This window comes from Prionailurus viverrinus, chromosome B4 (genome assembly GCF_022837055.1).
Source record: "Prionailurus viverrinus isolate Anna chromosome B4, UM_Priviv_1.0, whole genome shotgun sequence".
NCBI classification, from domain to species: domain Eukaryota; kingdom Metazoa; phylum Chordata; class Mammalia; order Carnivora; family Felidae; genus Prionailurus; species Prionailurus viverrinus.
This window is the reverse complement of record NC_062567.1, coordinates 128,500,470-128,568,355: the sequence shown is the minus strand read 5'-3', so window position 1 is coordinate 128,568,355 and position 67,886 is coordinate 128,500,470. Positions and strand designations below refer to the sequence as shown.

At 58.6% G+C, this 67,886-nt stretch overlaps 3 protein-coding genes across 9 annotated transcripts; all 3 read left to right on the top strand.

Moving 5' to 3' along the window:
* Positions 1–11,152: 11,152 nt before the first annotated feature.
* Positions 11,153–26,901, top strand: RAC2 (Rac family small GTPase 2). 3 transcript variants are annotated; one of them, XM_047867391.1, is made up of 7 exons: positions 11,153–11,316; positions 13,245–13,316; positions 18,969–19,086; positions 19,693–19,755; positions 20,096–20,255; positions 23,542–23,673; positions 26,030–26,901. In XM_047867391.1, exons 1-6 carry the CDS (start codon positions 11,303–11,305, stop codon positions 23,670–23,672), a joined length of 558 nt encoding a protein of 185 aa, XP_047723347.1. In that variant the 5' UTR covers positions 11,153–11,302; the 3' UTR covers position 23,673; positions 26,030–26,901. The 3 variants fall into 3 exon arrangements, with proteins under 3 accessions (XP_047723347.1, XP_047723346.1, XP_047723344.1); XM_047867390.1 differs by lacking the exon at positions 26,030–26,901 and adding an exon at positions 24,329–25,098 and having other exon boundaries at positions 11,154–11,337; XM_047867388.1 differs by having other exon boundaries at positions 11,157–11,337.
* Positions 26,902–39,970: 13,069 nt separating this feature from the next.
* On the top strand, positions 39,971–41,484 carry SSTR3 (somatostatin receptor 3). The gene has a single exon (XM_047867724.1). The coding sequence runs from the start codon at positions 40,128–40,130 to the stop codon at positions 41,385–41,387; it is 1,260 nt and encodes a 419-aa protein (XP_047723680.1). The 5' UTR covers positions 39,971–40,127; the 3' UTR covers positions 41,388–41,484.
* Positions 41,485–48,517: 7,033 nt separating this feature from the next.
* On the top strand, positions 48,518–58,804 carry C1QTNF6 (C1q and TNF related 6). 5 transcript variants are annotated; one of them, XM_047868066.1, is made up of 4 exons: positions 51,259–51,838; positions 52,283–53,840; positions 54,512–54,770; positions 57,080–58,804. In XM_047868066.1, the coding sequence occupies exons 2-4, from the start codon at positions 53,754–53,756 to the stop codon at positions 57,625–57,627; spliced, it is 894 nt and encodes a 297-aa protein (XP_047724022.1). In that variant the 5' UTR covers positions 51,259–51,838; positions 52,283–53,753; the 3' UTR covers positions 57,628–58,804. The 5 variants fall into 5 exon arrangements, with proteins under 5 accessions (XP_047724025.1, XP_047724022.1, XP_047724021.1 ...); XM_047868069.1 differs by lacking the exons at positions 51,259–51,838; positions 52,283–53,840 and adding an exon at positions 48,518–48,711; XM_047868065.1 differs by having other exon boundaries at positions 51,259–53,840.
* Positions 58,805–67,886: the final 9,082 nt, after the last annotated feature.

Here is a 67,886-nt window from a genome sequence, read left to right as displayed (position 1 = left end):
CCCGGTTCGTGAGTTCAAGCCCCGCGTCGGGCTCTGTGCTGACAGCTCAGAGCCTGGAGCCTGCTTCAGATTCTGGGTCTCCCACTCCTTCTGCCCCTCCCCCCACTCTCTCTCTCTCTCTCTCTCTCTCTCAAAAAAAAAAAAAAATTAATTAAAATAAGAGAGTTGGAGGGTTAACCGACGGAGCCACCCAGGCGCTCCTCACCTATCTGCGTTCTTGACTAAAGCTGCCAGGCGGAAAGTGAGAGACAGAGCCCAAGTGGAAAAAGAATCCGAGGCAGGAAGCCCAGTGCCCTGAAGGGGCCCGTGCTGGGACCCAGCGGAGGGAAGGCACCGGGAACGTGGAAAAAAAAAAAATAAAGTAGCATCTGCCATGTGAGATGCAGCCAAAAACCACATGTAAGAAGCTAAACCATAACACTGCAAGCAGAAGCCATAGAAGAATGTTCGAAAAATGGGGTTTCGGAGGTGCCTGGGTGGGTCCGGCTCATCGGGCCCCGCATCGGGCTCTGCGCCGACAGCTGGGGAGCCTGCTTCAGAGTCTCTCTCTCCCTCTCTCTGCCCCTCCCCTGCTCGTGCTCTCTCTCTCTCTCTCAAAATAAATAACCATTAAAGCAACTTAAAAAAAAAAAAATTAAACAATGAAAAAAAATGTGATTTCAGAGTGGCGGGGGCCTTTCTAAGACTCACAAAGAACGGGGGAGCCGTAAGAGGAAAGGCTGATGGGCCGAACGGGATAAATCTGAAAAAAAACAAAAACAAAAACAAAAAAACAAAAACACTTCGGGGATCAAGCCACCGTTGGGAAAGCCGGCGACAAACTGGGAAAACGTGGTCCCTTGTGTGACCAACAGCTCATTTCCCTACTATGGAAATCGATGAAAGACACCAGCACCGGCTAAGAACCTGGGCAAAGGGTTCTGGAAACACAGTTCGCAGAAAAGGGAAGTAGGAAGGCTTTTAACCCTCCGAGGCTCATGGCTCATTCACGCGGAGAGAAATGCAAATGGAAAAGAAATGCAAATGAACGTTCCCCAGCAGTATCATTTTTTGCCTCCTGGAGGGTCAGAGATAAGAGAGTCTGCAAGTCTGCTGGGGGGGAGACTGTGGGGGATGAGCACCCCCCCCCCCCCCCCCCCGCGCACTGCTGTTGGGAGGGTGACTGGGCACAGCCCCCGGGGACGGGATTTGACACAAACAACCCGCTGATCCTACAGCGACCCCCCCCCCCAGAGAGGGTCCTTCGGATACTGGCCCCTGGCGTAGCTGCGCATGCGCACTGTTGTACATGGCTGGGGCGGGGGGGGGGGGGGGGGGGTGAGGACCGAACGGTCCTTTAATGAGAACTGATCAGATGAGTTCTGGGACACCTGCACAACGGAATTCTGTTCATCTGCAAAAATGAAGGAGGCAGCTCTTTCTCCACGAATACAGAACAAGCTTCAAGGGAAATATGAATGCAAACCAGCAAGGGGCAACCCGCCAGCAATCGTGGGGTCCTTTTGGTGGGGGAAAGATGCTTGTTTCCCCTGGAAGATCCCCGGAAGGACACACAAGAAACTGGCAACGGAGGTGGCTCCCTAGGAGGGACGGGGTGGCCGGGTGGTGGGCCAGAAGGCTGACTTCTCATAGTCCGATCTTTCATATCTTTTGAATTTGGGGCCGTGTGAATGTATTACTCATTCAAAGGTAATGTGAAAACACTAAAACGTGACAACAACCACAACCACAACAACAAAAAAACCAACTTAAACAAATGTTTGTGTCCAGGTCCCAGGTTAGGAGAGTGGGATGGTTGTGTTGTCCTGGGAGGGGGACTGGGGGGAGACGTGGAGTTGGAGGGGTCAGTGGGCTTCCGAGGTCGGGTGAGGGCGTCTCCAGCAGGTCTCCGGGATGGCGATGGGAGCCATGGAGGGTCTGGGATGCCCCCGAAGGTGTGAAGAGAAAGGCCAAGACAGCGTCCTAGGTGCAGGTGTACAAAGTAGACCAGAAGGGACCTGCAAGGCACCAGAAGGAGCTGCACTGTCTACCTAGAAGTTGCAGGAGGGTGGCCTAGGGGTGCTCCCTGAGGTCTGGGGCAGGGGGCCGTGGGAGCCTGGCTGTCTCTGGGTGTGTCCGGGGCACAGAACCTGAGCTGGGGGCAGAAGGAAAGCCCCTGATGAAGAGAGGGGTCTGCACCCTGCATCTAGGGCTTGGTGAGGATCTCCGAGGAGAAAATGCCCTTCTCAGACCCCAAATTTGTCCCACGGAGCCCTTGGGCCCAAATATGGCTCCTCTACCAGGGAGGAGAGAGATGACCGGAAATGGGGAGTGGCCCGAGGTGGTCAGTCCGGGAAGCTGGGTTGGGGGTGGGCATGGAGGGAAAGAGGGGGTGGGAAACGATCATCTGCTTCTGTCTGAATCCACCTTCTAGTAATTTGATCCCAGAGCCCAGGGACTCTGGGAGGACCCTGCCAGGCTGGGGACCAGACTCCAGCCACTGGGGGCTGTTAGAACTGGCCCCCCCTCTTCTGCCACCTCTTTTGGTTGTGACACTGAACATGCAGCTGATCCAAGGCAGAGCAGACCTCCATCCAAATGGGCTCCCAGCACCCCTCCAGGGGGCGTGCCAGGGACACTCAGGGCACCCCCACCCCTCAGGAATTTCCTCGTTTTTTTAAAGCTTTTATTTATTTATTTATTTATTTATTTATTTATTTATGTGTTGTTTGAATGTGTTACTTATTTTTGAGAGAGAGAGACAGAGAGAACGAGCAGGGGAGGGGCAGAGAGAGAGAGAGGGAGACACAGAATCTGAAGCGGGCAACAGGCTCCGAGCTGTCAGCACAGAGCCCGACGCGGGGCTTGAACCCACAGACCGCGAGACCGTGACCTGAGCCGTAGCTGGATGCCCAACAGACTGAGCCACCCAGGTGCCCCAAATGAGGCTTTTATTTCTTTTAAAAAAATTTTTTTTTTCAACGTTTATTTATTTTTGGGACAGAGAGAGACAGAGCATGAGCGGGGGAGGGGCAGAGAGAGAGGGAGACACAGAATCGGAAACAGGCTCCAGGCTCCGAGCCATCAGCCCAGAGCCCGACGCGGGGCTCGAACTCCCGGACCGCGAGATCGTGACCTGGCTGAAGTCGGACGCTTAACCGACTGCGCCACCCAGGCGCCCCGAGGCTTTTATTTCTATAATCATTTGTAAGTACTGGCTTAAAATATAGCATAATAAATATAATGAAGACTTTTAAAATGCCGGCTGCTATCTTAATAAAAGGTTAACAAAATTTTCGTAAGATAAAATAATTCGAAAGTTGTATGCATTTGATGACACAGCCTAAACATTTATAAAGCAAAAGTAAAAGGATTACAAGGAGAATTGACAAATTGACCGTCATGGTGGAAGAGTTGACATACCTTTCTAGTAGCTGATAGATCAAGCAAAACAAATGAAAACAACTTGTAATAATATAAATAATTATGTAATGTAACAATAATTAAATAATGTAATAATATAAATAATATAAATAATATAAATATGTGTTGGGGCGCCTGGGTGGCTCCGTCGGTTAAGCATCCGACTTCGCCTCAGGTCACGATCTCACAGTCCGTGAGTTCGAGCCCCGCGTCGGGCTCTGGGCTGATGGCTCAGAGCCTGGAGCCTGCTTCCCATTCTGTGTCTCCCTCTCTCTCTGACCCTCCCTGTTCATGCTCTGTCTCCCTCTGTCTCAAAAATAAATAAACGTTAAAAAAAAATAAAAAATAAATAATATAAATATGTGTTTTATTAGACACATATAGAACGCTGACTATCTGCACATTTCTGGAAAAATGAGCCTCATTATTAGCTCATACATAAAGCAAGCCTCAACTAATTTAAAAGAACCAGTGTGATGCAGTCCATGTTCTTTGACCACAAGACCACTAAGAACACAGTAGCCAAAAGAACGATCCTTTCCCCTAGCATCTGAAAATTAACAGTGTCAGATAACTCATTGATCAAAAAAGAAAATCATAATGAAAATCTTCAGATATGTAGAACTAAAACATAAGAAAGTTTATTATATACCAAAGTCATAGGTTGTGACAAGTTTTATGTGTATTTTACCGCGATTAAGAAAGAATTGTAGGTTGCAGCTAATGTAGTATTTGAGGAAAATTTATAGCCCTTAAAGCTTCTATTCTGAACAAAACAAGGCTGAAAATTCATGAACGAAGCATTCAAAACTGGGAAGTAAAAAAAGAATAATGCAATAAACCCAAAGAAAAAATAAAGGAAAAAATAAAGGAAAGACCAGATATTAGTTAGGTGGAAAAAAAAATGGCATAATAGAAAGGATTAAAAAGGCCAAAAGTTGGTTCTTTGGAAAGCATAATAAAACTAATTTGGGGAGCAATTCAGAACGGATGGAAGCGAAATAATATAGAATGAGAAGAAGGGATGTAGCAGATTGAAAAGGAGACGTTGAACGTTTATAAGATGATGCTATGAATAGCTTTCTTTCAATAACTTTGAGAACCCAAACAAAATAGAAAACTATCTAAACTGTTTCTAGAAACATATAGAAAAGGTGGTTCCAGGAGTAGTAGAAATTCCAAGGAGTCCCATATCCATCCACTAAATAAACTGAATTAGTCATTGAACAGCTACCACTTTTTTCTCTCACATGAATTCCAAAACCAGGCCCAGATGGCTTTGTAAATGTTACAGAGTATTCAAGGTAGAGAGAATTTCGTATAATCCAAACGTCTCTAAAAATAGAAAAAGAGATAATGTCACTCACTCAGCTAGTGAAATTAGCATAACCTTGGTTACCCCCCCTGCCCCCCCCAAAGGCAACATGAGAAAGGAACACGACTGGCCAATTGCTCTGGTGAAGGAGGGACCTCCGCCCTGATATTGACGATTTGAACCCCGCTATATACGCTATATACGCAAGACAATCATTGCCACCACATTCCATAGGGTATAGTTTAAGTTGTGACAACAGAAACCCCGCAAAGCACAGTGCCTTATTTCTCTCTCACGTCCCTCCGGGGTGACTCATCCTGATTTACCAACCCCTGCATGTCCAGGATTGTGCCAGCATTTCTATTTTCTAGGCGGTGGGGAGAGGAGCAAAAAATGATGGACAGGACAAATGGTTTAAGCCTTCAAGGAGATGATGACTCATAAGTTGCACACATGAATTCCACGCACACCCTTCCTCCCCAACCCCCAACCTATCCCTCCACTTAATCACAAGGCCACACCTCGCTGCAGGGGACACTGAGAAGTTTGATCTTGAGCGGGGGTGAGCATGTGGCTGGCTGTAAGTCCTGGAGGCTTGTTACCAAAAAGAAGAAGGGGACAGTGGCCACTGAGGGACCGTCAGCTGCGTTCCCCAGAGTGACTAGGTTAGGTTTATGCAGGAATGCATGGGTGACTGAGCACTAGGAACTGTATTAGTGTTATTCACGTCTCCACCGCCACAGGGGGAAAAAAAGCATTCAATTAAATTAAACACGATAAAAACAGAACAAGACGGGCCGTTACTAACAATAACAGGGAAACTTCTTTAACTGATAAGAGGATCTGCCAAGAGCCTACATCATCTTTAATGGTGAAACCCTAGAAGAACCCTTTTAAAATTCAGAAGTAAGGGGCACCCGGATGGCTCAGTCCGTTAAGCGTCTGACTTGGGCTCAGGTCGTGATCTCGCTGTTTGTGAGTTCGAGCCCCGCGTCGGGCTCCGTGCTGACAGCTCGGGGCCCGGAGCCTGCTTCGGATTCCGTGTCTGCCTCTCTCTCTGCTTGTGCTCTGTCTTTCTCCCTCTCAAAAATAAATAGACATTCAAAAAAATAAAATCGGAGATAAAACAAAGGTGCCCACCATCACCGATTCTGTTCGATACGGCAGGAAGCGCTCCAGACTATCCAAGAAATTAATATTATAAAAATTGGGAAAGGGGAAGTAAAATTGTCATTTGCCACCAATGAAGGCTGTCTACAAAGACAGTCTTAGGCTTGTTAGTAGCAAAATCTCTCGATAAATTATAATAAGAATTTCCATCCATATGGCCATATATATAAGCATAATATATATATATATGTGTCCAATATGCAAAATCTGACATTTTCCCTGCATATAGGCGACAAACAGAAAATGCAATTTTAAATTTTTTTTTTTTTTTTTCAACGTTTATTTATTTTTGGGACAGAGAGAGACAGAGCATGAACAGGGGAGGGGCAGAGAGAGAAGGAGACACAGAATCGGAAACAGGCTCCAGGCTCTGAGCCATCAGCCCAGAGCCCGACGCGGGGCTCGAACTCACGGACCGCAAGATCGTGACCTGGCTGAAGTCGGACGCTTAACCGACTGCGCCACCCAGGCGCCCCTAGAAAATGCAATTTTAAAAGGTGTTAGTTCCGAGGGCACTAAAAGTAATAACGTATCAAGGAACAAATCTGATGGAAAAACATGCATGACCTTTCTGGGGGGAAATTATAAAACTTTATTGAAAGCTATAAAGGAGAAATATAACAGGTTAATGGGTAGGAAGACTGAATATTACCAAGATGTCCATTCTCCCCCAAATTCTTCCATAAATCGAACCGAACTCTAATTAGAATCCTGACATAGTTTTTCTCGGAACTTGACAAGCTTAGTCTCAAATTGATACGAGGTCAGTGCTAACCATTTTGAAAAAATTCAAGAGGGGGGAATTCGTCCTGCCGGCTATAAAAAGCTGGCATGGGGTTTTGGCAATTAAGGCAGCGCTGTGCTGGTTTCGGGGGGGGGGCGGTGACAGACAGACCAACAGCCAGAGGGGCTGGGAAGACTCGCGCAGTACAGACACCTGCCGGGAGACGCTGGGCTGCAGCTCACTGGGGTAAAGGCAGGCAGGGCGCCTCAGCAAATTGTGCCGGAGAAGTTGGTCATGGAAACGATGAAATTAAACCCATATGTCATCATACCCTAAAACCCGTCCCAGCTGTATAAAGGCCTGAATATAAAAGCAACACCTTAAAAGCTTTAGAAGAAAACGTAGGAGAACATCGTTTATGAAATGGGGCATAGGAAAGGATTTCTTTTTTCCTTTTCTTCTTTTTTTTAAAAAAATTACTTTAGAGAAAAAGAGAGGGAGTGGGGGGAAGGGGCAGAAGGAGAGAGAATCCCAAGCAGGCTCTACGTTCAGCGTGGATCCCATGACTGTGGGATCATAACCGGAGTCAAAATCAAGGGTGGGACATTCAACCGACTGAGCCACCTGGGTGCCCCTGAGTGTCTTCCTTCCCTTCCCTTCCCTTCCCTCCTTCTCTTTCTTTTCTTTCTTTCTCTTCCTTCCTTCCTTCCTTCCTTCTTTTTTTCTTTCTTTCTTTCTTTCTCCCTTTCTTTCTCTTTCTTTCTTTCTTTCTTTCTTTCTTGCTTTCTTGCTTTCTTGCTTTTCTTTCTTTCCTTCTTTCTTCCTTTGGGAAGGATTTCTTAAAACTCACTCCAAAAGCAACGCCATCAGGGAAGAAGTTTGCAGGAGACTACATTCAGATAAAACCTGGTCATTCAAAGTCACAACCGATTAAAAGACAACCCAAACCCAAAGGTCTGAAAAAAGATAGGCAATTTAAGTTTGGAAATCAGATTATACAAAGAACTTCTCCAAATAAATACAGAAGAATAGAGGAATGGACAAAAAAAAAAATATGAAGAGGCAATTTAGGGAACACGAAACACGAATGCCCGATCAATGCTTGCAAAGATGCTCAACGGCACCAGAAGTAAGTTAATATAAATTAAAACCGCAATGAGATGTCAGTTCACATCCACAAGGTTGACCAAAGTATAAAGGCCACAAGGGCAAGTGTAGGCGAGGGTGTGGACCATGGGTGCCCCTGAAGCATGACTTCTCTCTCGATTGAGGGAAAATATGGGCATGGCCTCCAGTTCTGCGGCCCCACTTCTAGAGAAATCTCACACGCCAGCTCCAGGAGTCCGCACATGATCATAGCAGAGCTGTTTGTAAAGCAGGCTTTGCAAACTCATATATATCCACTAACAGGAGATTGGAGAAATACATTTTGAGACATTCATATCATGGAAGATTGCATACCAGCAAAAATAACTGAACTAGAGGAAGAAGTCAACCATTTACCAGTACATTGCTGGGTGGAGGCTGCGATTCCCAAATCCTCAGGCTTGTGGTGAGAAGGAGGTTGGGAACTGATCTGAGTGGCCTCAGAATAAGAGTTAGGACCTCTGTGGGGACAATCTAGGGAGGTGGATTGGGCTGAAATGAGGAAGGCTTTTGTAACAGGCCCAGTTGCCCGAGGGTGGAAGAGACGGTCTCCTAATGAAATGAGTTCCCCGTCATTGGAGGTATGTGAGCAGGGGCTGAGTTCCCCGTCATTGGAGGTATGTGAGCAGGGGCTGAGTTCCCCGTCATCGGAGGTATGTGAGCAGGGGCGATCCCTCTACGCATGCCCAGAGGCCCCGCGTATCTGTGATTCAGTGAGTCTGTGAAGTGTGGTTAAAAGAGTACAGGACTGAATGAGTAACCAGACGGTGACACATCCCCGTGAGGGACCTGCTCGCTAATGAGGGGGGACGGACCACAGCACACGCAGCGACCCGGATGTCTCTCCGAAACACGCCGAGTGAGAGAAGCCTTTTGCAAAAGGTCACGTACTGTGTGATTCCATTTATGTGGAATTCTAGGAAAGGCAAAGTAATCTAGGAAGACGGAAAGCAGATCGGAGCTTCTGCGTGTGGTGGGGGGAGGGCAGGACCGTCCCGCAGTGATGGGAGCGTTCTGGAATGTTCCATATCTTGATCTGGAGGAAGGTCTCATGACTTTTGCTTGTATATATCTGTCAAAATGAACGGAACGGCGCACTTTAAGTGGATCCTCTTAGGGGCGCCCGGGTGGCTCAGTCCGTCGAGCGTCCGACTTCAGCTCAGGTCATGATCTCGCGGTCTGTGAGTTCGAGCCCCGCGTCGGGCTCTGTGCTGACAGCTGGGAGCCTGGAGCCGGCTTCGGACTCTGTGTCTTCACAGAGGGAAGGAGGGAGAACCTATAAGGAGAACCTAAATTCGCTTCCAGTGTAGCGGCTACAAGTGTATTATCTCTGGCAAGCCAGCGAGCCTCTCTGTGCCTTGGTTTTCTCATCTGTAAAGTGGGGGAGCAGGAGAGCGGGAGGGGCAGAGATAGAGGGAGAGAGAGAGAATCCCAAAGCAGGCTCTGCACGGTCAGCGTGGGAGCCAGACGCGGGGCTCGAACTCACCAACTGTGAGATCGTGACCTGAGCCAAAGTCAAGAGTCGGACGCTTAACTGACTGAGCCACCCAGGTGCCCCTTGCGGCCAATGTTCTAATCTGTGTTTTGTATTCCTTGCAGAGCTGAGCCCAGTGCTGGGTATTCAGGGGGTGTGTAATCGAATGCATGCAGCACGAAGGAGGGAGTTGGGTGGCCCTAAATCAGGGTGACTTTTGCTTGGATTGTCTTGGAGAAGTGGCTTTCTCAGGATGGAGGGCAGGGGCCATCTGAGGGCCGTGCGGGCCATGTATGGTTGGGCAGGCTGTTCACTGTGTAAGGAAGCTCCTCCCTAGAGGGGCAAATGGGAGATAAAATCCAGTACATATAACCCTTTCCAAGTCATGTGGCCTCACTCATTAGCTGTGTCTTCCCAACGAAGTACATTCTTCCTTTTTCTTTTCTTTTTTTTTTTTTAAAATAAACATTTTTATTCTGGAACGAGTTTAGCTTTACAGAAAAGTTCCAAACATAGTCAGAGAATTCACCTATACCCGTCACCCGGTTTCGCCCTACGTGAACATCAAAACCAGGGCACGCTTGTCGAGACGAAGAAATTAACGTCGGCACTATACCGTCCGCTCAGTTTCGGACTTGATTTGGATTTTCCTGCATTTCCTGCTAACGTTATTTTTTCGGTTCTAGGATCCAATCCAGGACCCCGCAGTGCATTTAGGTTTTTGCCTGTCGTTTAGATTCACAGAGGTTGCCCTAGGGGCTAGCGGTGGATGGGAAAAGAACCTGGGTCCAGGGGGAGCATGTAGAATGAAGGCCTTAGGTGGTTTGTGAGGCAGGAAGCCCAGGGTGGGTCACGGGGGGGCCTTCCTGACTCCGTCTGAGCCCCGCGAAGTATTTTCCACCATCTCAGCTCAGCTAATGCCAAGGACAGAGGAAAGGATCAAGGTTTGTTGGCTGGTTTGAATCCCCGACGGGCCAAGTTTTGGAGCAGGCCACTGTCCCGGGGTCTCCTCGTTCGTCCTAAGTGACAGTCCAGGGTGGGTGACTGCCGGCTCTGCCTCTTTCTTCCCCCGGGTGTGTGTGTGGGGGGGGGGGCAGTGGCCATGAACAGTTAGAGCCAGGTGAACTTGGAGTTGCCTGGCGCTGGGTATGATTTCAGGCCGGGCGGTCCTAGCGAGTCCGCTGCCTTCTCAGACCCTCCCTTTCCCCCTCGTTACAACGGGTCACGGATCCTTGTTCCAGGGTGCCTGGTCCCCCAGGGTGGCCTCGAGCACAGGACTGGCTCGTGTGGAGCACTGCCCGTAACTTCCTTTTTATTTCTCCTTCTCCATCAGCGGCCCCCCACCTCCCTTCCTGCCCACCCCCCGCGCCCCTCCCCTCCTTCCGCACTCTGGTCTGGGATCCCCGTGCTTGGGGGAGCCTTGTGTATCGCCCATGCAATCCCCCGGCCTGGAGTGTCCTCCCTCCGGCACCGCCTTTCAAGTGCTGGCTCACATGTCACCTCCCCGGCCCCGGTTCTCCCTTCGTGTAGCCCCGAGGTCCCCTCCCTGGAGATCCCTCTTGGCCCCATCACTTCCTGCCTTGTTTTATAGACACACGTGCGAGGTCTTATCTTCCCCAGGGACGGGCTATACCTTTTGCACCCTGGACTCACCGGCACCTGAATACCGTGCAGGGCACACACTTTCAGCTCACTGAGTGTTTACCACTTAGACCCGAGGTGGACTGAGCTCCTCAGGAAGCCCTAAGCCTTTGGAGAACTGCTCCAGCCCGGCGCCGTGCGCAACAAGTCAGGCCCCAGCCCAGAGGGTACCCGGGTCTCTTGTCGGTGCTCCGGCCGGCACCTGAGGGGCCCCGGGCCGATCTGCCAGACCGCACGCTCCGCCCTCTGCAATCGGCTGTTGGGGCAGCAGCTTGGGTAAGTTCCCCTTCCGCTTCCTCCTGCCTCCCGTCCTACTGAGCCTGCCCTTCCGTCAGGGGGGACCTCGCCAGCCTCTCCAAACCCTTGGAGCCCGCAGAAACGCTCCGTGCCCCGAGCTGTCACCAGCGCCGCCTCCCAGGCCCCGGACGCGATGCAGGCCATCAAGTGCGTGGTGGTGGGAGATGGGTAGGTACCTGGCTGAACGTCTCACCTGGCCGGAGCCGCCCGACTGGGTTACCCCGGAGACCCTCCCGCCCTGCCGACGTAGGAGTCCCCGGGAAGCAGCTGGGAGGGGCTGCTCCCTTCTTGTCCCCGGGGCCCAGAGAAAGCACCCCCCCCCCCTTCCCAGGTGGGCAGAGGACAGCTCCACTCTCTTTGCCCACTTCCCTCCGGAAGCTGCCTGGGGGGAGGTGGTGGAGGGTGCGGGGCTGGGGGTGGATGTGCCCGGGGCCCCTCACCTACACCCTGAGAGCTGGGACAGGTCTCTTATGGGACCTGTCTTCCACTCTGTGGAGGCAGATGGGGTGGGGGTGGAGAACCAAGAACCTGGCCTTTCGTCCGCAGGCTGACCTGGGCTCTGGTCACTGGCTTGCTCTGCTGTGTGTCCTCAGGCAAGCTGGAGAGCCTCTCTGAACCTCAGCTTGCCCATCAGGGAGAGGCCACGCCCCTGGGGTTGATGTGGGGGGGGTCACCTGACATATTTCGAGGGGCTGTCCTGTGCTCAGGGTGCTCAATAAATATTACCCTCCTTCCCCTCCTCCCTCCCCGACTCTCCCCTCCCCCTCAGCGTGCCTGGTTGGGGAGGATGCGCGTGGGGGATGTGGGCAAAGAGCAGAAGGGGGAGGGGAACATGAAGGGAAGGGAGAGGGCAGGAGGGGTGGGAGGGTGATTGGGAGGGCCCGTGCCAGGTAGGCTGGGCCGAGGGGCCTTCTCAGCCGTGGGCCTCAGTCTCCTCATCTGTACAACGACTGGTCCGAGATGCCAATCTCTGATGCCAGCCGTAACAGCGTCTCAGGGTCCAGCCCACAGGGGCATCCTGGGTGCAGTCCAGCCTACCCCAGCGTTTCCGGCTGGGCAGCCCTCTGTTCCCACCCTCCCATTCTGCGGAGTGGCAGCCTGAGGCTTTGGGAGGCTCAGCTCTTTCCTGCCCTGGGTCGCAGTGGCCCTGACACGACGGACCGACTTTGGCTCCGATGGGTCTCCTGGGAGCGGGTCGGTTTCTCAGACGGCGCTCGGCTGATTCGGATGCGCTGGCCGGCCTTATCTGCCCGCCTCTCTGCCCAGCCCTGCTCACTTCTGCTTTGTACCTAATCTGAGGCGGGGAGGGCAGAAGCCAAGGGCAACGTTCCAGTCGTTCAAAGTTACCTTGGTGGCAGGCCCTGGGGAGGGCGGCCGTGGGGGAAGAGAAGGCGGCCAGCCTTCTCAGAACAGGAAGTGACGAAACGAGGGGCCAGGGGCCGCCCCCTTGGCCCCGGGCTTTCCATGGCGCTACCTGTACCCCCTCCCGGCCCAGCCGACTCGCAGACCCAGGGAAGAGGGCCCGAATCGTGGCCATCACTCTTCAGCGCTCACTGTGGGTCAGGCGCCGGGTTCTCCCCTCTCTCCAATCTTCCCACCCACCTCACATTAGGCCCATTTTACAGGTGGGGAAGCTGAAGCTCAGAGAAGTTAAGCAATTTGGCCCAGACCTCGTGGGGTTTGAGGCCAGGCCTCTCTGACCCCCAAAGTCTGCGTTCTTAACTGTTACTCTCTCCGGTGAGGTTGGGAGGGACAGGCTTTCCCTAACACGGACAAGCTGCTACGCTGTGTCACACATGGTGCTGGCCTCTTTTACAAGCTTCATCCTAATTTACTACTCCTGGGAGGACGGACGCATCGCCGTTTTCTAGACGGGGAGACTGAGGCCCAGAGACGTGGGCCCGGGTCTCCCCCCGCCCCCCACCCCCACCCCGAGGGCTGTGCCAGGGGACAGCGCAGGTGCTCAGAAACCTCCGTGTCGAGGGCTGGGCCAGGGGACAGCGCAGGTGCTCAGAAACCTCCGTGTCTCGGGCAGGGCCCGTGACCGCTGTCCTCTCGAACTTTCTGCCTTTCAGAGCCGTGGGCAAGACCTGCCTTCTTATCAGCTATACCACCAACGCCTTCCCTGGAGAGTACATCCCCACCGTGTGAGTCCCCGGGGCGGGGAGGGCCGGGGCGCTGGGAGGCTGGGGAGAGAGGCATCCGGGAGCCCACCCCCTTTACAGGCATTTCCTGTGTGGCGGCCCGTGTGGGCACCTGGGGGTCCTCTGCCTGGCAGAGGTGCCTCATGATCCAGCCAGGAAGCAGCGATCGGCGTCGAGATGGGCATTGAGGGCGGGGGCCGGGGCCCCCAGAGTGGGAGAGACTGGGGAGCAGGCCGCTGTCCAGCCGGGCCTCGGCAGGAGGTGGGATGTGGGGCTGGGTCCCAGAAGAGGGGCTGGGATGGGGTGGTTGGAGGAGGGGGCAGTCGGGGGCCTTGACACGGGGGAGCAGACAGCAGACGCACGCACGCACGCACGCTGTGAGGGGGGAGGGCAGTGCCCTCTGGAGGCCAGTGGGGAGCCCTGCCCTGTTGTGGGGTGTGGAGGCGGGTATGTAGGAGTTCGTGGGTGGCAGCCTCGGGAGGGGAGGGTAAGTGGGAAAGCGCCTGCCCCGCCCCCACCAACCCTCAGTGGGTCCCTCCCTCGCAGGACAACTCCCCAACCCTTAGCACTGCATTCAAGGCTCTGCGGGGCCTTCTCCCCACCTCGCCTTCCGGCATCGTGGCCCATCACTTTGCTTCGTGTTCTGCCTGCTTGTGCCCACCAAACGCTCCCTGGGCATTCTGGCCTCAGGGCCTTTGCTCAGGCCGTTCCTTCTGCCCGGAGTGCCTTTCCTTCCCAGGCGTCTAAGACCCTCAGGCCAGCTCCCGTGCCCCCCACCCCCCACTTCCAGGAATCTTTCTCATCCAGCCTGAGGGGACCTCTCACTCCCTCGAGTGACTGTATCTGATCCTTCCTGTGACTGTGTCTCTGGAGGGCAGGGAGCCTTGTACTCTACGGTCACCCCGTTATCTCATGCACATCGTCTTATACCTGATAGACGTGTTCCGTGTTGGCCTGAATTGAACTCCATGGAGAGGCCCTCGGAGGATCCGTCAGAACACGGGCCTACCGCGTCCTGCATGAAATGTCACACATGTGTGCCCTCCCTCGGTCCTCAGGAGAGGTGGCCGTTATACCCAGGCCACCCATGGGGGAAGCTGCGAGCCTCACGGCGCCCAAGGGGCCTGCCCCCCAGGACGCCGAGCAACCGGCCGGGCCAGGGCAGAGGAGCCTGGGTAGGGACCCTGGAAAACGGGCTTCAGCACCAGCTTGGCTTCCGAGTCCCCAGATGGCCTGGTGCCAGTGTCCAACCCTCTCTGCTCCTGCCGTATCCGTCCGTTTGCCATGGATCATCAAGGGTTTATCAGGCATCTCCTAATGCGGAGGCAGGACTGGCTCTAAGCCTGAGAGGGCGCAGCTCCCGCGAAAGGCCGTTGTCACCGGCGGTGCCCTGGCCCGGCCTGCCTTCCTGCCTCTCTGCCTGTCCCAGCTGGGGAGGGCCCGTTCGCTGAAGGACCTTAGACCAATCATTTCTCCTCTCTGAGCCTCCGTTTCCCTTTTTTATAAGGTCAGAGCTGGGCTGGGAAATCCCAGGCTCACTGCCGGGGCACCTCTCCTGGGCAGGGAGACGAAAGGCGTGCTCTCTGCTGCAAGACGGTGGGACCGGCAGAGGCCAGGCTAGGGCCAGTGGTTGCCAACGACTTGGAGAACCCGGGCTCCTGGTGGCCCTTGGTGGGCTCGGGACACCGGACGCCCCTTGCAGACCGACAGATAAGAACGAACCAGGCAAGGTCTACCTTCCCAGGACTCTGGGGAGTTTGGGTCAGACCCTAGGGCCATCTTGAAATTCTTAACTTGTGAACAAGGGGTCTTGCGTTTTCATTTTGCATCGGACGCTGCAAAGTATGTGGCCAGTCCTGCATGCCACGCTCCTTTGTCGTCCGGGACAAGAGTCGCTCAGCTCTGGACAAGCCCTCCAAGAGGCTCCTACTACACGCCTGTTCCTCTGTGATGGGGAGGGGGAGATGAGTCACGCCGAGCCCTTGACGTTGGAGGGCGGGGGCAGCCAGGGGGAGTGGGGCTAGGGAAAACAGGAGATCCCTGTTTTCCTAGGGGGGGATCCCCCTCCTCTGGGGACAGTCGGGTTTGCTGAGGCTGGGACACGCGTGTGGCCAGCACATGGTCAGATGAGCAGGTGAGCTGAGCACAGTCATTGCCAGGCGTGGGGGGTTGACAGCTCAGGGTCCAACAGATGGGGAGACTGAAACCCATGAGCACGTCGCTGGCGCTCTGTAGTGACTGGGCGCTCTGGCTGCTTCGAGAAGGTGCCAGAACTCTGCCACCGCCGGGCGGCTCAGCTGGTGGGAGAAAAGAACACCCGGTTAATTTCGGTCAGCTTGGCCAGGGCTCGGTTTTTGTTTTCATTTCACCTCCTGGCAAGCCAAGTGTGGAATTCTGTGCACAGCATGGCGTCCAGCCCCTTCTGGGCTCTCGCTGTCCCCCGCCCACCCTCCTGCCGCCAAGGGTGTGGTTCCCTCGCTGGCCCCAGCTACCCTTCTCCAGACTTCTCCACCCCGTGGCTCCTCTTAGCCAGGATGATCACGTCCACCCCCCCACCCCCCCACCTGGTGAAGCCCCTCAGCGGTGCCCCATTGTCCTCAGGACCAAGACCTGAGTCCTAACGGCGGTCCACACCCTGCCTGACCTGGTCGATCCTCCCTGGTCCCCACATCACCAGCCACGCATGCCCCCTGGTCTCTGCGTTCCTTTCTGAAGGTGGGCTTGGGTGGGGGTCAGGTGATGCTGGGGGCTGAGCCCCCTTCCTCCTGCCCCCAATCCCCTCCTCCACTCCGTTGCAGGTGTGGGGCTGGGACCAAAGCCCCATGTAACCTGGGGCAGGTCCCTCCGAGCCTCCCTGAGTGTGTGTCCCTCGTGTGTGAAATGGGGACAATGGTAGCAGCTGCTTCCTGGGCCCACTGAAGTGGCCCAAGTACGAAGGGCCTGGAACAGTCGTTGGCGGCTCTGGGTGCTCAGCAGACGTGAGTTCCCTGCCTTCCCCCCAGCTCAGGGATGCCCCAGGCCCGGGCTCAAACCTCCGAGCCTCAAGCTCTGAAGTGGCCTCAATGTTTCCCAGGTGGGGATTTTCTGAATCTAGTCCTGGCTCTGCCGCCGACTGACTGTGAGATCTTGGGCAAGTGCCTTCCTGTCTGTGGGCCTCAGTTTCCTCATCTGGGTAAGGGGGTGAGGGCTGGCCAGAGCGGTTCCTCTGGTGCTGGCTGCCTGTGGATCTCAAGGAAGGGGCCCCCCCGGGAGGTTAGACTGCTGGTGCATCCTTGCAATAATCCCTCCGGCTCTGGCGGCTGGGCCTCTGGGGAGGGACAAGTGTGTGTGTGTGTGTGTGTGTGTGTGTGTGTGTGTGTGTGGATGGTGCAAGGAATCTTGGGAGGCTTTCTGGCACCAGAATTTCAGGCTGGACATTAGAGAGGAGAGTGTCCCTCCTTCCTCAGCGTGTCCCAAAGGAATGTTTCCGACCGAAGCAGAAGACACCAGAGGTGCGTCTTTTCCCGTGATGCCCCGCGGTGTCTCCCTGGACGGCGCCTTCTTCCTGAAATCCCCCAGGGCATGGCTGATAGCTAGAGTTGGTACACAGAGCCCCTACTATGTGACAAATGCCTCAGGGGCCTCAGGGTTCAGTGAGGAACAAGCCAGGCGTGGTGTCTGTTGTTTGGGCAAAGATTGCTGGGTTGGGGCCTGGATGGGCGGGCTGGGGGGCAGGAAAGGCTTCCTGCGGGAGATGACCTTGACATGGGGCTAGAGGGGAGATGACCTTGACACGGGGCTAGAGGCGCCTGAGTAAGAGTCAGCTGGGCACTGGGGAGGCGGAGCGAGGGAGGAAGCAGAGTGGAGAGTCAGAGAAGTGTTTGTGGCAGCTTCTAGGCAGTAGGGAGTGGGGCTCTCTGAGGAACCGAGAAGTGACCGGAACACTCCATGGATGAATAAGTATGGGGTGCTAAAAATAGCAGGCTGCCCACTTTTGGGGGTGCGTGCGTGGGTCTTTCTCAGAACGGTTGTTTCGGGAGGCACCCTGAAGCACTGGGGCTTCTGCAGCCGGTCACCAAGCAGCATTCTGGGGCGGCTTCCTGGAGGAGGTGGCGTTCCAAGGGCTTCAGTTCAGTCGGCTTTAGTTCCCATCTACCTGCATGTATTGGGTGCCAGGCCTGGGAAGCAGCCAGGGCCCTGTGGAGCCCTGACCCCCAGCAAGATAGAAACACACGGATTGCCTCTTCAAGGTCAAGATAAAGCGGTTGCCTAGGGGAGGGCACAGTGAGCTCTTTCCAGGTGGAGGCTGGGGGAAGGGGGTGGCCCCCTCCCCCTCCCCACCGCAGTGGAGGAACTGCCTGGGCGGGAATTTGACTCTTGAACGGGAGGTGGCGTCTGGGTGGGACGCACGGCCATGATCAAGCTCAGGGAGGTGGGCAGCGTGAGCCTTGCCCGGGAAAGAGCTTGGCTGGTGTATGAGGAGAGGAGGAGGATCCTGAGGTCTCAGTGGGCCAGGCCAGGGGACAAGGAGCGGGTGGCTTTCGTGGGGAGGGACAAGATGATGATCCCTAGCCCTCGTGGGCGGGAGGTGAGGGCATCTGTGGTAACCCAGCTGGGGCACAGGGCAGTGAGCGTCAGACGTGAGCGCTGGGACCCCACGCAACTGGCTTCTAACTTAGTTCGGTCCCTCGCTGGCTGTGGGGCCTTGGGCAGATGGCTATACCTCTCTGATCCCAGTTTTCTTTTCTATAGGCTGAAAAACCAGCACTTTCCTTTCAGGGGTATGTGTAGTGAGAAATAGTGTTGGGTTGGATTAAAACAAAAAAAAAAAAAAAAAAGAAGAAAGAAAAGTCTGGAAGCTTGTGTGATGGCCCTGGAAGCCTCCCTGGTGCTGGTGGGAGATTTTAGCTGTCGCTATTGGCATCCCCCTAGCAACAACCCCCCCCCCCACCACGCCCAACCCTTTGACACATGTCTTTCCTGTATGTGCTGGTGGCATTTCTCAAAAGTGTCACCCCCCCACACACACACTCCAAGCCCCCTGCCACCAGCCTGGAAGACCAGGAATTTAGCGCCCCCGGAGGTCCTTCTGCCAATGCAAGATAGGGATGCTGGACAAATACCTCGTTTCCTGCCCCTCAGGGGTCGGGGGGCGCCCTGTCTCCCAGCTGCCTCTGCTGGGACCCCTCAATAGCGCCCCCCGGAACAGCTGGTGTCCCTTCTTTGCCTCTTCCTCGCTCCCCTCCCGAGGCTGCCACCTCCTCCGCTCAGGGTTTGTTTCAGGGGAGGACCCCACCCGCGACAGGGTGACCCACATCAGTGCAGCACAGGACGCGGGTAAATTTGATGCGGGTCGAGCCTTAGGGGGGATGCTCTGCGACGCCCCCCGCCCCCAAAGTCACTTCTTCAAAAGATAGGCCAAGGGCAGAAAAGGGACGGAGAGACCATGTCTTTCTCTGGAGGTTTACCTGCAGTTAACACTTTTTTTAAGGTAATGAATCAGTAATGGGGAAAAAACCAGCAAAACCCAGAGGGAAAGCCGACTGCACAGGGCCGTGCGAGTCTGACGGTGGCCGCCCCTCCCTGGGCCTCCGCACCAAGCAACGGGAGGCCGGAAGGAGGGCCCGGGGTCCGGGGCGTGGAGACTGACCCTCCTGTCTTGCCTGCTCCCCGCAGGTTCGACAACTATTCAGCCAATGTGATGGTGGACAGCAAGCCCGTGAACCTGGGGCTGTGGGACACCGCGGGGCAGGAGGACTATGACCGCCTCCGGCCGCTCTCCTATCCACAGACGGTGTGCTTCCCTGTCCTCCTGTCCCCAGCCTGAGCTCGTCCCGCTCCCTCTGGGGGCGATGCCCTGGGGCCAGGGCCGGGCAACCCTGCCCCTGTCAGTAATGACCCTTCTGGCCAGAGCGGGGCCTCCTCCCCTCCCCGCCTGGCTTCAGCTACCCTGCTCTCACTGTGCCCATCTCCCCGGCCTCCCCTGCCTCATGGGCTCTGGCACCCCCCGGGGCTGCCCAAGGGTGGGGCAGGAAGACCCCGGACGGGGCCCAAATAGGGAGCCGAGGACTCTGAGTCCCAGGGGTGCTGGGGAGGGGAGGAGAGATGGGGGCGAGCCTACAGGCTCTCCCTCCAGGCTGGCCGGGAAAGGGCTGGTGACCAGAGGGTAGGTAGTGAGTGCCCGGTGAGGAGTACAGGTTCTGGAATCCCGGGTGACAAGCCCCGGGCTTCTGTGAGCCTCACTCTCCCCACCTGTAGCATGGGGCAGCCTGTCGTGTGAGGATTAGTCCCTTAGAAAAGCCTCGATCCACAAACAGCTCGGTGGCTGCCCAGGTGTGGGAAGGGCCCAGGTGATGCCTCCAGGCCTCTCACGGGTGACCGTTGCCTGCTCTGTCCCCAGGACGTCTTTCTCATCTGCTTCTCCCTTGTGAGCCCTGCCTCCTACGAGAATGTCCGTGCCAAGGTGAGCAGGACAGAGTGGGGCCTTGGGGGCTTGGGGTGGGTGACCCGGGGAGGGGTTGCTGATGACTTTAGGGCAGGGGCAGGGGCAGCAGAGGGTCCCCAGTGCCAACCAGGGCTGTGAGTCTCTGGGGGTGAGACTCAGAGGGGGCTCCGAGGGGGCTGGGGTGGTTAGCTTTACTCCCCACCCTCTGTAACCTCGTCCCCTCTCCTCCCCACACCCCCTCCTCCCCGCCTCGCCGCCCCTCTTCTCTCCTCACATTCGGTGCCCCTCCTCTCCCCGTTCCCGTGCCCCCTCCTGCCCGCACCGCCTCTCACCCCCCCCCCCCCGCCCGCCCGCCCAGTGGTTCCCTGAGGTGCGGCACCACTGCCCCAGCACGCCCATCATCCTGGTGGGCACCAAGCTGGATCTGCGGGACGACAAGGACACCATCGAGAGGCTGAAGGAGAAGAAGCTGGCGCCTATTACCTACCCGCAGGGCCTGGCACTGGCCAAGGAGATCGGTACGGGGCTCGGGGCTCGGGCTCAGAGAGGGGAGCCCTCTGCAGGGGGGAGCCCGCCTCAGCCTCACTTGGGATTAAAGGGGCTCCAGGGCCAGGCTGTGCCGGGGGGGCTGGCTGTCTGGGGACGAGCAGCCAAGTCGAGGTTGAGTTTTCCAGGAAGGCTTCCCGGAGGAGGTGCTTTGCCTCAGGTCTGAAGGGGTGATTCCCCTTCTGCCTCCTTCTCACTTCCCTTTCCCCAGGCCCCCTCCTCAGGCCAACTCCTCTTTGCCTCCCGATTACTGGCCCAGAGAAGTAAAGTCACCTCTCAAGGTCACAGGGCCAGCAGGTGACGGAACTGGGAGTGGAATGCAAGAGAGCACGTTGCTGGCTCGGCGGCCTCCTCGTGGCGGCTCAGGGCTTCCTGCACCGGGGAGGCCAGAACCGATGGGTCCAGCCTCTCCCCTGGCACCTGGGCCTGCTGTCCCTGGTCAAGGCCTGACCTGCCTGCGGCCTGGGGGTGGGGCTCTTGCCCAAGAGCCAAGCGTCCCTAGCCGAGTTTGGCCACTACGAGCAGTGACCCAGCTGCCCGGGGCGCTCTGCCTCGACACAGGGTCCTGAAGGCCCAGGGTTTGGTCCCTGAGGAGGCTGGGGCCCCCCTCCCCGCCACCCCCCGCCCCGGCCCTGCCTCAGCCCCACACTCTTCCTTCCGCCGGAACTGGGAGGGCTCCGGGGACTCACATCTCTACAGGAAGAGAAACCGCAGCTGCCCCCCCCACCCCCACCCCCTTCCTGTGACTAGTCCACTGACATGGCCATCTTTCTCGGGGGGCCTGTGGCTGCCACTTAAGCCTGGGTCCCGGGCCCCATCCTGGGGTCTTTGGCTCCTAGGCCTGCTGGCGTTCCTCGCAAATACCGGGCCTGCCCCCTTGCCCTCTCTTGTTTTCTGACCAGCCTGTCCCCCACCTCCTCCTGCCCGGGGCTGACTCCCCAGCCTGCCTGTGAGCCCTTCCCTTCTAAAGCCTGTGCTTTGGGACACGGAGAAGGGGGCTAGAAGCCTGGATTGCGGTCCTGGTTCCAGCGCTGACTGTGTGCGTGACCTTGGGAGAGCGGCCCCCCCCTCTCTGGGCCTCAGTCTCTCCGTCCACATGGGCCGGCCTGCACACGCCCCAAAGGTCCTTCCTCCTCTATAAGGAGATGGCTCCAGATCGTGCCTTGGTCTCTAGCCTCTCCCTCCCGGAGCTGATCCCCAGTGGGGGGTGGGGCAGGGGCAGGGGCAGTGACTTTGAACTTGACTCGGACCAGCCTAGGCCAGAGGGGAGGCCGGAGAGGGGGACCTGCTGGTGTGATGAGAAGGGCGGCGGCCGCCTCGGCCCCCAGCCTGTGGTGGCGAGTTGGGGAGGCAGCTGAGGTCCCGGCTGGTGTAATCGCGGCTGGCTGATGGAGACTGAGCACCTCCTGGGCGCTGGGCCATGTACCTCCCCTCCTTGTTCCCCCGGCGACCATGAAGGAGGGTCTCTGGTTGACCCCACTTTACAGAAGAGGAGAGTGAAGCTCGGGGAGAAGTCGCCCGCTCAAGGCCACCCAGCCAGGCTAGGGCAGAGCTCAGATCCAAAGCTGGCAACCTGGCTCCATTGGTCATGGAGATCAAGGGCATCTGCGGCCCCCCTGACCTGCCCCCACGCCTTCGGCGCTCCTCTACCCCACCTGCCTCCGCTCGATACGCGTCGCGAGTCACCATGTCCTAGACAGATGGGAAACTGAGGCACAGAGAGGGGGACTGGCCAGAGTCCTAGGGTGATCAGAGGCAGAGCTGAAGGGAGCCCAGCACCCTCCCCCCACCCCCCTCTACCTCCACTCAGGGCCGCTGCTCTGGATGCCACTGAGCCGAGAGGAAGCAAGGGGGTGGCAGGTGCCAGGGAGGAGGCAGTTGGTGGGTGCGGAAGAAGTCGACGCTGGCTGTGGTCCCTCGCGGGGAGACAGTGGCCAATGCCCGGCGACACCCTTCTAGGCACAAAAGGGTTATAAGATGATGACGCTCCGGAACCTGAACCTGAACCTGAACCAAAGGAGTCTGGCCTCTGCCAGCCAGGCCCTGGGACCACTCTGTGCGCTCCCTGCTGGGAATATGCTCCCGAGTGCAGGGGACACAGCCAGCATGTGACTTTGTGCAAGTGACATACTCTCTGAACCTCGGTTTCCTTGTCACTGCCCTTTCTTTCTTCCCAACCCCAGGGCATCTGTGGGCTTCCTCCTTCCAGGGGCAGTCCCTCTTGAGGTCCTGGCTCTCCTCTCCCCAGCTGTGTGTCTCTGGGCCCCAGGCTTCCCCTCTCTGGGCCTGTTTCCTCATCTGGGAAGTGGGGAATCACAGTATTTCTTCACAGGGTTTTTGGAAGCCCCCAGCTCAGTGCTTGGCAGGGGCACCTATCAGCCTTGGTCTGCTTCCTTCCTTCTAGAAGGGCAGACTCTAGGGGGACAAAGTTCCCCTTCCTGCCCCTGCCTTTCCTCTGGTTCCTGAGGTCAGCCCCAGCCCTCTCAAAGAAGGGGTTTTGTGGTTCCTTACTTCAGGGAAACGATTTGTGTTGTAGCAGACGCGGGAACTCAGGCAGGTTCCTTCCAGAAGGGCATGAACGCGGCCCCTGGGAGTAAGGGCTCCGCCTGACCGTCTGTGCCCCGGGCTCCTGCCCTGAGCGGTCAGGTGGGAGAAGGCTGGTCCCCTCAACAGGGAGGGAAAACTCTACTCCCGTTCCCCTCACTGACAGTCCCCAGCCGCCCCGAGGTGGACGAGAAACACCCAGCATGTGACTTTGGACAAATGATTTCGCACCTACGAGCCTCAGTTTCCGAATCTGTCAAATGGGACGATGTTAAGGAATGGTCAGATGGCACTTGGAAGGTCCTGGTGACCGGGCTGTGAGCGCCTCAGGCCTCCCGGGGGGGGGGGGGGGGAAGCGTGGAGGCAGGTGTGCGGCTAGTTTTTCGGAGAAACTGAGACGTGGAGAGGTTCAGTCACTGTTGCTGGAGCCCTTGTTTCCTTTAGGAATGTGTCAACATTCCTGCCTGCCTTCCCTAAGGGCTTACGTGTCTCAGGAAGATACAGACCCGCTCTTGTGGGTCTTAGCCTCTCTTTTGGAAACCAAGCTCCCCATTTCAGACATGGGGAAACCGAGACACAGAGTTGTGGATACTCTCCTCTGAGTGGCACAGCCCAGGTGGCCCCCACAGCCTGGCACAGTTGTGTGGCTTGGGAGAGGTTTCTGCCCAGGGCCGGCCCCTGACCTTGGCCTGCCCTCTTGCCACCCCACCCTAGACTCGGTCAAATACCTGGAGTGCTCAGCCCTCACCCAGCGAGGCCTGAAAACCGTCTTCGATGAGGCGATCCGGGCCGTCCTGTGCCCCCAGCCCACGCGGCCACAGAAGCGCCCCTGCAGCATCCTTTAGGGTAAGAGCGCCTCCTTCCCCGCTTCGTGACCCGTCCTCCACCTGCACACAGCAGGCTCCGGCTGGGGGGCGGCGGGGTGGGGGGGGGTGTTTAGCCACTGCTCAGTGGCCTTGCGTTTCACCGGGAGTGGCGTTTAGGCCAAGACAGAAGGGCAAGCATCGCAGTGGCCTCAGTTTCCCTATTTGCCTGAGCCGGTCCAGCTCAGTGGAGCCCAGTTCCCAGCAGGAAGGTGCCAGAGCCAAGGCATGGGTGTCGCTAGGCTCCCACCCTGCCGACCCTGCCGGAGGCCAGGGATGGGGACCGGGATGGGAAGATGCGTTGGCCCCACCCCCCAGGAGAGCGGGGAGGAGCCGGCACCGCACATAAGGGTGGAGGCAGGGCAGACTGAGCTGAGACTCCAGGGGGTTAGAAGGGGGACCAGTGTGGGTTGGAGGCGGCCTGGAGACGTGGGACTAGAAGGCTGGAGAGGCCTTGGTGTGGTGGGCAAGCGGGGGGGGGGGGGGGGGGGTTGGGGGGGGTGGCGGGGGACTGGTGGGAGGGCCAACCTGGAGCCAAAGCCAGGAGGCGGCCGTGAGCCTTGAGCTGGGAAAGCGGCGAGGGAGCAGGCGGTTCTGCTCGCCATCAGATTCTCACCCCCTGCGTGTCTGCCTTCTAGGTTGCACCCAGCCCTCCCAGCCAGATGGTTCTGACCTCCAGGGCCCTCCCATAAAGCCCAATGGCACCCCGGCTGGCCACACTGTCCCCTCCCCGCCCGTGGTGTTTCCTAGCAGAGGGCTGCAGAGCTTGGTTGATGGGCTTCTCTGGGCCAGAGGCCCCCTGGGGCTGGAAGGGTGTGAATTCGCAGGCTCTGTTCCCAACCCCTGCTGCTCCTGCCCTCCCCCCACCTCCCCGGGGCCAGAGGGGAGCCCCCTTTGTATTAGTGCTGTCCGTGCCCGCTGCCACACAATGGCAGCGTCTACCCCTTTGCCCCAGTCCCACCCGACGCCTGAATCCCCTCTGGAAATTTCGGGCCAGATTGTTGCCAATATGCCTTCAAGGACGGGTCTCTAGCTCCCTCCTGAGGCCGGCTACTACTCCAATATTGGTGGGCTTGCTTGTCTGAAAGTTCTCCTTCTCCTGAGCCAAAGTGAGTGTCTCAGAAGTTTGCTTGTCTGGTCTGAGCGCTCTTCTTTGGGACAACATGAAATAAACCGAATTCTCTGAATGTCGGCGGGTGCCTGCAACCGCCCGTCAAAACCCTGGGTCCCGCGGACTCCTGCCACCCCTCGAGGCTTTCTCCACCAATCACAGGACCCTGAGCTACTTTTGCCCGTAGGAGTCTTAAAACTTTCAGACGCTGCCAGCCAGGACTTTTGCTATTGCAAATGGAAAACCCAATTCAACCTGCTTAAGCAGAAAATAAATTTACTGATTCAAATTTGGAAAGATCGTGTCTTCAGGTGCAGCTTGATCAAGGGGGGGGGGGGCTCAAATTATGTCATCAGGGCTTGCTTTCCTGTACCTCTTTGCTCTGCCTCCTGCTGTCTGGTTCATTTTCTGGCAGGTGTCTCTCAAGAGCATTCTTCCGGGTTCAAGTTCGGCCAAAAAAAAAAAGCACAAGTATCTGCCCCAGGCCAAGTTCTTTTTTTTTTTTTTTTCAATTTTTTTTTCAACGTTTATTTATCTTTTTGGGGACAGAGACAGAGCATGAACGGGGGGGGGGGGGCAGAGAGAGAGGGAGACACAGAATCGGAAACAGACTCCAGGCTCTGAGCCATCAGCCCAAAGCTCAACGCGGGGCTCGAACTCACAGACCGCGAGATCATGACCTAGCTGAAGTCGGACGCTTAACCGGCTGCGCCACCCAGGCGCCCGGTCCCCAGGCCAACTTCTAATTAAGGTTTACTCTGATTGGACCAGCTTACTTGCGGGTCGTATTCAACCAATCTTATTTGGTGGGGGGAGGGTGCTGAGCTCTGATTGGCCAGACCTGGACCACACCCCATGCTGGAGTGAGGGGTGGTTCCAAGCCGATAAGAACCTTATCTACTTCAGGTGGAGGGGTTATCTCCCCAAGGAGGACCGAGCCCTTGTTGGAGTTCGGGATTATGGGTGTCGAGCAGCCAGAACTCCCCAACCACCCTTATTGCGGGTCACCGAAAGGGTCCCCACGGGGTAAGGAAGCAATGCCCGTCCCTGGAGGCACGAAGCAAGAGCGAGTTTCTTTAAGAGAGAGAGGGGACTGCGCTCCCACCTTAGAGTTTCCTAATTGACAAGTGCCAGCCTTTGCGCTCCTGTGGACGGTTGCTCTCCTCTGTCCAAGCTTCATGGACGCATCCAATGCATGTTTATGGCGCGCCTTCTCCCTCTGTTCCAGGTGCGGGGTCCAGTGCTGCACATGAGCTCCTGCCCTCGGGGGCTGACACTCTGGAGAAGCTACAAGGAAGCTACAAGGCAGGAATAAAAAAAGAGAGGTCTAAGACCCCGTCCCCCACGGCACAGAAGTCCCCCCGGTTGCCAGCCCGCGAAATGCTTTGGGTTTCTGTTCTCTGCGATTCTCTGCTCACCGCCCCCGCCCCCCCAGCCGCCCCCATAAGTCCTGATGTTGGGAGAGGCAGGGCCCTCCACCTCACCGGCCTCCCAGGAACCCCCACCCCTTTGAAAGGAACTGGGTTTAGCAGGGGGAAACCCCATGGCGCCTCTCAGCCTCCGCTCAGACAAGGCCTTTCTGTTTTTAAGGTGACTTCACCACGGAAACAAACCACCCCCCCTGAAAACCCCACGCCTGCTCGCTCGCTAGCATGTGGCGAACACAGACCCATCACCCCCCATAATCGGACACGCTGGTTGTTTAGAAGCCCTGGGGCGCCCCCTCCAGTCGTCCAGAGTCTGAAGCGAACCTCATTTGCTCCCGGCTTTTCCGGGGCCTCCAGATAAATCTGGGACCCCTTCCCTTGACTCCCGAGGCCTGGCCACACCCCGCCTCCACTCCAGCCTCAGACCGAACTCTCATTTCCTCAAAGACCTCTCTTTCGTCTTAGCCCTTGGCACACCCTGGTCTGGTCCTCTTTCCTCGAAGAATTTCCTCTGCGCCTCTAACTTCCCTAGATGCCAAGGGCGTGCGGGGGGGAGGGGGGGTCTCTGCCACGTGCCTCTTCCCCCGAGCCTGCCCCAGTGGGCACAGCCCTTGCTTTATGCCAACAGCAACGCCAGGAAATAAATTCTCTCACCACCGTGCGTTCTCACCTAGCCGATATTATCTCATTTAATCCCCCCTCGGGGCCTCCCAGTGTAGGTGTTAGTAGCTTGGTTTTGCGGAGAAGGAAACAGGGGCACAGGAGGGCACGGGAGTCGGTTGGGCTGGAGCTCAACTCACTAAGGCAGACACTCTCCTTTCCCATCTGCTCCCACTGCTCGCATCCTTCCTGCTAACAGAAACCTAGTTTTCGGGGAGAGCCGCGAGGTCCCTCGCCCCAGACCAAAACACTTGTTCTCCCGGCCTGCTTTGCCGCTGGGGTCCCACGGGGGCCCAGTTCTGGCCAGCAAGGCAGGTGTAAGTCAGCTGGAGAGGTGGCTTCTGGGAAAGTTTGTGTTTTCTTCCGCCCCCCCCCCCAAAAAAAAAAAACACAAAACGCAAAAATGGCCGGCCCTTTGTCCTGTCCTCTTCCCCGATGAATAATGATGAGATGTCTGGAGCTGCAGCAGCCATCTTATACACATGAAACCACAAGCACGCAGCCACAAGCTGACAGGCTAAGAGTGGAGGAGCAGAGGGACGCAAAGAGGGGGGATCCTTGACAACTTCGGGTGGCCGCAGAACCGGCGCCAACGGCTGCCTTGCTAGGGGAACAAAAGGAAAATGAAACCACCTATTGGTTACGCCCCTGCTGGGCAGGCCTCTGTTGATGTTAGCTGACAGCGTTTGTGACTGAGGTCTTGGGTCTCCCAGGGCCGTGTTCTTCCTCCTGTATCGCTGTGCAAAGTGGCAGAGGACCAGATAGGTCCTTGGATAGGAGAGCGAAGCCTCAGGGGGTCTGTGCGACCCAGATGGCACGATATACGCCCATTGCCCTAAAGAAATGCTCACCCAGCTATTGATTCATTCAGTCACCCAATCACTGAGCAAATGCTTATTGGGCCGGTGTGCCAAACGCGGGGGTTGAGGGTGAGTCAAGCGTGGGCCTGCTCTCAGGAGCTCGCTCGCAGCCCAGTGGGGACAGCTGAGTCCGCAGGGAGCCCCGGGCAATGGCCCCTCTGCTTGGATGGCTCACCATGACCCTAGCAGGTGTCTGGGACCTAGTCCACGCTGGATACGTGCGTGTTGTTGATGTAAACGAACAAGCAGACGGAAGAATAGACTTTACTGGAGAGAGAGAGAGACCCAGCCCTTCCAGTGACCCAGCTGAGCCCAGCCTCCCAGCCATCCTGGCCAAGGCGCCGGTCGTGCGCGTCAGCCATCTTGGATGTGCCAGCCCAGTCGAGTCCCCGGATGACGGCGGCCCCGGCCAAAATCATGCGGAGCAGACGAGCATCCCACTGAGTCCGGCCACCTCGTAAAATCATGGGAAATACTACCGTGGTATGCCGAAACGGCGACTTTTCCGGGGCCGAGAAAAGTTTCTGCCTTTGCTCTTTCGCCTCTCCGCCCCCCAACCCGCAACCAGAGAAAGAGTCGCCTCTGGGGACCTCTGACTCCATCCAGGCCTCATGGGATGTAAGAGGCAGGGCAGGCTAGGCTCTGGGGAGGGCGACGGAGATCTAGGATGGTTCTAGAAGACTTCTGAAGGCCCTAAGCTAGGTGGAACGACGAGCAGTCATCCATGTCACTTTTAGTCCCTTCACTTCAGTTCTCACGTAGAGCCAGGGGCTCCATGCCAAGCTGCGTGGGAGCTGGAGGTGCCGCGAGGGTGACGCCCGGCCCCGCGCTCCCCAGGGGGCTCAAGGGCCGGTGAGACGGACCGACCAGCAACTCAACACCTGCCGTGTGGTCGATCCACATACCACAGAAGTGTATGCAACAGAGCAAAGAGGAGGGTCTTGTCTCGGGGTGCTGGGCCACAGCTGCTTCTGGCCCCTCCCCCTTGCTGAAAAGCAGCCACCACGACGACGACGACGATATGGAGAACACGAAACAGAAACACAAACTCTCATCTTCAAGGAAACCAGGAGACACCTGTGAACCCAGACCAGCCAGCACCCAGCACACAAGTACGGAGAGCAGATGGAGGGGTGGTAAATGATTTAACAGAGGACCGGGGAAGGCAAACCCAAGCGCCTGCTGTGCTGCGGGAGGGGCGGCGGGGGGGGGGGGGGGGGTTTGCAGGTGGAAGAGACGCAACCCACCGGGCCTTGCAGAATCCCAGGGAAGCTTCCAAGTGGGGGATTCAGCCACCGCAGATGGCCAGGAGGGAGGCTGAAAACTGGCGGGTTATTTAGAAGTTTGTTTAAGGGGCAATTAGACCCCCAGAGCCCCTCCCCCCTCCCCCCCACCCTGCACGATGCAGCCAGGCAACCATCCCTCCCTAGCCTGGGCAGGAAAATCCAACCAGACATTTCTGGACCCAAGGACACCAGCTACAGGGCAGGCGGGGGTGAGCCCCCAGACTGATTGTTTGAGGTGCAGTAGGTCTGATAATGCTTGGCAGGTGATTACTCCCTCCACGCCCCCCTCCAGGGTAAGAGCACACTTCCCCTCCCTGCTCCACTGACTAGCTTTGGCCTTCGGCCTTGCCTTTTGCCAGTGGGATGTTAGCATATGCATCGTAAGGAGAGACTTGATGTGCTTGCACCCTTGGACATGCTCTCTTGTGCTGACAAAAGAACATGCCTTGGTAAGCCCAGTGGATCCAAGAATGCGACGGCAGAGGTACCCAGCTGCTTGCAGCTCAGAGCCGACCTGCCTAGATTAACCCACTCCAGCTGACCTGAAGGTGTGAGGTACAATAAATGCTTATTCTCGTGCACCAAAGCCATGTGTGTGGTTGTTTGTTACACAGCAGTAGCTGACTGATACAGGGGGATTCAGTGGAAGTCGGAATACTGAACAGGGCGACCCTAGCCCACCTCCTCTCCCTGGCTTAGTTCAGGAATGCTAGCACCCAGGCATACAGATAGGAGTCTGCGGATAGGATCTGACCACCCCAGAGAGAAGTCTCACAGGTGCTGACCTCTGGTCCCATCTAGGTATGCTTGACGAAAGAGCCAGCTGTCCCTATAGCGATGTTCATTGCCTCGCAAGCCCTGTCCTCCTACACGGAGCTGCCAATCTGAGTGTTAAGGCTTCATTCCGAAAAATGAATGGGTAACAGAAGATGAATGGACGATTGAAGAAAACTCAATCAAACAAACAGAGAAAAAGGAATTAGCAAGAAATAGAGACAAGGCAGCGATCAGAAGAAAACTTTGAAGAAACTACCACGGCTATCCTTGGAGAGAGAAGGAAACGTAGCATAGCCATAAACAAAACCAGAATACCATAATAAAGGAACAATCAGAAAACCGAGAGGAGCTCTTAGAAATGAAAAATACTATGTTTATTAAAATTTTAAAAACGTACGGGGCACCTGGGTGGCCCAGTCGGTTAAGTGTCCAACTCTTGGTTTCAGCTCAGGTCGTGTTCTCGCAGTTCATGAGATCAAGCCCTGCATCAGGCTCTGTGCTGACAGTGCAGAGCCTGCTTGGGATTCTCTCTCTCCCTCTCTCTCTGCCCCTCCTGTGTTCTCTCTCTCTCTCTCTTTCTCAAAATAAATAAATAAACTTTAAAAATACATTTTTTAGGCGGTGTCTGGGTGGCTTAGTGTCCAGCTTTTGGTTTTGGCTCAGGTCCCGATCTCAAGGTTTTGTGGGTTTGAGCCCCACATGGGGCTCTGCGCTGGCAGCTCAGAGCTTGCTTGGGGTTCTCTCTCTCCTTCTCTCTCCCTCTCTCTCTCTGTCCCTCCCCGACTCGTGCTATCACTGTGTCTCTCAAAATAAATAAATAAACTTAAAAAAGAAAATAAAATAGTTTTTAAATAAAAGGTTTGGAAGAAAAAGCAGAGGGAACAGCAACAATAATAGAAACAACTCTCAGAAGGTAGAATAAGACGGTAAAAGTAAACAACAAGAAAATTACAGGGTTAATCCAGGAGGCCAATAGTCAAATAACAGGAGTTCCAAAAGAAAATAATAGAGAAATCTTACCCAGAACTGAAGAACACAAATCTTTAGGTTAACACAGTGCGCTAAATGCCCCAAACACTTGTTGTTGGGGTAGGCTGGGTGGCATGACCCACGCGTTAGGAAATCTCTGAAATTTGGGGATAAAGCAAACATCCTAGAAGCTTCCGTTATAAAGAAAAAAATGACCTAAGGTTACCCACAATTGATTGAGAATAAGAACAGTACTGGGAGCTAGAGACATGGACAGATGCCTTCCACCCCTGAGTCAAAGTAATTCTCAACCTAGAATTCTATACCCAGCCAGGCTATCCATGCGCATGAGAGGAGAATAAACTATTTTCACATGTGCACACCGGCTCAGGGAGTTAGTAGAGGTTTCGCACCGGCAAAATAAGGGAGTAAACCATTATGGAGGAAGATTCAAGAAACAGGACCTAACAGGGAAAAAGCTGAAAGGGATCACTGAGAGAGCAGCGAAGAGAGCGTCTCAGGGCGGTAGCCACGCTCAGGCACAGAGGACAGCCAGGACAGATGGGCAGAGTTGAGACATCTCCACATAGAAATCCTGACCAGGCTCACATTCCCCTGTGAGGTTTTTCCTGAGCTGTAGGTCGGAGCTTGTGCAAATACGGAGTCCTAGAAAACTGAGATATTAAAAAACACAAAAAACGAGCAAATGAAAAAAAAAAAATGAAGCGGTTGTGAACTCCAGGCTGGGCAGGAAATAACATGTACGGTACATTCCTAATGAAAACACTGAACATGCACTTAACCGAAAACGCCGTTCGGTGGAGGGTGGAGAGAAGGAGCCAGAGTGTGTAAGAAATCTAGAATCCTCACGTAGCATAGTAGGAAGTCAGTAGATAATGGGTCAGATTGGAGGCTCAAAAGATGGAAAAAGAAACCTGATAATTAGCAAGACGGAGGCAAATACAAGGAGAAAGAGCTAGAAATTGCCTCTGGCATAAGGGTGGGGGCAGGGCTGTGAGAGGACTGCCATTTTCTGCTGTTATAAGTCCTTTTCATCACTTTGGTTTGTAAAATTTACCGGCAAGCAGTGCTTTGATTAAAAAAAAAAAAAAAGAGCAAATATAAAATAATTGCCTGATGGATAAAAGAGAAGCCAGAAGAGGGAGCGTCAGAGAATGGGAAGGCTTCAGGGCGGCTGGTACCCCAACCTGCTGAAGGATTAAGAGAGTGACAGGGAACAGCCCGTGCAAAGGGCTTGGGGCCCGCACGGGGTTCACAGTGAAGGCCTCAGCGCTGCAGAAAGAGAGCCAGGCTGCCGGCCCATCTGCCCCTGCCGCAAATGAGGACAGGGGAGGCTCACGCTACCTGTAGCTTCTCGGTGTCCCTGGGACCTGCGGATGTGTACAGGGATTGACGCATTCTATCGTCGCGGCAACCCAGCGCGGCAGGTGTTGAAGATGAGGGGCTGAGGCTCAGAGAGGCTAAGTCACGTATCCGAGGTCACACAGCCGGTGAGTACAGAAGCTGAGATTCAACCCCAGCAGCAAACAGCAGGGCTGATGAGCCACTTTATAGGTGTCCACACTCTCGTGACAGCCCCAGGGGCCAGGCGGGGGAGGTATTTTGGCTCACTTCATCTTGTTTGAAGGACGGACCTCAGCGTCAGTAGCTGAGGCCTCCACCCTACACTGTGGTCAGCTCTGGCGTTGGCATTGTGGGGGAGAGGAGGGAGGGGACAGCATGCTCCTGGCTGCCTGGAATGGGAGGGGCCTGGGCCCCAGCCTCTCTGGAAAACCACCGGTCTGATGGTAGAGGCACAGCCCCTGGTCTCAGGGAGCCCTCTAGTCTGAGGGTGGAGACACCGCCCTGGTTCTGAGGAGGTCAGGGTCTGATGGGGGACACATAGCATTGTCCTCTTTCGGCAGGCGCTCGGGGCAGCCCCGCCAGGATTCCAGGCGGGCATGACAGCACCGAGGGACCAGATGGGGGTCTGAGGCTAGAGGCTCTCATGTCCCAGGACCTCCGTGCCAGGCAAGGTGGGGCCACCTCACGGCTCCGACACAGCATCCCTAGCTTCCCAGAGCTCGCGGGTGTGGAGTTGCACTTCCTCTTTCTGCCCTGCCCTCCCCGCAGAGAGACATCTGGGTCCCTGGGATCCCCGGGTCACTTCTGCTCGGGGAAGGCCCCTTAGTGTCCCACTGAGGCCACCCCTGCCTGCAGCCTGGCGCCCGGGACCCGTCACCACCACTCGGCCTCCAGCAGATTATAGTCTCCCATCCTCCCCCCTCACCACCCCCCGCCGCCTGCTCGCCCTCCATCTATCTTCTTGTCTTCGGTAAACATGTGGCAAACACTTACTGCGTGCTAGGCGCTTCCAGGCCTGGGGACATGGTGAGGCTGGGGTCTCCGGGAAGCCTAGAAGAGAGGCCTCGCCGATCCAGGCCAGGGACGGCTCCGGGAGGACTTCGTCTCACACGTACGGGTGGGGTGCAGGCACAGCCTGTGCAAAGGCCCTGAGGAAAACCAGCGCCGTCACCGGTGCCTGACTGGTGAGCCTTTGAAGAACATAAATTAGGTCAAGAGACTCCTCTGCTCCCACCTGTGAAGCCCCCAAGCCACCCAGACTGAGCCGAGGCCCTGCGTGGTCTGGCCTCGGAGGCCTCCCCCTGCCTCCCTCCTCTCCAGCCACCCTGCTCTCCTCCTGGTCACCCGAACGCACAAGCTTGTCTCCACCTGAGCACCCGGCAGGGCCCTGCTCCCCACTGGAGCCTTCTTCCCTAGATGGTGCTGTATCCCTCTCACTGTCTCACAGAGGCCTTCTGAGCTCGCTGGTCCGAGCCAATGAATGAGTGAATGAATGAATGAATGAATGAGACTGGGTGTGTCTGGAGCACAGGCAGGCAGGAAATCGGCAGAGGAAGAGCCGGAGGGGGGAGGCAGGGGGAGGAAAGACTAGGGCGGTGTAAAGTCTGGAGGGCTCCGGAGGGTGGGCTTAATTCTGGGGGTGATGAGAAGCCAGGTGAGGGCCCCGAGCAGGGCAGGGAGACCCCTTCCTCACCTCCGGGAGCTTCCTAGAGCCCATCTACTCCTCGGGAACTTGGCCAGACAGACGAGAGGCTGAGGCTGGAAGGAGGGGCTTGCCCAGGACCCACGGCAAGTGCAAGGACAGCATCAGGGGGCCGGGGGCTCCAGAAGCCGGCGTGGGCATTTGTTTTCTCCTGTATAATAGCTTTGATTTTGCCCTTGACCACCCCCCCCCCCCCGGCAAAGCCTGAAATATGTACTGTTGAACCCTGTCAGCCTGCCCTGGGCCCTCCGGACTCAGTCGGTCTCAGGACGGCTGCCCCCACCTGGCTTTCCTCTGGCTGGTGTCCAGCCGGTGGCCAGGACTGTGGACTCCCACCGCAGTGCTCCCTCGCGCTGCCAGCCCTCGCAGCACTGCCCAACCCCTCACCTGCCTGGGATCGGGAACCAGCTGTCGTCCCCGGGGGGACATGTGCCACAGTGGCCTGGGGGACGTCCAGCTCCCCTGGGCACCACGCTCCTCTCTCCTCCCCTCTGCGGGAGCCAAGGCCAGCGTGGGTGGCCAAATCTCCCCGGTAACAGGGTCTGTGCCCCCCCCCCCACCGCCGCCCCAGCCTCCTCTCCTAACCTGCCGCCCCTCCCCTCTCCCGCACCTGCTCTCCGGCCCCTCCCGCACCCCCCCCTCCTGCCCCCTCCTTCCCCGGCTCTCCGTGTCACCATCTGTGGCACAATCCTTCTCTGTCACTCTGCCTGCCACCCCCTCCTTCTCCTTCCTCCTTCCTTGCTCTCCATCCCTGCCTCTCTCCGCATCTCCTCTCGCCCCTTCTCTCCTCCCTGCCACGCATTTCACATCACTCTCCCTCATTCTGGCTTTCCACCCACTCACCGTCTTCTCCCTCTCCCTCTCTCTCCACCTCCGACCGACCCCCCTTTCCCCTCTATTCCTATTGGCTTCCCACAGTCCCTGCTCCCCTTTGCTTCTCCGTCCACCCCCACCCTGCGCTCCTGCCCGCAGAACCCCCCCTGTGCCCCTACCCGCCCCCTCCTCCAGGACGTGTCCTGGAGATGGGGGGGGGGTGACGCACAAGGCACCCGTGGGAAGTCAGGGCCGCAGACCAGATGGGAGAGGCTCTGTGGGCAGCTGTGGCCGCCGCGGGCCTAGGAGGGGGATCGGGCCGTAAGCCCTGTAGAAGTGGGCACCGCGTGGGGACCCCAGCTGAGGGTGCTCTGGGAGCTTGGGGACTGGGCAGGGAGGGGGGCAGCAGGATGATAACCAGCCTGGCGGCAAGCAGGGGAGCCCTCACCCCATGGGCAGGTAAGGAGGCTGGGGCATGGGTGGGGTCCCAGAGGGTGGGGTGCCGGGGCCCACCCTCTGCCCAGGGTGAACTTGAGAGGCTGGGGGCTGGGGGCTGGGAGACAGTGGGAAGGCCCAGGGAGGAAGGAGGCCTTCCTGTGCCCTCCTGGTGGGCTGCAGAGGGTGGGGGCAGGTTAATCTCGGACTCTCGTGCCATGATTCTAGAATACTGGGATCGCACAACAGCCGAGTGTCAGAGCTGGAAGAAAGCAGATGCATCATGTCGGTTGGCCTCCTTGGCTCACGTGCCAGCTTCTCTGAGCTCCCCCTCCACGCCGGGCGCTGTGCTCACGGCACGCTCCCATTTAATCTTTACAACAAGCCCGGGAGGTACGTCTACCCGTCTTCATTTGAACGGGAGGAAACTGAGGCCCGGAGCTAGGCAGTGACCTGCCCAAGTTCACACAGTAGCCTGGTGCCATCATTCTGTGGCAGAGACCAAGCCCCCAACCCGGGGCCTGCGGGGCGTGTTCCTGGGGGTCGGGCCCTGGGCCTGGAATGGGATGAGTGAGTCGGCAGTGATCAGCACAGTCCGGGTCTTTTGGGGGAAGGCCCAGTGTTGCAGAGGGCGGGCAGAAGGCAGTCGGCCAAGGGCATCAGCCTGCGGCATTCAAGGCCGTCCTGGCTCTTGGTTCCTCTCAGCCCGGGGCCTTCAGGGAAGCCAGCAGGGCCAGAAGGCACTGGTGATTCAGGAGTAGACCAAACTGGGTTTTAGTTCCCGTCTTCCGCTCACCAGCTAGGCGAACTTGTGCAAATTACTGACCTTCTCTGAGCCTCAACGTGCTCCCCTTTAAAAATCCTCCCTCCTGGGCTTGGTGAGGATTTCACGATGTGGGTCTGTGCCCAGGAGCAATGCCCCCACTTTGCTCGGAGCTCTGGCTGCTCAACTGCTCCGTCTGTTCACGTTTCCCAGGGCTCGGTGCTGTGTCAGGGGCTGGGGCTGAAGAAACAAATAACTCACGGTCCCTGCGACCCAGAGCCTGCGGGTAAGCGGATGGGGGCAGGCGAATGGAAGGTGATGGGGGTATCTGGCATCTCCGAGGGGCCCTCCTGAATTGCTGTGTGGCTCGGAGCAGCCCCTCGCCCTCTCTGGGCCTCTGTCCCCGCCCTCCCAGAGCAGTCCTGTGAGGAGTCCGCCCCCGGCTTTCAGGCGAGCTTGTGCCAAAGATAAACCAGACAGGGAGGAAAAGTCCCTCCTCCCTGAGGATGAACCAGATCATGCACAGGATCCCAGCTCCTTAAAGAAAAGGAGGCACCTAAATTGCAGGGGCAGAAAGCTGTAATTTTCCTGGTCCTGGCACCCAGCCTCTTAAACTTTGACAGGGAAGATGGGCCCAGATGGAGGGTGGAGGCAGGGAGTCTTCCAGGGAGGGCAGGGGCTCTAGGAGGGGCTATTGCACCCCCGGGTACAAAGACAGGGCCTGGCCGGCCGCGCGCGCCCGTGTGTGCATGTGTGTGTGTGTGTGTGTGTGCACGCGCCCGAGAAGGAGGTGGGAGGGGGGTGTCCTCAGGGCTCACCTCCAGGCTTCCCTGGGGGCATCTGTCCCTGCAGCCTGGAAATTAGGTTTGCCCAGCTCCCAGGCTGTCTCAGAGCCTGGCGCTTTCCTGCCTCCTGCAGCCCCGGGCTGTGATTGGCTGCCCCATGGGGATGCTGTAAAGAGAATGTGCGCAGGGCGGCAAGGTGGATGGATGGGTGACGCAGGGCTCCGGGGCTGAGGAAGCCAGAACTCCAAGGTCTCAGAGTCCACATTTCCAGGTTGAACAAGGGCCGATTCTGGCATTCAGGAATTCTGACATTCGGACTCAAGGACGCGGAATCTAAAAATCTGTGACTCTACAACTCAGGCCTAAGAAACTAAAATTCTGGTTTTAGGATCTTACGATTCCAGGGGTTTGAGCCCACGATCCTAAGAGTTCAAGAGCCCGAAGAACAGCGAGGGAAGCTCTAAATAGGTTGGTGGGAGAGTGGGATGCAGGCTGGGTGCCTCCCCAAGGCCCAGCCTCAGTCTGCCAGCCTGTGAAATGGACACGCGTGCGTGTGTGTGTTGGGGGTGGGGGGGGGAGGATGATCTTAAGGGTCCTCCCAGGTCTGCCCCTTCTTAGCTGTGTGACCGGGGCTAATGTGTCCAATGGTGGGGACAACACTCGTCCTTCCCCCATCAGACCCCTAGGATGCTGCATTTCACTAGCTTCGCCTGGAACCTGGCAGCTGGGGTCAGTGACAAGGAGCCGGAAGCGCTGCTAGGATCCTATGAGCCCCGTGTCCAGATAGCCCCTCCCTTAATGCCGCCGTCCCAGAGTCAGGAGAGCTGATGGGGTCCTGGGGTGATGATGGGGCACCCCCTGGGGTTGGAGGAGCCGGGGGGGTGGTTCTCTGAGCCCAACCAGCCTGGGGCATCATCAGGAGCAACCAAGGTCAAGGGGTTCTTTGCTATTCTAGGCAGTGCCCGGCCTGGTGCTCAGAGAGACTTTAGAAACCGAGACGTTTGTTCCTAGTTAGGGTGCTTCCCTTTTCCAGAAGCTTTGCATCTTTTTTTTTTTTCAATGTTTATTTATTTTTGAGAGAGAGAGAGAGACAGAGTGCGAGTGGGGGAAGGGCAGAGAGAGAGGGAGACACAGAGCCAGAAGCAGGCTCCAGGCTCCGAGCCGTCCGCACAGAGCCCGACGCAGGGTTCGAATTCACGAACCGTCGGATCATGGCCGGAGCCGAAGTCGGACGCTCAACCGACTGAGCCACCCAGGCGCCCCCAGAAGCTTTGCGTCTTAAAAATAGTGTCCAGATAGGGCAATGCAGGTGGCAGGTTCCACTGGAAGGATCCGGGCACAGTGTTGGGTCAGAAGGGGGATATCAGAGGCTTTCCTTCTCTCTCAGGGTTTTCTGTAGGGACAGGCAGGAGCCAAGGGATGGTGGGGGGAGGTCATTAGGAAGAAGGGGTGGGGAGCCTTGGCCTCCACCTGGGCCTCCTGAGAGCCAGAGGTAGGCTAGCAAGTTCCGAGGTGGGCGGCCTTTCCTAGCGGGTCTTGAATTTCCACTGTCGGCAATTCCCACCCCCTTTGCATTAAGAATTGTCCACTCCGGGTTCCTCTGATTCATCCGATGCCTCCAACACCGATGCAGAGCCTGTGCTGTATGAGGGACGAGGAGACGCTTCAAAGCGGAGTGAGAGGGTCTCCACACTTAGGGAGAGTCAGTCTAGCGGGGAAGCCGGGAAGAGTCTAGCTCCTTGCAACACACGGGAGGCACGATAAGAAAGGTACTAACCTTAGTGAACGGGCATGCTGCATGGTGCCCACCGTGTCGCTGGGCAGACTCTCATTCATGATTCAGGACCCGTCTGGAACCTTCTCTTCCCTGGGAAACCTGCCCCACCGGTGCAGAGAAGTGTGGCTGTTCTTGTCCCTCCTTTCCGGTGTGAATTTCTCACCCTGGGGGGAGAAGGGGCCCCACACGCCCACCCCCCTGTCCAGGTTCACAGCTGGCCATCCCAGGCAGGGCCTCTGTGGGAGCTCAGCGGGACGGGCTAGGCTTGGGGGGGGCCCCCGAGCACTCCGGTTCCAGGACAGGGGACATCACTGTGCCTGTGGTTCCTAACTCCATTCAGAATCTGAGGAATCTGATACAAGCTCTGGGCTCTGCCCAGACAAGACGTAGACGCATGAACTTTCGCCAGAGTTTTGGGGGGCTCATGGATCCTCTGAAGTTCATAGAGAGACCCACGTTCAAGGTTAAAGACCCGGGATACGCAGCACCGTTTTTTTTTTTTTTTGTTTAATGTTTATTTATTTTGGAGAGAGAGAGGGAGAGAGAGAGAAAGGCAGAGAGAGAGAGAGAGGGGGGGGCACAGAATCCGAAGCAGGCTCCGGGCTCCGGGCTCTGAGCTGCCGGCACAGAGCCCGACGCGGGGCTCGAACTCACGAACCGTGAGATCATGACCTGAGCCGAATGTCGGACGCTCAACCGACGGAGCCACCCAGGCGCCCCCCACCCCCACCCCCAGCACTGTTTTTCCAATGTGAGGGCTGAGACCTGTGGGTGGCTGTCTCGGTCCATTCTGGTTGCTATAACAGACTACAACGGGCTTACGAACCACATTTACTTCTCCCAGTTCTGGAGGCTGGAAAAGCAAGATCAAGGTGCTAGCAGATTCCGTGTCTGGCGACACCTGCTTCCTGGTTCGTGGTTAGTCCTCTCCTTGCCGTGTCCTCACAGGGCAGAAGGAGTGAGGGGCCCTCTGGGGTCTTTTATGGCCCAGACCCCATTCATGAGGGCTCCACCCCGAAGACCTACTCACGCCCCAAAGGCCACGCCTCCTAAGACCGTTACTGGGGGGGGGGAGGGTTTCAACACGTGAATTTGGGAGAGGGGGACACGTTCGGTCTATCGCAGGGGGTGATGCCCTTGGGCTTGGGCTTCTGCCAGCCGAGGCATCCTGTGTAGAAAGGGCCAGTGTTGCTTTCTGAAACAGTAGGACCTCGCTGAGTCACAATGTAAAATACGCTGGCGTCAGAGACGGCCGATAAGCTCTGGTCTAGAAGGAAGGGCCTGTGTTGTCATGGGCCAGTGGACTGATCCGTTCACTCCTCCGTTAGACACCTGTGGAGGACCCACAGGGGCACGGGTGCCAAGGGGACGGGGACCCTGCGAGGCACAGGCCAGCGCAGGCCCCCGCCCTTTGCAGCCAGGCAAGCCCGCGTCCCCGGCCACACCCTGGCCATGTGACAGACGTCACCTCTCTGAGACTCAGTGTCCTCGTCTGACAAGCGGGGATGCCTTGGCGGCCCGTGCAGAGTAAAATGGCTGGGGTCTGTCCGGCTCTGGCCGGGTGGGCGCTCTCGGCGTCTCCAAGTTCGGAGCGACGGGGGGAGGGGCGGTGGAGGGACCGCCATCACCCATCGTGACCCGGCCGTGTCCTTCCCCCTCCAGGCCAATAGCTGCCCGCTGACCGCCGCCACCCCCGCCTCCTCGGCCATGGACACCCCTGGTTTTCCTTCATCGGCCCCCACCGCCTGGGAGCCTGGGAACGCCTCCTCGGCCTGGCCCCCGGATGTCGCCCTGGGGAACGTGTCCGCGGCCCCGAGCGTGGCGGGGCTGGCCGTCAGCGGTGTCCTGATCCCTCTGGTCTACCTGGTGGTGTGCGTGGTGGGCCTGCTGGGCAACTCGCTGGTCATCTACGTGGTCCTGCGGCACACGGCCAGCCCGTCGGTCACCAACGTCTACATCCTCAACCTGGCGCTGGCCGACGAGCTCTTCATGCTGGGGCTGCCCTTCCTGGCGGCCCAGAACGCCCTGTCCTACTGGCCCTTCGGCTCCCTCATGTGCCGCCTGGTCATGGCCGTGGACGCCATCAACCAGTTCACCAGCATCTTCTGCCTCACGGTCATGAGCGTGGATCGCTACCTCGCCGTGGTCCGTCCCACCTGCTCCGCCCGCTGGCGCACGGCGCCCGTGGCCCGCACGGTGAGCGTGGCCGTCTGGGTGGCCTCGGCCGTGGTGGTGCTGCCCGTGGTGGTCTTCTCGGGTGTGCCCCACGGCATGAGCACCTGCCACATGCAGTGGCCCGAGCCGGCGGCCGCCTGGCGCGCGGGCTTCATCATCTACACGGCCGCGCTCGGCTTCTTCGGGCCGCTGCTGGTCATCTGCCTCTGCTACCTGCTCATCGTGGTCAAGGTGCGCTCGGCCGGGCGGCGGGTGCGGGCGCCCTCGTGCCAGCGGCGGCGGCACTCGGAGCGCAGGGTCACGCGCATGGTGGTGGCCGTCGTGGCGCTCTTCGTCCTCTGCTGGATGCCCTTCTATGTGCTCAACATCGTCAACGTGGTGCGCCCGCTGCCCGAGGAGCCCGCCTTCTTCGGCCTCTATTTCCTGGTGGTGGCGCTGCCCTATGCCAACAGCTGTGCCAACCCCATCCTCTACGGCTTCCTCTCCTACCGCTTCAAGCAGGGCTTCCGCAGGGTCCTGCTGCGGCCTTCCCGCCGCGTGCGCAGTCAGGAGCCTTCTGCCGGGCCTCCGGAGAAGACCGGGGAGGACGAGGGGGAGGAGGACGGCGAGGAGGCGGCAGGGGGGCGGGGGCAGGGGAAGGAGATGAACGGCCGGGTCAGCCTCATCGCACGGCCTGGCACCGGCGGGCAGGAGCGGCCGCCCAGCGGCACGGCCAGCAAGCAGAGGCAGTTCCTGCCCCGAGAGCCCGCAGCCGGGGGCAAGCCGGGCGCACTGCACGCCAGTTGTCTGTAGGAGCCCGCGGGGAGGCCAGCGTGGTCCAAGCACGGGGCCGAAGCTGTGGGGACGCCTCGGGCGGGCCACCCACGGTGCCCGGGGCCCCGTGACGGGATGTGTGGAGGCCTGGGCTCCCATGCTGTGGCTGCTGAGACTCACGGTGTGACCCTCGCGTAGGTCACTTTCCTTCCCTGCGCCTGGTGTTCTCTTCTGTGACTCAGGGATGGGAGGACTGAGCCTGGCCCGGCTCTGCTGGATGAGAAGTCCGGAGGGGCATTGCCGCGGGCCGACCTGCCTGCGTGGGGCCCAGAGAGCTGCGCACCGGCCTTCCCCCTCAAAGACAGAGCATCCTGGCAGATGGGCCCGGATCTTGGCCCTCGGAGGGACGGACCGAGGTCTGGATCGCCCGGGGCTCAGAGTCAGGCTCCCGGGAGAGGGCCTGGGACCCCAAATAGAAGAAAGTCTTACCCAGTGCAGGGAGGGGTACACACTGCTTAGGCCCCACATCAGCTCTCCCCCACTCGCTGCAAGGCCTGGGCGGGCTCTTCTCTCTGGGCCTCAGGCCTCCCTTGCTGAACAACCCAGGAACCTCCAGGCCCTCTCGGCCCCGGGCGGCCAGCGCTGGGGCTCCCGTGCTCCTGGGCAGGAGAATTGTCCGGGATTTTGCAGGACAGTCAGGCAGTTCAGCTTCGGGGCCCCTTACCGCTTGGGCCCTTCCAAGGCCCTGTATCTTATTTTGTACTTGTAATTTTGTATTCTTTTTCATAAAGAGGGACCCCACACTGCATACATTTAGGCCACCTAAAGCCTGGCTCAGCTCCCGTTGAGGGCAGCTGACCAATCCCCAAAGCGGCTCACTCTGCGTCCCGTGGCTGGAGTGGGGGTGTCTCTGGGCGTCTGCGGGCTCCAGGAGCCTCCCCTTAGCAGCTACCCCCTGGCGTTCCTCCCCTCGCGGAGACCAAGGCAGGATCCGGGCCAGGCAGACTGGCAGGGAAGCGCAGCGTCTCAACAGCGAGGTGGAGAGAAGGAAGGAGAGGAGGAGAGAGAAGGGAGGGAAGGAGGAGGAGGTGGGTGGAGGACAGGTCTGCTCCGTGACCTTGGAGCGATCCTTGGCCCCTCTGGGCCGGGCTCAGGTGCAGCGTCCCCGAAGGCAGGCTGTGGATGCCGGGCCTGATCAATCTCAAGAAAACGATGCAGTGAGGACGGGAAAGCAAATGGTCTGGAAGGCACAGCGCTGGCTGCCCGGAGGGCCTGTCTGTGCTGGTTAGGAGGGGCCGTGTCTTGATGGAAGCCCCTCACTCTCTGGGGCTACAGTTTGAGGGGGCCCAGGGAAGACAAGCCAGCGGGGCCTGGACAGGGACCACAGGGAGGGGCCGCCATGCAAGGACTCTCTTCCGGAGATAACCGTTTAGAGCCACAGCGAGGCTGGCCCTGGGGAGGGTAGTACTCAGGCTAAATCCCTCAATCCTCCCTCCCCCGCCCCCCGCGGAGGGCAGGGGGCTCCTCAGGGAAAGTACGGAAACCACAATGTGGGGAGACCTAGGTCTCCAACCCACCTCAGGATCCTGCCTAGCCTTGACCTCTCTGGGCCTCAGTGTCTCCAGCATAAAATGGAGGTTGTCCCGGCTTGCCTACCTGCTCAGATCTGGGGAAGAAAATGAGTCATGCTGGGCCAGCCGCCAAGCACAGCGCGAAGGGTGGGGGTGGGGGTGGGCGCGCCACGTTATAAAGTGGAAACGACCCCCATGCCATGCCAGGCTTGGCCGACACCTGCTCCTTCCGCCAGCGGCCTCTCTGGCTCTGGCTCTCGGAGGTAAGAATACTGCGGGGCCCAAGACAGGAGGAAGGCTCCGGAGAGTCAGAGGCCAAAGACAGGCAGGGCTGGGGGAACGCGGCCCCCTCAGGAGGTCACCGAAACAGACTTCGTACGCGTGTTGGCGCTGGAGGCCCGGCCCCCAGTCTGGGATTCCCCTGATGAGGATCTGGGGGTCTGAGGGAAGAAGGGCCCGGCATCTCGGCATTCCCTGGCCGGCCCCGCCTTCCTGAGCCCTGGGACAGGTGCGCCTGTTCTCCAAGGGCAGCTGGAAGGCCCTTTAGGGAAATCCTGTGCGACTCCTCCCCCTAGTTCTTGTCAATAAAGACAGTGACCCCCGACAAGAGCCGTGACCTGGGCCAATTCCTCTGCCAGGTGCTGTGCGTCTAGACTGGTGTGCATGGATGGGTATGTGTGCGCGTGTGTGCGTGCCACACCAGCCGTGTCTCTCCGGGCATGGGCTGTGTTCCCGGGGTCGCGTACATATGAATACTTGGAATAAATGAACGAATAGGGAGATCCCATTTCCCAAGCTGCAGGGGGGCAATTTTCACACCGGGACTCTAGCCTCCTTTGCATTTGTGCCACGAAGGGACCCTGAATAAATGTGGGGAGGGCCGGGGCGGGGGGGGGGGGGGCGGCGCTGGAAGGAGCTTGTGTAGGGGTTTGGGCCTGGAATCTGTGGGTTATTGGAAAGGCGGGGGCCACAGGGTGAGGAGAGACCTGGGGTTGTGAGCCTGAGCAGGAAGGATAGAGTGGTGATGGCCCTCCCTGCCTGATTCCTCCTCTCCAGGCGGTCAAGTTGCTCAGAGCCAGGGCCTTACCTTCAACTTCTCTCTCAGAGGCGGTTGCCAGGCAACAGCCCATGGCCATCAGGCTCTGGGCCCGGACTTCATGCATCGGCATTGGCATCGGCATCGGCGGTGAGGATCTGGGAGTCTGCAGGGCCTGGAGTAGGGGGAGCCGAGGGCCCAAGGCTGCAGGTGTCCTCGCCTACAAGGGGTGGGGAAGATGGAGGTCACTGTCCCATGGGAAGGTGACAGCTGGGCTCCACAGGACTCTAAACACAAAGAACCCCAGGCTGGGGTGTGAGGGGCATTCCCCGGAGTAGCGCGAGGTCGCAGTCCTGCCAACGCCTTGCAGTGCCCCGTGTCACTGGCGGGCCTTGGTGACGTTCTCAGTGACACCGCTGGCAGGCTGGCCTGAAGGCACGGGGGAGGAAGACGCACAGTCTCCGTGCTCTTTGTCGGAACCACGGAAGCGCACGAATCACTACCTGGTGGGGGAGGGGGAGGGGGAGGGGAGGAGCGTGGGGGGGCGGGGCCGGCCGTGGGTGGGGGCTGAGCCTGGAGCAGAGGGAACCTGGTGTGCTAAGGCCCTGAGGCTGGAGAGCTGCAGGGAATAAAAGGAAGAGAGGTGGAAGGGGGGGGGGGGGGAGGGGTCAGGCCCAACTGAGGGACAGAAGTGGTGTCAGACAGGGCCTCTGGATGCGACCTTATTTGGAAGTAAGCTCCTTTCAGATGCAAGGAGTTAAGATGAGGTCATGCCGGGGTGGGGGGCGGCCCCTCCCCCCAATCCTACAGTGACTGGTGTTCTTAATGGAAGGGGAGATCTGGACGGACAGGGGCACAGGAAGAATGCCCGGTGATGCTTCTACAAGCCACGGAATAGCAAAGGTTGCCAGCCCGCTGCCAGAAGCTGGGCGAGAGGCCCTCAGAGCCCTCAGAAGGAAACAACCATGCTGACTCTTTGATTTCAGACTTCCAGACTCCCGAACCGGGAGAAAATTAATTTCTGTTGGAAGCCACCTAGTTTGGGGCCCTCGGTTACGGCAGCCCCAGCGCACGGGCTAACAGATCCCCACCTGCGAGACAGAGATAATCGTCCCTCTTCTCCGGGATCTCCGGGGGCGCGCGCGTGTGTGTGTGTGTGTGTGTGTGTGGAACCGTGGCACCGACCCGTTCGCTCTTTCATTCAGTGAGCATTTATTAGGCAACTGTCAGCTGCAAAAGGCTGAAGGCAGAGAAGTGCAAGGTCCGTCTTTCAGGAGCAAAGGAAGTCACAGCAGAGATGAGACAGAAAGAAGTCAGTTCTTAAGCACGCGGACTCTGGAGCTGCCTGGGTTCGAGTCCCGGCTCCTCCCTTCCCTAGCTGTTGGGCCCTGAACCGCTTAACTTAACCTTCCTGTGCCTCTGTTTCCTCCGCTCTGAGATCGGGGGAGGGAGGGCAGATTTCTCTACCGTTAGGAGGTTTAAATGAGTTAATATTTGTACACAGTTTAGACGCGTGCCTGATGCGTTAGGTGCTGTGTTGACGTGGGAAGTGTTTTAACAGAAGCAAGAGTCCCTCTGCCGGTGGAGGGTGGACGTCTTCTCCCCGGGAGGCGTTAGGGCCCAGCTGAGCCGAAAGAGGAACCTAGAGTCGATGGCGCAGGGAAGGAGGCCCAGGTACCCAGAACGGCTCCGATACCCATTCCCAGCTGAGGACGGTGAGGCCTGGGATGCTCATGAGACTTGCTCAGGGTCACGGCTCCGGAAGCAGGGACCAAGAGCCCTGTTTTCTGAGTCCCCAGTCCCCCAGTCCAGTGTCTCTAGTTTTTAACAATTGTGAAAACGGGGACAGGGTGGCAGGAGCAAGGCTGGCGGTGGAGAGAGGGCCCCGAGGCCACGGGTGGCCCCTGGGTAGTCAGGTGATGCCCTCAGGGAAGACCTGACAGGCAAGAGGCCAGCCCGGGCCCCACAGGGGACCTCCGTCGCTTCCTAGAGGCTCAGCCCCCCCTCCGGTGAGCCCTGCGGCCTCAGCCTCAGCACAGGCCTGGCTGGCAGGTCACGGTGGTGTGCACACAAGGGTGAGTGAAGGGGATGCACTTGTGCACGTGTGTGTGTGTGCGCGCGCACGTGCGCGCAGAGGGCAAAGCCAGCCCTCACTTTTTCACAGGCTCAAAGAAAATGCCCAGGCCACAGCTGGCATCTCCAGGGTTCCGGACACCTCTCGGTTCACACATCCCGGGAACATAGTCCTGGGTCACACAACCCCGGGAACACGGTCAGTAGGCAGCCAGGAGCCCGTGTCCTCTATGGTCGGCTTGCTACTGGGGGTGGGGGGGGAGTGGGGAGGACCTGGGGGGAGTGGGGAGGACGAAAGGGAGTGGGGAGGACCGGGGGAGGGGAGTTGGGGGGGACCAGGGGGAGTGGGGAGGACCTGTGGGGAGTGGGGAGGATGGGGGGAGTAGGGAGGGTGGGGGGGCGTGGGGAGGACTGAAGGGGAGTTGGGAGGATGGGGGGGAGTGGGGAGGACTGGAGGGGAGTGGGGAGGATGGGAGAGTGGGGAGGATGGGGGGACTGGGGAGGACCTGGGGGGAGTGGGGAGGACGAAGGGAGTGGGGAGGATGGAGGGGAGTGGGGAGGACGAGGGAGAGGAGTGAAGGGGACCTGGGGGGAATGAGGAGGATGGGGGAGGGGAGAGGACCTGGGGGGAGTGGGGAGGACAGGGGGAGTGGGAAGGATGGGGGGAGTGGGGAGGACAGGGGTAGTGGGGAGGACCTGGGGGAAGTGGGGAGGACGGAGGGGGGGAGTGGGGAGGACGATGGAGTGGGGAGGGTGGGGGGGAGTGGGGAGGATGAGGCAGGAGGAGTGGGGAGGATGGGGAAGTGGGGAGGACTGTGGAAGTGGGGAGGATCAGGGGAGAGTGGGGAGGATGGGGGGGAGTGGGGAGGATGGGGGGGAGTGGGGAAGACAGGGGAGTAGGGAGGATGGGGGGAGTGAGGAGGACCTGGGGAAAGTGGGGAGGACGGGGGGGGCAGTGGGGAGGACGATGGAGTGGGGAGGATGAGGCAGGGGGAGTGGGGAGGATGGGGAAGTGGGGAGGACCGTGGAAGTGGGGAGGACCAGGGGGGAGTGGGGAGGATGGGGGGGGGGAGTGGGGAAAACAGGAGAGTAGGGAGGATGGGGGGAGTGAGGAGGACCTGGGGAAAGTGGGGAGGACGGGGGGGGCAGTGGGGAGGACGATGGAGTGGGGAGGGTGGGGGGGAGTGGGGAGGATGGGGGAGTGGGGAGGATGGGGGAGTGGGGAGGACGAGGCGGGGGGGGGGGAGTGGGGAGGACGGAGAAGTGGGGAGGACTGTGGAAGTGGGGAGGACCAGGGGGGAGTGGGGAGGATGGGGGAGGGGGGAGGACAGCAGGAGTGAAGAGGATGGTGGGAGGGGGGAAGAGGGCCAGGGTGGGATGCGGCCTCTCGGGCCTGCTGTCTGCTTTAATTGCCAGAAAATGTGTCAATATTTGCACATGGGAACTGGTGGCCGGCTGCCGCACTTGGTCAACACGGCCCAGACCCGGTTTCTCCATCTGTAAGGAGGGGTCGTCGCCTTCCCTCTGCTCCTCAGGGCGGGTTTCTCCTCTCGGGCCATCAAATGGCAGCGGTTACACAGAGAAGGAAGCGAACCGTCAATGCCTGTTCATGCGGGTGGCAGTCAGCTGAGCGGTCAGCCACACCATCGGGCTCCGACCCCAGCCGCCACCACGTCTTAGCGCTGCGGGACTCCGGGCTGGCTTCGAGCCTCGGTGTCCTCATCCGTAAAACGGGCTCCTACCCGCATCTCACAGGACTGTCTCAGGACCCGAGGGCTGCGCCACGGGCTCCGGCCCAGGCCAGCGCTGTGCGCTGTGTCCGGCAGGGGGCGCCGCGGCACCTCCGCCTGGTCGCGGCTCCGCTCGGCTGGACTCGGCTCTCTTCGGCTCGGACCCGCTTTTTCAGACTCGGCTGTGTTCGGCCGCACCCGCTAAGGCCCGGCCGGGCTCGGCTCTTGCTCGGTTGTCCTCGGCAGCGGTCGGCGAGAGTCGGCTATGTCCGGCCTGGCTCGCGCCCGCTCGACGCCGCTGGGCCCTAGACTGCCAAGTCCCCTCCCTGGCGCCGCGGTGGCTCCTCCCTGCCGCCTGGGGTTGGGCTTCCCGGGTGGAGGCCCCGAGGCCGCTGCAGAGTGGCCCTGAGGCTCCGCAGCCGGTCGGCGGTGGCGCGGTGGGGCCCGGTTTGGCCGAGCCCTGGGCCGTGCCGAGGGTGCCGCGAGCGTGCCCGCGGCCGGGTGGCAGGCTTTTCCCAGTGCTCGAGGCCGAAGCGGGTGGGCCTGGGTCGGGGAGTCGCCCCCACCCCCACTTCTTCCCAGAGGAGGCCAAGGTTGGCTGCTGGATTCCCTTCCACGTGCCTTGGCGGGCTCCTCATCCCGGTTCTGCCGCCAGCCGCCCCGTGGGGAGGGAACCGTTGCTGCACCTGTTTCCTTTAGCCTCAGTTTCTCCCTCTAACAGTTAACGAACGGGGTTCTTGGGTGGCGGGGCAGGGGGGCGGGCGACGGGCAGGCGTCCTGAGACCTGCGGACCCTTTCCTTCGCTGGGCCTCTTGGGCGTTCAGTTTCCCCTTCGGTTGAAACGGGATTAAACGCGCCCAACTCGGATTAACACCCTTGGGATCAGCGAGTCCAGGACGGAAACTGAGTCCAGAGGTGGACGTTCCCCCAGGACCAGCCAGTGGAAGGGCTCGGTACAACCAAGTCTGGGGGTCACCGCGCAGGGGGGGGGGGGGGAAGCTGGACGAACTGCTGGGGAGAGGGAGGGTCCCCTTGGACCCTCCGTCCACTTTGTGGAGAATGGGGTTTGGGAAAAGTGCATGGGCTCCAGGGCCACCCCTTAAGCGCGTCGCAGTGGGCCCTTCATCTTCCTCGTCCCCTCCTCTACCCCATTATCTCCTGAAGAAGGGGGCGGGACGCGTGGGGAGCGTCACAAGCCGCGGGTGGGATGGGACACACACAAGCTACCCGGCGCGGCAGGCGGCGCTCCCGGTTCCCTTTGTTAAGTTTCTTAATTGGTTACTGACCTTGAGCGGTCAGATCGGTGACTTGTCTTTCGCAATTTGCAAAGCTGACTCCAGGAATCATGTGTTCTCTTCTATCTCATTTTTGAGAAGCACACATCTTATTTTTTAAATTACAAGACGTTTCCTGGCGCTTTGTAAGCACTGACCGAATGTCACTATTTTTATACCGAATGTCACTATTTTTATACCTGTTCCCCAATCCTGGGCAATAACCTAGGCGTGGCTAGGAGCTTGGTTCTGAGAGTGAGTCTGTGCCTCATTTTCCTCATCTATAAAATGGGGATAATACTCAGAGATTTGCTGAGGGATTCGATGAGTTAATATGCGTAAAAAAAAAAAAACCCCTTAGGACAGAGCCAGGTAGGGAATAAAAGTCATCTTTTGTAAGCAGGGGGAAAAGAGGGTGGTTGGGGAACACACAGCTCTGCCCTGGGTTTCTGGCCTTGGCGACGAAGGTTTTGGCTTTCTGCCTTGGGGTTACACCCTTGCTGATGGGGGTTGTCGCAGAGTGACGAGAGGTATGCCAAGCCAGCTTCTCTTGGGTGCGGTCTCTTGGGTCCCAGGGCTTCTGACTCGGGTGTGCATGAGAATGGGCTCATGCCCTTGCCATATTCACGGTGTAACCATGGAGAGGCACTGATGGGTGGCCCACACAGGGTACCCCACCGGGTGTCCCTCAAGCTGTTCAGACGCCCTCGGCCTCGTCGTGTCCCTCTGGCCCGGGGACTCCTGGGCTCCGATGTAGGGAAGCGTGCCCAAGGTCACGTAGCTAGGAGGAGCGGAGACCTAACACTTTTCTCTGCCCCAGAGCTGGAACTCTGTCTCTAAGCTATCTGGCCAGCTGGGGAGATCCTCCGAATGGCTGGGAGACCCGGGGATGCTGCATCGATGAAGGCATTTTAGGCACAGTGGGAGAGAGCGAGAGGAAAAATATTGAAGTATAATACATCTGAGTCTTGCTGTCTTGCCTGCCCTGCCTCCAGCTGTTCTGGACAGAATAAAAGAGGGGCTTTTTTTTTTCTGGGGCATCGGCCTGGCTGGGGGCCAAAGGAGCCGGCCTTAGAACCTGGCAAGCCCAGTCCCTTTCCTGGCCCCCGACCTTCTCACCTGTTAAAGGGGATGAGCAGCCTTTGTCAGGGGGGCTGCACGGAGTACAGTGCAGGCACACGAGAGGATAAACTATTCCTGTGTCCCTGAGCTGAGCTTCCCATCCTGTCGGGTCCGTCTTCCCTTCCCTTCCCCCTGTCCTAAGCCAGAGGGCTCAGAGACAGCCAGGAGCTGTCTCCCCCTCTGGTGCTGCTGACTCAGCCCTTTTCTGGTGGCAGCAGCTCGGGGAGGGTGGGGAGGGTGGCTCCCCTTGGCTCCCTCCCTCTGTAGCCTTGGCTCAGTGCCCTGGGAATGCTGCCTGGGGCAGGGCCACGGAGAGGGCATGGCCAACGTGGACTTGGAGTTTTCTCAGCGGCCATAGTCCTTCAGTCTGCTTCCTGTGGGGCCCCCTGGGACCCCGAAATAGGCCTGGCGGGGCGGGGGGGGGGGCTCCACGTGGGCTTGGGAGGTGAAAGCAGCACAAGGCTAGAACCTGGGTGAGTCTGAGCCTCATTCCAGCTCGGACTCCAGTTTGGCTGTGACCTTGAGCCAAAGCCCTGGGTCTTTTCTGGGTCACAGAGTCCCTGCTGGTCAGATTAAGTCATCGAGTTAGGTCACCTCGAAGAGTCCTCCCAGGCCTGATATTCTGCTGTTTGATTAGCCCCCAAGCTGATAGAAAAACGGAGGCCCAGAGAGGAGAGGCGGTCAAGGACACACAGCCCCGGGGCTATCCTCTCCTCCAACCTTGCCCAGCTGAGCGGAGCCTGGGGTTTGGGGTCCGAAGCCCCAGACTGAAATCCGATCACCCTTGGGTCTCTACATTTCTGTGCCTCCCGAGGACAGTAATGTCACCACCCCCGTCTTCCCAGGGCACAGACCCTGAACGACAGCCTTTGCCCCTCAGTGATGCCCAGGCGTGTTCACGGGACTCTGGTGTGGGGGGGGGGGGAGCCCTTCTTTTCTGTGGGGTTCTGGTTCTTCATTTGCCGTGTGACCCTGGGAAAGCCCAAGGCTGGCGGGGGGAGGGGGGGGTTTGTTGAGATAACAAATGGGAACACCTTTAGGTGTTCACCCTGCAAAGATGAGGTCCAGCCCAGGCAGTAAGTCCTCAACAAATGCAGAATCAGAGGGTGCTGGAGGGTGAGGGACATCTGAGCCTGCCTTTGGCGGATTCTCTGACCCCAGAGGCTACAGCCTTTGCAAATATTCCGCGGCCCCCCTCCCCCACCAAGCCCAGGCCCACCCCAGATTCTAGCGCTGCCTCCCCCTTCCTGAGCAACTTGGGGGGGGGGGTGGCTCCTGTCCCATCCCTTCCCTGGCCTTGATTTTCCAGCCTGCACATCAGGGGGCCTCACTCAGGCCCCTTCCGGCTCCAGCTCTATCGGGCCTCTGAATCAAACCAGACCCCACTGGATCGCCAAAGAGTTAAGCGAAGGAAATCCCCAGCTCCCTAGGCTCCCTTTATCTCCACGAGGATCCCAGAAGCTGGAGAGGAGCAGGCGGGGAGGAGGGGAAGTGGGAAGCCAGCTCAGCCCGCTCCCTCCGCCTTCCCTCCGCCTCCCTCCCTCCCTTCATCCCTCCCTCTTCAGCTTGCTTGCTTGCTTGGCCTGGGGGTCCGGGCCAGCAAGAGGCAGACATGGGCCAAGGAGCCAGAGGCTGCCCAGAGGCTGGGGGTCTGTGAGCCGCTGTGGAGGCCGCTGGACACAGGGTGAGTGATGAAAGGTCCTGTAACTCCCTCCAGCAGGGCCCAGGGGGCTGGGGTCAGAGCCCAGAATTCCCTTCCTCCCCCCCTGTCTTCCTAGGCACATCTTGGGTTCTGCTGTCTCCCTCTGACCCTGGCCAGCCCCTCTCGCTCATTCTCTGGCTGACTGAGATCTCAGCACCCCTCACCCCCAGAAGGGCTGCCCCTGTCTGGACACTCACCGGCTCAACTCTGCAGGCCCGGCTCCCTCCTTCTCCAGAGAGCTCCCAGCTCCTGAGTGGAGGCAGCAGGGACCCCTGATCACCCCCGTCCCCCCCCCCCCAACCACAACACGGTCCCTCACCCTTGATCCCTGCCAGGCACCCTCCCCCAGGGCCAGTCAATGATCATGGCTATGGTTATTAATACTCTAGTTCAAGGCTGCCTTGCTTCCTGCTTCCTGCTTCCCAGGTTACAGTTCTCTGTGTCTCCGAGCTTTTGACTCCCGGCTGGCCCGGGGCCCACAGAAAGATCCCCGATCGTGCCAGTCCTCTGGGAGAGACTCTGCTCGTCCCGTCCTGTGCAGGCCCTGGGAAGACGTCTTGTCGGTTGCAGAAGGAACACGTTGTTTTATTTTATTTGCTTATTATGGAAGGGTAATTGACATGCAGTGTCAGTTTCAGGCGTAGATGACTACATCCCAGTCATTTGGCAATTCTGTACATTACTCAGTGCTCACCGCGATTAGCATAGTCACCCTTCGGTGTTATTGCAATGTTATTAACGGTCTTCCCTCTGCTGTCTTCTTTTCCTTCTTTTTGTCAGAGTCCTTTACAAGTCAGGCACTTTCCCTGCCTTTGGATCCTTCCAAACAACCTGGGAGGCGGGTGGTGGTTTCTTCTGCTTTTACGTGTCAAGGAGTGGGAGGCCCAGAGAGGTTAAGCCGCTAGCCCGGAGGTCACACAACTTGTAAACTCTCCCGGGATCTCAGGTCCAACCCCGAGGCCTCCCCTGTCCCCAGAAAGTCACGTCTCTCTCTATGACCGGGGTGGGGGGGAAAAAGAGGGGGTTTTTGCTCTTCTCAAAAATCACTGGGATGTGACATTTACAAATACAAGATGAGGGTGATAATCTTGGACAGAGATTAGGCTGATCTCTGAGAAACTGATCTGCCTGATTGAGCAGAACCAGGAAGCCAGAGCAGGTGGAGCTTGGGAATGGTCACCTCTAAGGAGAGGGGTGGTGTCTCCGGGGACTGCCTGCCCCCCCCCCCTCGCTGCTGCCCCCCAGCCCCCAGAGCTGCTCTTTAAAAACCTCTCTGTTACCTCAGTGCTCAGTGGAGACAGAGTAGCATTTAAAAATAATAATAATTTTACCTTCTCTGCACGTATTAACCACACAAAAAAATATTTTTGAATCGTACTAAATGTTAAAGTACAACCAAGAGGAAATAAACAAAGAAACGCCAGAAGTGTCAAAGCCAATCTGGTTTCAAGAGCCGAGTTTCTGATCCTGCGATAAGGTGCCAGCCCCCAAACACCGCTATCACCTCAAAGGCTCTCTGCCTGGCTTCCTGCCCACCCGCCTGTCCCCGGTGTCTGCTGTCCCGGCCACTTCCTGCCCCTCTCCTGGAACCCTGGATCGGCTCTTGGCCAAGGCCAGAGACGGGTCTGCATAGCCCCTTGGGCTTCTCCGAGCCTTTTGAATTTTCCGGACCTCCTCAGCCTGCTCCTTAATTCCAATTTACCCCCTTGGCAGCGGATTGGCAGATCTGTGATGACTGACGCAACCGCCGTCCAATGAATTGACTCCGGAGCCCTCCCTGCAGGGCTTCCGTGTGAGGTCGCGCGGGTTGTCGACGGTGCAAAGGTGCTGAGAGGGAAGGTGGGCTGACGCCAGCCCTTGCCAAGCCACGCGCCCTCAGTGCCGCATTCCTCCCAAGATGACGTCTTCTCTGTATTTGTCTCTAACGCGTCCGGCCAGAGAGTCACCTCCTTTTGCCTGGCACCCAGGCAATTGTATCTCAAAGGTACAAGGGCAGCATCATGGGGCACAGCCCCGTGCATTTTCTCTGACGGATGTCGCTGCCTGGCTGCTAGAGTAAATGAACTTTCCTGGCCCCTTTGGCCGGACCACGGTGCCCCTGTGCCAGACCGTGGGCTCAGCCACGCGTCCCCCCTCCCGGAGAACAAGCCTGCAGAATCTTTTGTGTTTGTCCCAAGGGTCCACCGACCTTCCTTGTGCTGCCGGGGGCATGTGCTCCCCGGACACGGAGGAGTGGGTGACGAGAAAACAAGCCCCGGGGAGGCGGGTCGGGGGGGGGGGTGGGGCAGAAACAGCATTTCACGGGTGATGACTCTTGGGTGGCTGGGACATCTTCCTCACCCTCCTCAGCAGAGGCCTCCAGGGACCCTTGTCTGTTCCTGGCCTGTGGCTCCCTAGAGGGGTTTCCCTCCCAGGCCCTGGGTTTCTGGGGCCTCGCCTGCAGGCCGTGCATCGCCGCCAGTCTCTTCGTGACCTTGGAGAAGTTGCTTCTCTGTGTGGGTCTCAGTCTTCTCGTCCGTTAAGTGGGGGCACAATCGCTCCCTCCCCGAGTTATGTCAGGTGGGCGGACGCTGAGCGGGCAGCCTCCAGGCCGGGCATCGGCGCGGTGTAGATGTTAAGTTAAATAGAGTCCCTGCCCCTCCTTCCTTGCTCCAGGTTGCCATGGGGATAGCTGCCCTGGGCCTCCTCTGCGCGGTGCTTCTGTTCCCTCTCTTGGTGCTTGGGGTCCCCACCCAGGAGCCCACCTCTGGGGAAGCTGTGGCCTCCGGTCCCCCTGGGTACTGTCGCCGGTGCTGTGACCCTGAGGACTCCCTGACCCCCGCCGATGAAGCAGATGTGTCCTCAGCCTCTCCATCTGCCCTCCCGTATGTGCTGCCTGAGGTCAGGCCCTACATTAACATCACCATCCTGAAGGGTGAGTGCCCACACGTGGCTCAGGCTAGACGGGTCCGCTTGGGGATGGGGAGGGCCTAGGGGGTCTCTTCCCGGGCTGGGGTCAGTGAGGTGGAGGGAGCAGGAAACACCAGGACGGAAGGCTGTCCGAGACCCTTTCTTTCATTCGCACGTTTATTGAGCACCTGCTATGTGCCAGCACTGTTCTGGATTCTGAGGACGGAGCGTGAACAAACCAGACAGAGAAGCCCACTGCCACGGAGCTCCCGCTCTAGTCGGGGAGGCAGACAGTGAGCAATAAATATATTACCGCGTTAGGGAGACAGAACGTTGGATGGTGAAAAATGCTATGGCAGTGGCAGTGGCAGAGCAGGGCAAGGGGCATCAGGAGTGCAGGTAAAGGGGGGGTAGGTTGCATATTAAATGGGGGTGGTCAGTATAGTTTCAATGAGAAGGTGAGGGAGAAGCCATATCCGGGGAAGAGTGGGCCAAGGTGAACAGCAGGTGCAAAGGCCCTGGGGCAGGAGTGGGTCTGGTGTGTTTCATGGGCAGGGGACAAAAGGAGGAGCTGAAGCTGGAGGCGAAGCAAGGACCCGATCAGACTTGGGCTTCCCCTCTGAGTGAGATGGGGACCAGGGTGGAAGCAGGGAGACCCGTGGGCAGCCCCTGGGGCTGTCCAGGTCGGAGCTGGCTCCCTGTCCTCTAAAATCAGGAAGAGGCTTCTGCTGCTGGGGGCCGCGGGCAGCTGGGCTGGGGCCAGGCCCTAGACCCCCGTCACCTCTGCCTGCGCTGACAACCACCCCAAGAGCTCGGAACTTTGTCGTTCCTCACCCCCCCCCCCACTTTGCAGATGGGGAAACTGAGCCCCCGAGAGGGGAGGAGCTGTGCTAGGAGCACACAGCTGTCAGGAGCAGAGCCAGGGTCTGGCCCGAGGTCTCCGGAGGGCCAGGGCTCGGCTGGCCTCTGAGACCCTCCGGCCCTGAGATCTCATGGGTGAGGACGTCTCCCTTCCTCCATGTGGCCCTCCGAAAACCCTGAGTCGAGGAGGACACACCCGGGCCAGACTTAGTTGCGGGGGTGGGGGTGGGGGGGGGGTGGGGGTGGGGGTGGACCCTTGGCCACGATGCAAGGCTCCTGGCTGGCATCAGGGCTCCCGGGTCCCAGCCCCGGCTGCTGGGCACCTCTGCCCTGTGGGTCAGGCTCGGCTCTCCCTCCCTGGCTTGCTGCCTCACTTGTAAAACGGAGAAGGAGACCCCCTCCTAAAACCACCCTTCACCCCCTCCTCCCTCGGGGCAAAGAGGTGCTCCATAAACTGTAAAGTGCTGGGCACGCGATGAGACCGTTCTCCGTGGAGGCCGTGGAGCCAGAGTGCTGCGGACCCCTTTGTCCCCGCTTGTCTCCAGGCCTCTCCTCCCAGGGGCTGGGCCCTCCTCCTCTCTTCCCACGGGTGTGGCCACGGTCCTAGGAGACCTTGGGAAACCACAGGGCCCTGCGGGTCTCTCCAAGGGGAGGGGCTGATGGTGCGATCATCAAATATGTGGGGTCAGGTACCTGGAGACACAGGCGGTCACCTGCGTCTCCTGAGTTCAGGGTCGGCCTGGAACAAAGGCTGGGCAGAGGCGTGCGTGCCCGAGGACCAGGTTAGACGCTGCCGGACCCCAGGGCAGGCAGGGACGGGCTGAGCCTCGCTGGGTGGGCCATCCCACCTTGCGAGTGTGGGCTGTGGCGCACTGTCCCCTAGGACATTTTGTTGAGGGCCCAGGAGCACCCCTGCGAGGTGGACGCGATCCTTCTCAAGATATAGACAAGGCAACCAAGACCCTGACCGGGAAACGCCCCGGTGGGACATAATCCCCACCCAGGGCCGCCTGGCTCCTACCCCGGGCTTTTCCCTTCAGGGAAGCAGAGGTACTTTCCTTGGGTTCCTTCTCTGGGTCAGAAACGCAAAGCGCATCCTGCACGTAGCCCACGTCTCCACTGCAGTCTGGCTGGGGGTTTGGGCCTGGCCTCCCAGGGGCCACACCACGCCTTCGCTGTAGGCAGGAGGGGAACAGGCAGGCAGAAGACAGACCCTCCTGAGTCTTGCCTTACCTGCTTCCCCTGAGCTGTGTGACCCTGGGCGACTCCCTCAACCTTCCTGGGACCGGAGACGGTCATGGTATCTTTCTTAGACGGGCATTCAGGGAGGTGAGGGCTGGCATGCACCAAGGGGCTCTATAAACGCTGGCTCCCGCTCTGGCCTCCTTTTTGCGTCTTCCGCAAACCCACGGAGGGACTCCCTTGGCGCAGGCCTGGGCGCCCGCCCTGACTTTCCCCTTCTTGTCCCCACAGGTGACAAAGGGGACCGAGGCCTGCTGGGCACCCCCGGGAAGCTGGGCAGGGAGGGTCCCCGGGGGGAGCGCGGCCCGCAGGGCACCAAGGGCGCCAAGGGGCAGGCGGGCAGCCCCGGGGGCCCGTGCCGGACGCGCTTCTCCGCCTTTTCCGTGGGCCGCAAGACGGCCCTGCACAGCAGCGAGGGGTTCCAGCCGCTGCTCTTTGACACCGTCTTCGTGAACCCGGACGGCCACTTCGACCTGGCCGCCGGCCACTTTGTCGCCCCCCTGCGCGGCCTCTACTTCTTCAGCCTCAACGTGCACAGCTGGAACTTCAAGGAGACATACGTGCACGTCATGCACAACCAGGAAGCGGCCGTCATCCTGTACGCGCAGCCCAGCGACCGCAGCATCATGCAGAGTCAGAGCGTGATGCTGGCCCTGGGGCCCGGGGACCGCGTCTGGGTGCGGCTCTTCAAGCGCGAGCGGGAGAACGCCGTCTACAGCGACGATGTCGACACCTACATCACCTTCAGCGGCCACCTCATCAAGCCCGAGGAGGACTAGCGCCTCCAGCGGGGGCTGCTCCGGCCGGGGGGGGGGGTGGGGGGGGTGGGCTGGGGGCAGGGCCGTCCCCTGCGAGGCCTCAGTTTGCACCTCCGTAAAGTGGGCCCCCGGGACCTGGCGTTCTGGATGGTCTTCCTCTTCTTTTCTCCCCTCCGTCACCCCTTTCTCTCCTCTCTTGGACCTATCTTAAGAAGCCCTCTGACCTAAACGTTCTAGAATTTTCCCAGCCTTTTAAACCGGCACGTCCCGGACTTGAACGTGCATCTGAATGACTTTGGGGGCTGTGCCAAAATGCAGATTCCGATTCGGATTCTGGAGGGGGCCCGTGATTCTGCATTTCTAAGACGTTCCTGGGTGGTGCTGATGGGGCTGGGCTGTGGACCCCGCTTGAGCCACAGATTCTAGAACTTTCACACGCTTCTACTTTCGGAACATTCTGGAAGCCTCCAGAACATTCTCTTCCCAACATCCTCCCATTCTCGCATCCCTCTGGGGCTCCCCCTCCTCTGTTCTCTTGCCCCTCCCAGCCCACCCTCCCGAAGGTGCCTGGCTCCCAGGTGCTCGCTGACCCTCCTTGGCCTCTCTCGCCAGCCCAGCGTCCCTGGCTTTCCAGGCTTGGTTAAGGTGCTAAAGCCCTGGTGGGCGTCTCCTGCCCAGCAGCGCCTCCTCTGGCCCGATGCCGCCTTTACAAATGCCACCGGGGAGTGGGCCGGGCTTTGGACCCCTCAGCAGGTCTAGGGAACTGAAGCGGCCAACATTCCGGGTCAATCAGGGGGAGGCTCCTCTGAGCCATGAAGCCAAGACAGGCACCGGGAGAGGCCAAGGTCAAGTAAGGGGACATCAGGCCTTCTGTCCTTTCTCCCCCTCCCAGGGTGGGCCGGCATGGCCGCGTCCAGCCTTCCCCTCCCCCCATCCCGGGTGGCCTGAACCTCTCTCCAGAGGGAGATGGCCTCCGCCCATTGGTGCTTACACAGACCCCGGGGCAGAGGTGGCCCCAGTGGTGGTTTCTGGTGCTCACTCATAGCCAACGGACCCATGGCTACATGGCTGGGGGCTGGCAGCGGGACCTGAGCAGGTGCCGTCGAGGCTGGCGCTCTCCCAGCCGCCCCCCCCAGCCCGACTTCCGCCCCTGCCCTGCTTGTCCAGAGTGATTAAAGTTCATGTGTCTCTTTGGCAATGCGGGCTGGTTCTTTCCGCTCGGCTTCCTCTGCCCACCTTGGGAGGGCGGCCCGTCCCGGTGCTGCCGGTGCCCCCCGGGGAAGGCTCGAGAGACGGAGGCAGCCCAGGGCTCCTCTCCATGTGCTTCCCACCCACCAAGACACCGGCCCCCTCTGTCACTCATCCACCAGGGTGCCCGGGGGCGGCCAAGCTAGCGCGTGGTGGCCACTCACGTAAATGTAGTTACAGTTGACGTAACCCGCGCAGGCTCCCCTCGCAGACTCGACGGGACATCCTGCACCCCTGGGCCTCCCTGTGGCTGTGTGAGATGGCTTCCTGGGTGCTGTGTGTGAGAACGAGCTGTGCAGGACGAACGGCCCCCCGGACTCAGCCTAGCCCAGCCCGTGGCCCACCCAGGCAGGGGGTAGACACAAGTCTTCGAGTCTTTGGAACCTATACGGCCACGGAAGTTTTCCCACTGGACCTGAACTCCCTGCAGCTCTCACCCGAGGGGCTCCTAACAGGTCAGGGGCTACTCAGGGGGAGGCGATCCCAGGGCCTACTTTCCGTCCAGGCTCTGTTCATGCGCCATTGGCCTCACCAGCACTCCCTCTCAGCATCCCCCGACCCCCGGCAGTAAAGGTTGCCCCCCCCCCCCCCCACCACGCCAGGAGCCTTTTGCCACGGTCACGTCACAAGGACAAGCCGGTTTGCTGATTGATAAGGCAGCAAAACTTTATTTTTCCTTTTTTTTTTCTGGCAGCAAAGCTTTGGAAACTTCTCACCAAGCACCCGCAGGAGGATTGAAGCTTGTCCTTTGCAAGCTGAGGTCAAAGGTCCCCAGGCATTTCCGGGCCATGTTAGCTCAGGGCTCCCAGAGAGCATCTCCCCCAGTGTCTCAGCGGACCTGTGGCAGATGCCGCCTCTATCCATGGTTCAGAGTGGCCTCTGATGACTGCCTGGGCCAGGTGTCCCCACAGGAGCCCAGTTCCTGGCTTGGTGGCTTCTCTCCAATGGGTGGTAAGAGCCCCTGGATCTTTGTGATGGGGGCTCTCCCGGAAGGCAACGTCTTGGCGGGGGCTGGGTGAGGGGCCCGGAAAACTGGAGGCCCCCCAAACCTGCTGCCAGGAATGGGGGGGGGCAGTGTCCCCCCGGAGATCTGCAATGCTTAGTCCTGGTGACTCTGGCGAGCCCATGTGGTTAACTCCCCACCCCGGGGGCAATCCCTTTCAGTTACATATTTTGAAAAGAATATTTCCCTCCGAAGAGTTAGTGACCCAGGAAGGGAAGAGAGAGGAGGGCCAGGGGGCGAAGAGGCTCATGAAATGGAAAACAGCCTGGACGAGGAGTCAGGGGACCTCACCTCAGCTTGGCCATTGCTTGGTCGGGTGGTGTGGGGGGCGGGGAGAATGGTGATCGGACAGGGATCTGAGTTGAAACCAGGAACAGAGCTGGTGCAGGCAGCTGAACCCAGCTGTGTCCCTGGGGGCCTGCTACCCAGATGGGTGGGCTAGATCCATCCCATGGGCTTGGGTAGGGTGTGCCCGGAAGTCACACAGGAGGAAGGACCTTCCTCTGTTGCACTGGAGTATGGGGAAGAGTGTGGAGAATTCTCGAGAGGGTGATCTAGGAAAGCTTCTTAGTGGAGGTGGCATTCGACCCGGGCCTCGGAGGACGAATAGGAGTTTGAAAGACACCATGATCTGGGGGAAAAGGGACAGTGGGGTGCAAGGGATAGCTGTGGGCCAGTGCGGTCTATGCTCTGGGCACTTGGAGAGGGCAGCACGCTATGGAAATGTTTGGAAAAGTGCAAGAGACAAGGGCAGGATGAGATTTGAGGCTGGAAAGGTGAGGAGGGCCAAGTCATAAAAGGTCTCGAATGTCTGCCTTCGTCTGGACTTGACCCCCCACGTGCTGGGGCATTGCTGGAGGGTTCTGAGCCGCGTGGTCACTGGTTAGAGCTAACTAAAGGGGCAGACCGCTCTCGTGGCCGGGTGGAGTGTGGATTGTACAGGGTGGGACCAGAGGCGGTCAGCGGTGCTGTGGGCCCGGGAAGGGCACGGTGTGGACCCAGGACGCCATCCGGCGGGAGAGGGCCGTATTCCCACTGGACTTCAAGGGAGGCAAGAGATTTAATGGCAGAGGGGGGCGGGCGGAGGGCAGCCAGATGGGGGGCGGGTTCAGCTTGGGCAACGGGTCTACCAGGCTCTGTTGCCCCTACTAGACTTTTCTATGACAGTGAGAAGAGGGCAGGCCTGGGTGCCAGTAGTTGGGCTCCCGTGCCGGCTCTGCCCCGGGGGAGCCCCCTGAGTCAGCTGAGGACTAGAAGGCGCTGGGTAACGCATCTAGTCTCTGTGGGTCCCCCCATTGTCCTTATCTGTCACGTCAGGTTCAAAGCCCCTCCTCTCTTGGCCCACGGAGGCCTTTGCGGGTGCCCAAGGCTATACGGGATGACTTTCAGAACTCCAGAACAGGACCCCTGGACTGACGATGGGAAGGAACGTGAAACCAGCGCTGATCGTCCCAGAAAATAGAAAGTGCCAAGTGACGGGGCTTGAGAAATTTCAGGGAAGCGGTGAGCGCTCGGATTCCAGAGCATGTGGGCTCTGGAGCCCAGCCAGGGGGGGTTCTGATCCCGGGTCCCTGTTCCCTTAGAACAGCTCCTGGCTCGGGGCCGACACCACTGTTTCTCCTGTGCCCGCGAACCGGGCCTGTCACCTCGTCCCCGTGAGTCTCAGTTCTGTTTCAAATGAGGACCGAACGTGATGGTGTTTCGCGCATTCGCGGGGGTTGGCGCCCGGCCCGCGCTCCAAGGCCATTTTGCTGGATGGGTGACGTGTACTGAGCAGGAGGGGAAAGGAGCCGCGGGAGGCAAGGTCCAGGAGTCCTGGCCCGGGGGTGGCGGTGGGGGGGGGGGGGTTTGGAATCCGTGCAGCGCCCTCCACTGTTTCTTCCTCCTCCCGCCAGCTCCGCGGCCCGGGGCCCGGTAGCCACAGGCTGCCACGTGTGCATCTGGAGGAAGGGAAAACATAGGCAGAGACTCAACACGACCAGAAACAGATGTCAAGAACACTCGGGGTGGGGCCCGGCAGGGCAGAGCTGCTTCCAGAAGGCAGGCTGCGGGAGCCAGAGAGGAAGGAAGGAGGGATTTCCAGGACAGGAGTCAAGAGTGCGAGGCTAAGCCCCCGTGGCCGGGAGCAGCTGGCTTGCACACCCAGCAGGAAGGGAGGCTGGGGGGGTGGGGCGCCGTGCAGGGTCGGGCTGGGGTGTGAAGTTGCTGCCTGGAGGTGAGGGTGTGGGCGGGAGGAACTAGTAACCGAGGTCCGGGCCCACGGAGGAAACAGGGGACCCACTGCAAGGCAGCAGCGCAGTGAGAGTGTGAGTGTGGGCGGCCGTCCCTGTCCTTCCTCTGGCCAACTGCTGTTCCCCGCTGGGGGCGGGGGACGCATCGGTGTCACAAACACAGAGGTGCGTGAACTAGAACTTGCTTTCCACCGCTCTGGGCTCCTGGGTTCCCCCCCTCCCACATACCCGCTGAGCCGCACGCTCACTCCTGCGGAGCCCCCCTGGGTTCTCGTCCCTCTTGGGGCGCTCTGCACAGGGGCTTGTCTTACAGGTTCTACATCGCTCCGGGAGCTGTCTGAGCCTGGGATCCTGTGCCTGAATACACCGCGTGGCCGTTTCTTGTCCGGGTTCTCAGCCGCCTCCCCAGGGTTCGGCCTGGGAGGGCGCCATGGCCCCTCTGAGTCTTAGCTGCCCCACACCTGTTGGGGATCTCCTCTGTACCCCACATCCAGGCTCAGCTGGGGAGGAGGGGCGACGGTCCCCTTCAGCCAGGAACCCCAAGACCGACACGTTCCTTCCTCCCCCTCTGCCCGCCTCCCCCCAGGGGTAGCCGGGAGCTCAGATCTACTCAGTGTCTGCTCAGGGCACCCTCTCCCAAAGCTCTCGGCGGGGCAGACAGGCTCTTTCCTCCCTGTTTTAAAACATAAGAACCTAGGGGCGCCTGGGTGGCTCAGCCGGTTAAGCGTCCGACTTTCGGCTCAGGTCACGATCTCACAGTTCGTGGGTTTGAGCCCCGTGTCGGGCTCTGGGCTGACAGCTCAGAGCCTGGAGCCTGCTTTGGATTCTGTGTCTCCCTCTCTCTCTGCCCCTCCCTGCTCACACTCTGTGTGTATCTCTCTCTCTCTTAAAAATAAATAAAGATTTAAAAAAAAAACGCATAAGAACCTAGAAAAGAATCCTTTCCTCCCTCTGCTTTTCGTGGCATGTCCCTTCTGTATCTGTTAGGATGCTTTTGGGGGCACAGACTGGTTCTAGAACATAAGGCGTCAGAAAGGACAAATAACCCGAAATCCCAGGGCTGGTTCGTTCAGCAGCCCAGCAGCTTCGCTAAGGATCACGGGTTGTCCCAGGGTGCCACTGGGCGCTCTTAACGCCACAGCTTTGTGCTCAGGCCAGCTTCCCTCAGGGCCACAGGACGGCAGCCACAAGCTGGTGGCCACACGTTTGCTGTCCCGGGTCCCCGGCGTGTCACATCGGGCATGACGAGGGCGGGTGAGATGACCAGGCTTCCCTCCTGCAGCCTCTCCCTACTTCTCCTTGGCCAGAGCCGGTCACATGACCGCACCCAGCCCAGCCTCTGGGAAGAACAGAACTGTGGGAAGCAAGGTTTACCTCTGAGCCCTGAGAGTCCGGGCCGAACCCCCAAGCGGGATAAGAGGGGCTGTGGGGGAGGCGTCAAAGGTACAGCTGGCACATCGTCACCAAAGCTCTCTGGCCACATTGTCAGATGTGGCCATCTGATTCAGCCAGGTATCTTGGTTCTAGGGAGCCTTCCCAGACTTGGGGGGGGGCAGCATCGGCCCTGAGCGTCCCCCAGCGCTTATCAGTTGTCAGCCCTGCCCCTTGGCCTTCAAATCCCCGGGGCACCAAGGTCACCATGTCTTAGAGCCCCGCCCCCACCCTCCCAAGAAGAGTCGCACTTCCCTGAGCTCAGTCGAGGTTGCTGGTTCACCCAGGCGCCCCAAGATGCTAAATATTATTGTAAGGTAGGACGTTGGGTTATGCTGTGTTTTTTTTTTAAGTTTATTTATTTATTTTGAGAGAGAGAGCACGCGCGAGCAGGGGAGGGGCAGAGAGAGAGGGAGACTATGAGAATCCCAAGCAGGCTCCACCCGGTCAGTGCAGAGCACAACTCGGGGCTCGATCTCCCGAACGGTGAGATCTTGACCTGAGCTGAGATCAAGAGTCAGAGGCTTAACCGGCTGAGCCACCAGGGCACCCCTGCTTTTTTACAGAGGAAGAAAGAGACCAGATAAGTGCCTTTGGGTACCACGTGCACATCTATTCGACAATTACGGAGTCACTGCCTGTTCCAGGCTCTGCGCCGTGCTAGGCCCCGGGGGACGATGCCGTGAACACAAAATCCACACGGGCCCCGCCCTCGTGTGGCTGACAGTCTATAAGCAAAGGCCCTGGGGCTGGGGGTAGGAAACTGCTCAGCCCTTCCCGGGAACTGAAAAAAGCCAGGAGGCGGGAAGGAGCCGGCTTTGCGGGTCCTGGGATTTTGAACCTGTCCAGTGGGCACTTGAAGGAGTCAAACCCAGGCCTTGCTGACGAGTATCTAGGACCCGAGCTAGGATTTTTCAGAGGGTGTCTGGACGGGGCAACACTTCCTCGAGCTAGGGCCGGCCGGGCTCCTCACGGGGAGTCTCGGGGGAGCTCGTGCCCTTGAACCTGGACCCCCGCAGCCAGGGGCATGCTGGAGCCGGCTCGCACCAGCTGGCCAGGGCCAATGGTGTGAATCTGTTCCCAACTCTGAGTTCAGGGACATCACAATGTTAGCTTGAAGTTGGCCACGGTGGGAGTCCTTTTGCGGCAGAAGTTGGCAAACGTTCCGATGGTAAGTTGGGGAAAACAAAGCCTTTGTTTAAAAAAAAAAAAAATGCAGCCGCCTGGGAGGGAAAGGGTGTCCCAGAGCTTTTGCCTCCAACACCCCTACCCTTCAAATAAGGCCAGAGTCCCGGGCCTCTCACACAGGAAGCGTAGGGCAGGCTTGAGTGAGGCAGGGCCCCTGGAAGGAGGCTCTCTGGGTGTTTGGTCCCCAGGCTCAGTGACCTGCTCTTTATCTGGGACCCTTCACCACCCCACCAGCCCCCACCCCACCCAGGGCCCAGGCTGTCTACTTCACCCTGCCCCCTGGTGGCCAGGGTAGTTGGTGGCTCCAAGGGAGGCCTCCACCCCAGCAGGGCCAGCCTGAGTCCGGCTCCTGGGATGAGGGAAGCAAAGCCCCGGCCAGAGCTGACGGAGCTGGGCACATTCAGGCGGGGCTCCAGTCAGGGAGCACGTGCCAAGGTCCTGGGGCTCTGGGTTTTTCCCACCTTGAGCTTTGGTTGGGGCTCAAGCCCTCATCTTCAACATCACTTTTTTTTGTTGTTGTTTTTCAACTTTAAAACTAGCAAAAGTTGAATTATCTTGCTCACATCCCAAAGGAGCTCAGCTCTGGCACCCCAGGCCCCCGGAAATGCAAACCACTTCTCTGAGAGGGAGCGCTGAAGGGACAGCAGGCCATTTCAACTCGGCCACCATTAACCAAGCATCTCCAGGAGGCTCCAGGGGTCCAGAAGTCAGATCCCCTTGAGGGCTCCCAGTGCAGGGAAGGACCTTCAGGAAAAGAAGGGAAATACAGTGCAGCGGGGGCTATGAAAGAAGTTTGTATAAGGTGCAAAGCTCGCATGAATAAGGGTGGGTAGCTCCAAGGAGAGAGCAACCAACTCTATCCTTGTGTGTTTGGGTCTTGAAGGATGAGTAGGAGTTCGTGTGGAAGAAGGCAAAGAAGGAGGCTGCAGGGAGCATTCCATTCTGTACGAATCAGCCCACAAATCCCATAGATACTTTTTTTTTTTTTATTTTTTTTTCAACGTTTATTTATTTTTGGGACAGAGAGAGACAGAGCATGAACGGGCGAGGGGCAGAGAGAGAGGGAGACACAGAATCGGAAACAGGCTCCAGGCTCTGAGCCATCAGCCCAGAGCCCGACGCGGGGCTTGAACTCACGGACCGCGAGATCGTGACCTGGCTGAAGTCGGACGCGTAACCGACTGCGCCACCCAGGCGCCCCTCATAGATACTTTTTGAGAGCGAGTCAAGCCACCTCATGCCATGTAGGACCTACAGGCTGGCATGGGGCGAGGGCACGGATCGGGGGTCCCGGGGCACATTTCGGGGAGCATGGCAGTTGTCCCGCAAATTCGGAAGACAGTCCCCGCTTGTCATCCCTCCTCCAGTTCCTCCCAGATCCCCTTTCCTTTCGGATTTTCACATCACCTCCTCTGACCACCCGATTTGGAATCGTGCCCCTGCACCCCGTGTCTTGTTTTCTGGTTTCCCCATAGTGTTTGTCTTCGAATTCCTATGGCGTTTGCTTTGTCGTTTTATTTATTGTTGGTGTCTCCCCCTCCCCTATTACTGGACTGTGACTTCTGTAAGAGCAGGGGTCTCGGTTTCGCTCACTGCTGGTGGCACAGAGCTTGGCACGTAGCAGGCACTCGATAAATGTTTGTTTACTGGATGAATAGGAGTTCTAGAACTGGCCGAGGTTAAGGGTGGGCGTGGGGAAGCTTTCCTTGTTTGCCCCAGCCAATGTCTTCTGCCTGCGTTTTGTTAGAACGGGGCACACTCTATGTGTCTCCCACCCATCAAGACCACTTTTTAAAGGCACAATTGCCTATAGAGACTGAACAGTTCTTTTTTCTGTCTTGCTAACTGATTTAGATAAAACCTTAAAAGGCTTAGAGTCAAATAAGAGCTTATTCTTATCACTCAATACTGGGATTGTCCTGAAATTTCAAGCCAGTGGTCATTGTACTGACACGGTCCCTTAGTTACAATTATTTGTGTATTGTCCTGCCCCCATCCAGAGAGAAGGTGCCTTGAATTATGCAGATGGTAGGTGCCAGGTGTTCTTGTAACCTCTGTAGTGGCCAGCATGGGGCTGTCAACAGGATCCCCGTAAATCCCTGTCGAATTAAAGAAAGCATGAACAGACACCTCCTCAATCTGATACCAAGACTCCCCTTCCATCCATCCATCTGTCCGTCCATCCATCCATCCATCCATCCTCCCGTCCATCCTTCCTTCCATCCATCCTTCCTTCCATCCATCCTTCCATCCATCCATCTGTCCATCCATCCATCCATCCATCCATCCATCTATCCTTCCATCCATCCATCCATCCATCCATCCTCCCATCCATCCTTCCTTCCATCCATCCTTCCATCCATCCATCTGTCCATCTGTCCATCCATCCACCCATCCATCCATCCATCTATCCATCCATCCATCCATCCATCCTCCCATCCATCCTTCCTTCCATCCATTCTTCCATCCATCCATCTGTCCATCTGTCCATCCATCCATCCATCCATCCATCTATCCTTCCATCCATCCATCCATCCATCCATCCATCCATCCATCCTCCCATCCATCCTTCCTTCCATCCATCCTTCCATCCATCCACCCATCCATCCACCCATCCATCCATCCACCCATCCATCCACCCATCCATCCATCCATCCATCCTTCCATCCACCCTTCCATCCATCCATCCATCCTTTCAACAAATACAGTGTGAGTGTCTATTTGAGTCACACATGGCTTTAGGGGCCAGAGAATCCCTGAGACCTTGAGGTGCCACAGTCCAGCCAGGAAGACAGCCACCAAGCAAATCTTCCGCCGATGCCCAACAGTTAAATGAGAGCAAATGCTCGGGAAAGAAGGGCAAGAGGCAGGACAGAAGAGGCCAGCGTCTGCCTTAGCTGGGGTGGGGCTGGCCAGGGAGGGCGTCCCTCGGAGAGTGACCACTGGCTGAAGCCTGTGGTGGTAAGAGCCCAAGGCAGGAAAGAGCTCTGAGCCTTCCAGGAACGACAGGCGCCCAGGGGTGTGGTGGTAAGGACAAGAAAGAGTCTTAAGATTTTTGTCTTCAGAAGCAGCTGGGGCTGAGGGCATGACGGTGGTACTTGGGAGGGAGGGAGGGAGGAGGAAGGAGGGCTGAGGATGTGGGTCGGGGTTGCAGGGGCAGAACTGTGAATCCTTGGCAC

Bases quoted from the DNA above. Each gene is read 5' to 3' on its own strand.
- RAC2 (XM_047867388.1), top strand. From the start codon at position 11,303: ATGCAGGCCATCAAGTGCGTGGTGGTGGGAGATGG. The intron at 13,317-18,968 runs GTGAGTCCCCGG...TGCTCCCCGCAG, and splicing joins GGAGAGTACATCCCCACCGT to GTTCGACAACTATTCAGCCA. The intron at 19,087-19,692 runs GTGTGCTTCCCT...CTCTGTCCCCAG, and splicing joins CGCTCTCCTATCCACAGACG to GACGTCTTTCTCATCTGCTT.
- SSTR3 (XM_047867724.1), top strand. From the start codon at position 40,128: ATGGACACCCCTGGTTTTCCTTCATCGGCCCCCACCGCCTGGGAGCCT.
- C1QTNF6 (XM_047868066.1), top strand. From the start codon at position 53,754: ATGACGTCTTCTCTGTATTTGTCTCTAACGCGTCCGGCCAGAGAGTCA. The intron at 53,841-54,511 runs GTACAAGGGCAG...TCCTTGCTCCAG, and splicing joins CAGGCAATTGTATCTCAAAG to GTTGCCATGGGGATAGCTGC. The intron at 54,771-57,079 runs GTGAGTGCCCAC...TTGTCCCCACAG, and splicing joins TAACATCACCATCCTGAAGG to GTGACAAAGGGGACCGAGGC.